This window comes from Mus caroli, unplaced genomic scaffold, assembly GCF_978045245.1.
Source record: "Mus caroli unplaced genomic scaffold, Mus_caroli_1 scaffold_1, whole genome shotgun sequence".
Taxonomy (NCBI): domain Eukaryota; kingdom Metazoa; phylum Chordata; class Mammalia; order Rodentia; family Muridae; genus Mus; species Mus caroli.
Genome location: NW_028227256.1, coordinates 37,728,319 through 37,800,407, shown reverse-complemented (window position 1 = coordinate 37,800,407; position 72,089 = coordinate 37,728,319). Strand labels below are relative to the sequence as shown.

The window sequence follows — 72,089 nt, the reverse complement described above, 5'->3', positions numbered from 1 at the left end:
TGATGATGGTGGTGATGGTGATGATGATGGTGGTGGTCGTGGTGATGGTGGTGGTGGTCGTGGTGATGGTGATGGTGATGGTGGTGGTGATGATGATGGTGGTGGTGGTGGTGATGGTGATGATGATGGTGGTGGTAGTGGTGATGGTGATGATGGTTGTGGTGGTGATGGTGATGATGATGGTGGTGGTGGCGGTAGTGGTGGTGATCATGACCAGTGTGTGGCATTCCCATGAGGCTTTTCTCTGTGGTTTTCTTCGGCTTTTCGGTGAGTTGTTACAATTAGCGGGCATTTCCTACACCAGCCTCCAACACTGCTGTGTGCACTACTGTCTGACGGTGCTCATCACCCGGAGTTTCCAGAGAGTGAGGTGAGGAGAATGTTGTCATCGAGGATGTAACATCTCAGGTGCAACTAGTGTTGGCAGATTTTCATCTCTGCATTAAATTAGAAGTAGACCCCAGGAGCCTTTTACTGCAGAGAGAACAACCGCCAAATGGAAGCAAGAGAAACTCACGGAGGATCCTCGGTTTTTCTCACAACCTGGTGATAAATTCAGAGTTCAAGCCACCTGCTCACATACAGACCATTTTCTTCCTCAAGAGCCCGAGCTTCTCTTGTCTGTGAGTACTTACAGAGACAGCAGGGAACTGAGTATTCCAGTGCCTCTGTTCCCTTTAACCTGGGCAAGTCACTGAACCTTCCTCGGCTATTGTTTATTTGACTGGTTTCATCATTTTCGGTGTCACTATTGGCATTATTATTATTTATTAATTATTATTATTTCTTTAAGACTTATTTCTTATTTTCTTTCTGAGTGTTTTGCACACATGTAAGCACTTGTCTTTATGACTGTTTTGCCTGTATATATGTAAGCATAGCACTTGCAGACCAGAAGGGGACATGGGATCCATTGGAACTGGAATTACAATTAATTGTAAGCTTCCTTGTAGATGAGGGGGATCAAAGCCAGGTCCTCTGGAAAAGCAGAATTTACTCTTAACTGCAGAACTATGTCTCTATCCACCCTCGAAGACCTCAAAGTTGGCACAAGACACCCCAAGTCCCAATTCTCAGCACAAAAGTGATTTATTTGCCCCAGAGAAACAAGGGGGTGGGGAATAAGAGACAAAGAAATCAAGGATGAGGGAGAAGGGGAGGGGATGAGAAAGTGGGGGATGGGCATTTGCCCCACAGGGACAAAGCACTGCCTCTGGATAGAGAGAAGGCAGATGCCACCCATGGGAAGATGGCAGTGTATAAAGGTACACAGGGTATCCCGGTGTTAATTTTAGTTGGGCATATTAACTTCGTGAGCCAGTGGGGGCTGCTGGTTGCTGGGCTTCAGCACTTTGACAGCTGGGCCTTGGTGGTCAGCTCAGGGGGAGGAAGTGGACAAGGAAGGGAACAGAACTTGGGGGCAAGCTGTAGGAATGTAATGTGATAGGTTAGCAGTGAAGAAGGCACGGGGGAAGGGTGTGTTTGCAGGGCACAGGCCTGCAGGAGCCCTTCACTAGTGTTGTTTTTTACTATTATGTTGTTTGCTTGTGGACATGGAGTCTCCCCAGACTCTGTGCTGTGCTGGTTGGCAACTACTGAGTGAAGTGATTCTTGTGTCTCCTCCCTCAGCATTCCGAGTCGTTAGATCCAGCCTGGTCTTCTTCTCTTCTCTTCTCTTCTCTTCTCTTCTCTTCTCTTCTCTTCTCTTCTCTTCTCTTCTCTTCTCTTCTCTCTTCCTTTTCTTTTTCTCCCTTTCTTCCTTTTCTTTCCTTCTTTCTTTTTTTTCATGCACTTATGGAGCAGAGATTATAACCTCCCTGAATTACCCTCCTCCCCAAACCTGTCTGTGCCCAATCAGATGAGAGAATGCAGCTGGGGTGGGTGTGAGAGCAGAGAGCACAGGCAGGTACTGCTCTGTCCTATGACACTGCACACTTGTGCCCATGCTCCTCATCCAAGCTGTCATTAAGGAACAGTCCAACCAGAGCACAACGACTTGACAGATTCTGTGCGTAAGTGAATGATGGGCAGGAAGCACATGGATGGGTAGGTATTCTCCTTTTTACAGATGGTGTCAGGAAAAAGTGGGGCGGAAAATTTGCTGAGTGCTGTACATAGGTGTGTGATGTCCACATATGTGTGTAGACCCATGTATGCCGTGATAAGCCCCAGTCGTGGAGGAGAAAACGTGGAAAATGCAAAGCACAATCAAAGACTCAAAGTCTGGTATTTAGTGAACTCGCCGGCAAGTGAACTTATGTACACACTAACCAAATAGCACGCATTTCCTTCTCTGACTCTAGTACATTCCCACAAATCGGATGAGTCCTGTGTCATTCACTTGTATGTCACCCGCTGTGTGTCGCTCACTGTGTGTCACTCACTTGTGTGTCACTCACTTGTGTGTCACTCACTTGTGTGTCACTCACTTGTGTGTCACTTGTGAGTCATTCCCTTGTGTCACTCACTATGTGTCACATTCACACTGTGTCATTCGCCTGTGTGTCACTCACTTGGCAGGTTCCCCTGTCATCTTAGGCCAGTGTCATCATAGCTGATACATCATATCTTCCCTCCGGATCCTCTGACATGATTCAACCACACACTCCTTCCCTAAGTTCATCGATCCAACCTACATAAACATCAGATGGAGCAGAAACACAGATTGTTTGATACGTCCCTGACGTGTGCACACTAGCATAAGTCTCTGACCTGTACACGCTGACATGAGTCCCTGACATGGTCACACTGAAACTGCCAAGGTCATGGAAGACATGGAAGAGGGTGGATCGCCAGATTTAGAGGAGACTGAGGGACACTGCGGCTCAGGACAGCGGGGTTCTGAATCTGCTCTCTACAGGATGTTGGAGAAGAGACTGCAAACACCGAGTCCCACCCCCACCCCTGCCATAGACACCTTAAAAACACACAGGGCTTAGTCTGATTCTCAATTCGCACACGCAGCTGTCCTAGGGAGCAGTTAGAGCATGACTGTCTATGGCCGGCCGTGAAGCTCGATCTAGTAGCTCTCTCCCTCAATGTGAGGTTCAAAAATAGCACAGCTGTTCTTCCAACAGGAAGTGCGTGATTCTCGCTGTCCGACTGTGAGAGAGTAACTGAGAACCTGAGAGCCCTGCTAGCTACCTTCTCCTCAGTCCACCTTCCACCTCCCTGAACCTTCCATTCCCCTAAAAGGGGAGTGCCCCTTCAAGTCCTCACATGCTCCCCGTTCTGCGTGAAAAACACTGCCCCGGCACCCACTCTGCTTTTCACATTGTTCCCATGAAGTGTGCTGTTAGGAGCTCAGAATAGTAAAGATTGCTGTCATAATTAAGCTCTGGGACGTATTTCAAAGACTCTCAGACATTAGAGATGAGAAGCCCAGCAGGTCATCCGAGCTTGTCTCTCTGCCAGTGCAGGAGGCTGTTCGCAATTTGGCGGATCTGTTATCAGACTATAAAAATTCTAAACTATTCAAAAAAATTACCACATTGTATAAATTATAATAAAAAGTTTACCTTATTCCAAGGCTACTCTCGGGAGGGGGGGGGGGTCACTGAATAGCTTTCTAAAAACAATTACTGCTCTATTTAGAATAGATTTTCCAAGGTGAAAATGTGGTTATTTTCCTTTCAATGTGACAGCCAGTGCTTATTGTTATGCAAGAGCTGCTGCTCTGCATCTGATGGTTTAAAGTTTAGCACTGACCCCAGCTGTCCCTCAAATGATATCATAAACACAGCTCACAGCGCTTCCAGCTTCTTCTGCCTTTTCCTAAAGGGCTGGGCTAGAACACAGTTGATATTTTACTGCCTTTGGGTTGGGCATCCTAGATGCAGAATCATCATCTCCTCCCCCCTCCTCCTCTTCCTCCTCCACATCCTTATCCACCTCCTTCTCTTCCTTCCTCTTCCTTTTTCTTCCCTTCCTCCTCCTCCTTTTCCTCCCTCCTTCTCTTCCTCCTCTTCCTTTTCCTTCTCTTCCTCCTCCTTTCCCTCCTCCCCTTCCCCTCCTCCCCTTCATCCTCTTCCTTTCCCTCCTTCTCCTCTTTCTACTCATCCTTTCCTTCCCTCCTCCTCCTCTTTCTCTTCCTCATTTCCCTCCCTTCTCCTCCTCCTTCTCCACCTCCTTCTCCTCCCCTCCTCCTCTTCCTTTTCCTCCCTCCTCCTTTTCCTCTTTCCTCCTCCTTTTTTCTTCCTCCTCTTCTTTCCTTTTCCTCCTTCTCTTTTTTCCTCTCTACTCCCTTCCCCTCCCCCTTCTCCTTTCCCCCTCCTCTTCCTCCTCCTCCTCTTATTCTTCCACTTCCTCTTCCTTTTCTTTTTCCTTCTTTTCCTTCTCTTCCTTTTCCAATATGTGATTTCAGCAGAATAAGCCAAAGACACCAAAATTGGATGTCTTTTGGGGGTGTAGAGCTTGGGAGAACACCAAGAGAATCTTTCAGATGAAAGTTATGTCTGATCTAGCCCCCGACATGTCTGGTGTAAGTTTGGTTTGTGGGCTAAGTGCAAATAGAGTTAAGAGCACAGACAAAGTGTCCTGAAACGTGGTCACTTCATCAGACTGGAAGCTCATCTGTCACTGTCACACTGGGCACAGGGGAACAGGTCTGGGGTGACAGAAGATAAGCCAAACCATTCAGTTCTGTTCATTATTGTGGTTTCTGTTTCTCTGTTTGCTAATAGGGTGGTGGGTTCTGAATCCCAGGTGGTGCACTCTACCCAGGAGCCTCACCTCACCCTGGCACATCTGTCTCGGTTTTGTCTAGAGGATTCTCTATTTAGCATACACAATTAACCTTTATATAATACTTCAGAAAAAGTATGTCCCATCCTATGGGAGAGCAAGGATGTGGCAAGAGCTACCTCCAGCTTTTCCCAGCAGAATATGTTATGTTTACTAAAGGTCAGGTTGAGAACTCCCACAGAGCAGCAGGTCCCAAGAAGTCGGTTTTACACTGGGCACTCTTTGTTGCTTGTTACACAACCACATGCACCAAGTGCATGGCCTGAACCCTGTTTCTAAGTGGAAATGTCATCTGTCAGCTGGGTAGAGCTCAGCATGGGCTTTCCCAAAGCCTCTGCGTTGTTAGCAAAGCTTACTTGCCATGTTAGCTCCCAAATCCAGGATTGGCTCTGGTGCCACAGCTTGACCACAGCCATATATGAATGCTTAATACCCATATACTAAAAAATACCCCTGTGATTTCGCACACGTCTGAATACTGAGGTATGACTCCTTTGAGCAAAACTGGCCCATTGAATGAAATGTTTGTCCAAAATTGATTGGTCATTAAGTCTGAGGATTATGGTATTGAGAGTAATAGGTAAAGGTTTACCTGAAACTAGCAACCGGGGTTAAGGCATCTCGAGGGCTATGATGCGGAACAAGAAAAGATTAGAAGGCAAATCTACCTCAAGACACATAAGCCTTTAGATAGAACAGTGTGAATCCCGAGTTTCGGGGTTACCTCAGAGGAGCGTTGCACAGTGAGCATCCATGCTTGCAGCCAAGCTGCCTGCACTGCAGCCTCCTGACCCTAAGTCCTGCTGTTCTTTGTCCCTCTCTGTTCTGACTCTTGGAGTTGCCAAGTACAGGGACAGACTCCAGACAGTTGGATGGAGACACAGTTAATCAGACACAATTTATGAATTGATATTGAAGTCACAAAAAGAAAAGAGCAAGAAAGATAACCGCATAGGGTGCCTAGAACCTGGACGTGGGAACCATAGAACTCACAGGCAAAGAAACCCAAGAGGACTCAAGACCACCCCCTGGGTGTCTCTCTCTCTCTCTCTCTCTCTCTCTCTCTCTCTCTCTCTCTCTCTCTCTCTCTCTCACACACACACACACACACACACACACACACACACACACGGAGGGGGTGGGGGTGGGGCTTCTGCTCTTTTCTAAGCGCTGCCTATCCAAGCATGCCCTGCATCCCTTCCGTGGTGGCTGCTGTGCACACATCTTTCTGGCTTTTGTCATTACCTCTGACACCTTTTGATTGGTCCCCAGTTTATAGTGGCACCAGGGAAGAAGATGAAGAAGGGAGGAAGCCAAGAGAGGGAAAAGAACCTGTGTAACTCCTCTTTGTTCTCATTGTCCTTGAATGGGGAACCCTGGTACAATTAGTGCATTGGCTCTGTAGCATCTGGATAGAGGGGGTGTGGAGGGCAAGGTGGTAGCAGCTTCAAGGGGGGCAATGGTCCCTAGAAAATGTTTCTGTCCAGCTCTGAGACATTATCAGCACACTGTCCTGGGAAGTACATTTCAAAAACAGGGTTCCATGTAAATGAGATCCAGTAATTGGCCCTACACACTGAGCAGTAAGTACCTTAGGGTCAGAGCCCCAGTTGCTCCATCAGCAAAGCTTTCTGCATGAGGCTCCTCATGCTGAGGGCAGCCAAGAGCAACCTCTCGGGCCTCTGTGACCAAGGACTCTTAGGGGGGTACTGCATGCCTGTCACTAAGATTATCATTTGCTAACCCAGGTCTTATAGGACCCAAATGGTCACCAGTATGGGGGGGTGCTTCTGTTCAAACTACTTTTTTTTAAAAAATGATATTTTAAATCAGCTTACAAATGAGTGTGGATTCATAAGGCTTCTATACTCTATGTGTTCTGCATTTTGGTGAGCCCCACTTTTATCTCTTCTCCCCCATCTTCTTTCCCATCCTAGCAAAGACAATTAGCTCCCAGGATTCTCTCCCCACTCTTTAAATCACACATGTTCTTTCCACTTTCGTATTTTCTGCTCGGAATGCCAGATCATAGGTCCCCAAGTAGCATCTTCCTGCCCATGATCAAGCCAGTTAACAATAGCAGTGTGAGGGGGGAGGGGCTTCCCAGGTTCTCCTCCAGGCTAAGGCTGCAGAGGGAGGGAGAGTCGGTCTCTTTTCTTTAGGAATGTGGCCAAAGGGAGACTGTCCTTGTGCCAGTAGATGGCCCCTTGCCTGTGTCCATAAGGACAACAGGAATTGGATTCGGTGAGTTAAATAAATAAATAACAAATGACCTAAATTTGGAAGAGAAGTGTGATTGGGGATAGGGGAGTTTAGCAGTGAGGGATGGATGATGAAGGGATATGACCAAGATTCAGTTCCTATACGCATGACATTTGTATAGAATAAAAAATTAAAGACTATGTTTAAAAAAAAACAACCAAAATTTGATAAAATTGATTAAAATAAAAAAGCTGAGGAGATACAGGGGCTTGGGGAGGGGGGACAATCAGCTGTGTCAGAGGCAACGGAAGAGTGGAAACTAAGAAGGCACGTGAAGATTACTATGTGGAAGAAACCGGTTTGCAGAGGGAAATTGGAAGCCCTCCCTGCCCATGGCACTGTCTAGTGAACAGAGCATGCTCGGTGTAATGAATAGTCTGGGTGTCAACCTGACTACATCTGGAATGAACTAAAACCCCAAACGGCTGTGTCCACCTGTGAGGGATGTTTCTCGATTAGATCATTTGAAGTGGGAGGATCCACCTTTAATCTGGGCCACAGCTGCCGGGGATGCTCTTTGCTTACTTGCCCTCACTCTGGCTGGTAAGTCCACTCCCTCACTGGCACTAGTCTAATTCTGGATTCCAGTGTATACTGAAGACGTCAAGCCTCACTACTGAATTGGATTCTTGGAATTTCCATTCATAGGCAGCCATTGTTAGACTAGCTGGACCATCACCTGGCAGCCACTCTAATAAACACCTTCATGTATGTGTGTGTGTGTATTTGTGAGTGTGTATACATGTGTATGTGTGTGTGTGTGTGTGTGTGTGTGTGTGTGTGTGTGAGAGAGAGAGAGAGAGAGAGAGAGAGAAAGTGTGGGTGTGTGCATGTGAGTGTGTGCACGTGTGTGCATATGTGTGTGTAAGTGTGTATGGGCACGAGTGTGTGGATGTGTGTGTGTCTGAGTTTGTGTGCATGTGTGTGTTCATGTGTGAGTATGCATGTGTGTGTGAATGTGCCTACATTGTGTGTACATGTTAGAGTGTGCATGTATATAAGTGTGTGTGTGTGTGTGTGTGTGTCCATTCTATCAATTCTGTTCCCTCTAGAGAATCCTGACTAATATAGTCAGAAGCAAAGCTCTGGGACTACAAAAGGAGTGTGGATAAAAGGCCCGCACCCACACAGCCCGATGCCTTTGGCTCTTTCCTCTGCAGAGCAGACCACTTCCATTCTTGAAAGCACATCCCCTTCTTAGCTTAGCTTCCTGTTTCCAGTCCAAGCCTAACTTGAAAGCTCTCACTTTTTCCCCATTCCTCCTGGCTACAGATGGTAACTTTACTTAACCAGAACTGTTTTTCTCGTAAACTCTAATTAACCGTCATTGAGATTCCTTTGGAGTCCATCCTTAAACGCTTCTATTACTGAGACTTAGCGGGCCAAAGGGAAGCTCAGTTTTGTGGGTAGCATAGGCATAATGAATAGTACAGGGCTGTCATCTCCACACCTGAGAGGCTGCGTGCGGGTGAGAGTTTAGAACAGCCTGATCTACCCGAGACCCTGTCTCACAGAGTGAGGGCAAACTCACATTTAAGACCTTCTGATCTGTTTTAATCTTTTCAAACATAGGTGTTCCTTCTCCCCACTGTTCTAGGCTGTGGGTAGAGGACTCTGCTCTGTGTCAAGCATTCACAGCAGCACAGCCTAATGTCCTCACAATGACATTCATTCCACCAGCACTTATTGAGCACCTGTTGTGACACAGCCAGAGGAGGTTTATAGGGAAGCCAGGTGGGTGATTGATGCTCTAAATTGCCAGTGGCATTACAATGGCCCGGATGATCACCAGGAAGTGTGACCTACCACATTGTAACTGTCACCTGGATAGCTGCAGCTTGACCATAACATGAAAGTTAATAACTAAGACTGGCCCAGGTCCAGAGAAGATGGCACAATCACAAACCATTTTCCTGGTGGCTCTTGTAAAGACAAGACCTAATCACCTGGGACATGAGCTGCTTGCCACCTCGAAGTTGAAGCTCTGCAAGCAACCCTTTCAACATGACCCGGAAAAGAATCAGACTGTCTTCTCAGAGGCTAAGACCCACTTTACCCTTGAGTGACAGCTAGGCCTATGACCACATTTTCAAGTACTGAAAATTCTTGTGATTTTTTTTTTCCAACAGAGAGATCTCTGTTACAGGTGGCCTGAGGGAGATTTGATTTATCTCCCCTTGTTAACAGCTAAACCATATGCTAAGCTAAAATTGTGTGTGTGGCCTCTGTTTGTACATGTATTATATGTATCTGTGGTGTTTGCATGACATGTCTGTTTTTATGTGGTGTGTCTGGGTGTGTGATGTGTGTTTGTGTGGTGTGTCTGTATATGAATGTGATGTGTATGTGTCTTTGTGTGAGAGTGTGTGGGTATCTGTGTGTATGTGTGCATGCGCGTATGTATGTAATGTTTGTTGCATGTAGTTTGTGTGTTCGTATGTGTATTTTGTTTATGGGTTGTATGTGGTTTGTGTGTGTTGTGTATGTGTGTTGTATGTGGTTTGTGTGTGTGTGTGTATGTACGGTATGAGCACAGGAGCATAGTACCCTTGGCATCCAGAAGAGGGAATCCGAGCCTCTAGAGCTGTCAGTTGTGACTGTGAACAGAACTTGGGTCCTCTGGGAAAGCTGTATGATCTTAACTTTTATGCTGCTGAGCAGTGTCTCTGCCATGCTAACACATCTTACTCTCTAACACACCACAACTTCACAACACACCACTGCAGAGGTGTTGCCCAAACTTAGTGGAAGGCCACTTCTTTCTTTTTAGTTGTCACTGATTTTTGTTTGGTTGGGTTTTTCTTTGGTTGTTTTTGAGACAAAGTCTCTTGTAAAAGCCCAGCCTGGCCTGGAACTCAACTATATCCCTAAAGATGACCTTGCACTCCTGAATCTCCTACAAGCTGGGGTTACAGCTGTACCGCATGCTGTCTTTACTGGGCATCCTGGGGCATTCATCCCACCATAATGTGTGATAATGAAGGTGAGGTTCAAATCCACTCTTTCTTTGCTCACCACTCGCTCCTACTTTCAAAGCTCTCATCTTCTGATTCTTAAGCAGGGACAATTGTGGTGTCTTTAAAAGCAATAATCTTCCAACATCAATGACATCCAAAGGCCTCTGGGAAGGAAGCGGGGACAGGGGAGAAATGCAAAGCCCAGCTTTGAGGGAGCACAGAAACTCAGCCTGAAGGGCCGTGAGGCTGGAGAAGCGTTTGAAGTCATTTGAGGATGCCCTGTCTCCCCTTGGCAGGTCACTCCATTCTTTCGGTTCTATTTAGTACTCCGTGTTCGCTACAACGTATAAGTTCTTAAGCAAATGCAGAGGGAAGAAAAGCTAATGTTGCTGATACTACAGTCCATCAGAATGACAGCCCAGCTAGACTTCCCCTGTGGTGAGAGCAAGAGCTGTTCCCCGAAAGAAGCTCTGCATGAAGAAAGGAAATCACTGTGCCCTTTATTTCAGAGACCAGGACCCAGCGAGGTACTTTCCATAGTGATCAGCCATGTACTGATTTGCAACATGGGTGCCTGGCACAGCCAATGTAACATGATCATGTTACTGAAATAGCTGCCAAATAGCCCTTGTGGGAGCTGTCAGCCTGCTGTGAGTGTCAGAGAGGACCAGCTTCAGAGGAAAGCCTCATAACAGGGTTGCAAGCACTGCTGATGGACAGCAGAGCTGGTTTCCATCATCTCCCTGTGTTTCCCCATTCAAATGGAGCCCCCGTTTTTAATGGTCGTAATTCCATTTGGAATTGTGTTTGGCAAACCTATCCAAATCATGTCTCAGGGGGGGATTTCTCTTCTTTGGTGGTCTGTTTCTCCAGGGTAGGCATCAAATGTTTATAGTCACCTAGTCTTGAAGTCTAGTGGGTTTTCCTCTCTAGGGATTATGAGCCAGCAGAGGCCATGAAATATATAGATGTTTCCATAATGACGGGAATGAGACAGAGGATGGTCTGGAGAAAGGATGTAGCTGCTGACCACTGGAGGAAAAGAACAGGGTCTGCCATTACAGAAGCATGGTAATTTACAGCAACCATGGTAATAGTTGCTAGCCTTTATGAAAGACTTGCTTGGTAGTGGGCACTGTTCCAGATACCTAGAGAGAGTCATTCACTGTCCAGTTGCATGTATGAAGAGTCTGGAACACAGTCTGCTCAGCATAGCTAAGCATGGAATTCTGGTTCCCACATGAGACCTCCCTTTTCTCAGAGGTTGCCTGACTCTAGTGCCTACACACAACTGTCCTAATCATCAGCAAGTAGGACCTTGTTAAAAGCCACACTGGATACCTCCCTGGGGGATTTAATGGTAGGTAGCACTGCTAGGGCCTGAGAGGCAGCAGCTCAGTGCCTTGTTTGAAGGAGCATGGGCAATCAGGACTAAAAAGCCACGCCCCTGAAAAGCCTTGCCCATCTACCCACCTGTGTTTCCAGCTGACTTTGCTACAGGCAAGGCATGCTTTCTACTTAGGGCTTTCTAGATTTTGCTACAGAGTAGCAGATGTTTTTCAAGTGGTTAAGACTCCCTTCTGACCCCACAGTGGTGGCGCACGCCTTTAATCCCAGCACTTGGGAGGCAGAGGCAGGTGGATTTCTGAGTTCGAGGCCAGCCTGGCCTACAGAGTGAGTTCCAGGACAGCCAAGACTACACAGAGAAGCCCTGTCTCAAAAAAACAAACAACCTCCCCTCAAAAAAGACTCCCTTCTGCCTCTGTCTCCCATTAGTGACTCACGTGGCCATTGGGGATGCCACAGACAGACCGAGATGTCTCACCACCCCGTGTCATCCAGTGTTTCCTATCCCGATGCTAACTCACCATGAATCAGGGATTTAAACAGGACTCGCCTTTGTGCAACTTTGTTTTCCTTCATACAACTAGTGTAATGTGACGCCAAGGAGCTTTGGTTTCACGTAGGCACGCTCAAAGCAGTTTTCTTTCCCAACTACGGAGAACACATAGAAAAACCATGGAACCTCACACACCTAGAAGCTTACTTTCTATCCTTCCTTCCAGTGTGGCTTTGGGCAAGTTACACGCAATCTCTGTTCCTGTTTCTTCTCTCCAAGAAAAACGACCAATCTCACAGCACCTAAACTGTGACTCGCAGTCATCTGTAACTCCAGTCCTAGCATATATGACGCCTTCTTTGGGCCTCCATGGATACAAAGCACACAGGCATACATTCAGGCAAAATACCTATTCAAATACAAAACATAGATAACACCCACAATACACATGCCTATTAAACACACATATACAAACATACACATACACACTCACATATAACACATGTACACATATAAAACACACACAGAGAATACATATATACACACATAACACACAAACATACACATACACACACATATTAATAAAATACCCACATAATACACAAAATCCGCACATATATATACTATACACACATAGCATACAAGTATATATATATATATGTATATATATATTACATGCATACTAATAAAATACACACATAACACACAAACATACATATACACACATAACACATAAACATACATATATACACATACACATATGTAAACACATGCACACATGTAAAACACATAATATACACACTCATAACACACAAAATACACACATAAACATATAACACACAAACATATACATTCACACACACAAAACACACATAAAATACACATATATCACAAACACATACACACACACACACACAACATGCTAAGTCTACAAAACGTTCCTCTGCAAAACCTCCTGGTTGCCTGATGAACAGCTCCTGGCTCCTAATGGTGGAGGGCAGCGTTATTTGTTCCTCTCTTGCCATTCCTACTGAATATCTATGAATATGTATCACTTTTGTACAGCAAAACAGCTCAGAGAGTTAAAATATTTCATTAACATTTTTTTCTCTCTGTCCTATTATGTGGATTAGGCAGTCACCTTGGAAACTGTTTTTGAGAGAGCTTGGTAGGTAGTGAAATTTGGGCTTTAAAGTTGAATATTTCATGATGGAAACAGCACTGTAATAAAGCGATCAAGCAACTACATTCACTCCGAAGATCCACCTACCTGTGGACTGGGAAGTGCTCGGGGACTGTGACTGCTGGAGATAAGCCACAAGCTATAACATGGAGGAGGGCAGCCCTCCAGTGGCCAGTAAGGACAGTCACACAGAGGAGAAGAACAAATTTCCCCTGCATTGCCTCTGAGGGTAGGTGTGGTTACAGGTTATAGTTGGGGGTGTGGTAGAATGTCTGCCCTGCTGGCATGAGGCGCTGTTCCACTGCAGTACTGCTCAAAATGAGTAAGCTGCAGAGTAAGACAATGAGAAGTCTTGTGAATCCAGCTAAAGCCCTCATTTACAATCCTCCTTCACGTTCTTGTACTTTATGACCCCCCCCCTTTTAATAATATATTTTTTTCCTTATGTGTCAAGCATCTTCCTGGATCACACACAGGCAATTTGCATATTGCAGAATCTCAGGTTCAGGTTCTAGTGCAACACTGTAGCAAGTCTTCGAATTTTTCTCTTGCTTTTGCTTTCTTTTTTCTGTTTCTCTTTGAGACAGGTGACCCAGGCTAATCTTGAACTTGAGATCCTCCCAGCCTAGCCCCACAAGGCTTACAGCTGTGCCTTCAGATTGTCCTCAGTAGGAAGCTGAGATCTCACAGCACCGGTAGGAGTTGCTGTGATTCTTTTCCAATGGAGTGAAACTCAAAACTTCCAAAGTAGACCACAAGCTTCTTAAACGCTTCCAGAGAAAGGGAGTCAGGGAGCACCTAGTGTCTAAAGTAGATGGACTATTCTAGCCACAGTAGCGATATGCTGAGTCTTCTGTCAGCTTCTGTTTCTTCTCAAAATCTTAACAGATTTCTCTGTCAAAATGTTGACTCCATGATCTTGTTGAAGGGCTTTGCCAATGAGTGATGTGGAATGTGACTCTTGTATTTACTTTTCTTCAGGTGTTGTCTTTAGTCCTTGTAGGAACCCTACACTGAAGAAGGAAGAGATCAGGTCTGGTTTAGCTAGTGTTATATATGCAGCACCCACCACCATTTTTGACACAGTGCATGCTCACGATTCACATCTGTTGAATGAACTAGTTAAGGAAACCGATTCAAAATATGGTGCAATCATTTGTGGATTATCCATTTAAAACTCAGGACTGGGGGTTTGCCAATGCTGTTGCCTCTTGCTGTAGCCATGGCCAACAATGTTCTTTGGCATTGTGGCCGATGGTGAGTCCTTGGGCTGTGTCTTCTTGGAGTTGTTTGCAAATAAAGTTCCAAAGAGAGCAGAAAACATCCCTGCTCTGAGCACAGGAGAGAACAGACTTGAATACAAGAGTTCTTCCTTTCACAGAGTTATTCCAAGGTTCAGGTGTCAGGGTGGTGATGTCACAGGCCATAATGCCAATGGCTGCAGGTTCATCTACAGAGAGACATTTGAGGAGGAGAAACTTCACCCTGAGTCATTCAGGTCCTGGCATCTTGTCCATAGCAAATGCTCGACAAACCACAAACGGTTCCCAGTTTTATATCTTCTCTGCCATGACTGAGTGGCTAGATGACGAGCATATGGTCTCTGGGAAGGTGAGAGAAACCATGTGCATCATGGAAGCCATGGGGTGTTTTGGGTCCAGAAACATAAAGACCAGCAAGAAGATTGTCATTTCTGTCTCTGAAAAACTCTAATAATTCTGACTTGTAGGCCTCTTACACACCAGACCATTACTTTTGTAGCTCAGGAAGCTCCCACTTCATCTGCCCACAGTGCCCTGTAATCTCTGCTCTCACTGGCGTTCTCTGGGTTCCATATTTTCCTCATTCCCCTACAAGTCGAACTGGATTGCAAAGTGAAGTATATGATTATGAATGCAAAATAAATAAGAGAAAGAAAACAGGATTGGGAAGCAGGTCTTCAAATCAAGGTTTCCTACTGTCTGTCCCATGCACGCCACAAAGCAGGGCTCCTTACAGGCACACAAATAGGCAGGTCACAAGGGACCCCGTTGCCCTGATTGTCTGCAGAGAGAGTGGAAAAACAAGTGAGCCAGATAGTCTGTTCTGGAAGCAATTCTTTTGTTCAAAGAGCTACAAGAATTAACTTAATATTTATTAGCCATCAGTTGCTAGCTAGTACCAGAAGATGTTTTTAAATGTGATCGTTTGCACTGGGAATTTATAGGGAATCATTATCCACAAATTGCACAGATAACACCACAAACACCTGAATCCAAGGAGCAGAGAAATGCAAGGATTCACCCAAACTGCCTCTTACCACCGTGACAGACAAGCAAAAGTGTAAGATACCCTCCACTTTAGTGAAACTTAAGAGCTGTAAGAGATATAGGCATGAATACCTATAGATATGTGTGTGTGTGTGTTTACATACAAATTCGTTTCATTAGATAAAATATTTATATAAATACACATACAGCATATATGTTGGTATACATGTATATGTGTATATGTCTGTAAATACTTCTTATATGCAAATATAGTTCCAGATATAAGATATCTATATAAATACAAAAGTAGTATATATTTGTTGGAATTCATATACACATATATGCACATATATATATCTTAGTAAATATCTCTTATGTTTATATTCTACTAGTCAAAATATTTATATAAATACACATTCTACATATATAGCTTGGTATTCAGCCATATACATGGGTGTGCACATTGTACTAGCAAGTTTTGTATCAACTAGACAGAAGCTGTAATGATCTGAGAGGGAAAAAAATCTCAACTGAGAAAATGCCTCCATAAGACTGAACTATAACTAAATTTGCAGAGTATTTTCTTAATTAGTGATTAATGGAGGAGGGCCCAGGACACTGTGAGTAGGTCCATCCCTAGGTTAGTGGTCCTGGTTTTATTAAAAAGCAGATTGAGCAAGCCAGTAAGCAGCACCCCTCCATGGCTTCTGCATCAGCTCCTGCCTCCAGGTTCCTGCCCTGTTAGACTTCTGCCTTGACTTCCTCAGATGATAGACTACAATTTGAAAATGCAAGCCAAATACACCTATATACTGTGGTCTATCCAAATTCATATATATACATACATACATGTAATCATACACACACACACACACACACACACACACACACACACACACACATTAATCCAACTTTATACTTAACCCCTCTCCAAGACACTTACAAATATTTTTTTTTGAGGTAAACTTCTCTGGTCTTTTTGGAAAGTGAGGCATGATATCAGCAGTTCTTTTCTCGACAATCTATAGGTCACGCCAGCGTACAAGGCAGTGGAAGTGATCCCTTGTATGTCTCTCCCTTTAAGCTGTCCAGTTTAAACACCTGTGTGCTTAGGAAGTTTAATGACTGGACAACCTGAGGCACTGGGGGACAGGAGTGCGTCAGCAGTGGCAGCCTCAGTTTAAAAATCAATGAAAAAAAATTCTCAAAGAGAGGGAGAAAGAAAGAAGGGAAAGAATAGAGGAAGAAAGGGAGGAAAAGAGGGAGGGAGGGGGCAGAGGGGTGGTGGGGCAGAGGGAGGATGGAAGGGAGACAGTTCATGTTATGTGCTTGTTGATTTGAGTCACAATAACTCTAGATTCACAGATGCAGGTGGGTATTCATATTGTTGCTGTGTTTGCTCTTATTTTATCCTAGACAGTTACCCTTCTCCCATGAAGGGTGTGACACTAGGATTTGTGCCGGCTGATGTACTTCCACCTGCCTGCTCTCTACAGCCAATTAGGACTGTGTTGTCACATGTGTGAATCAGGAGAGCAGCCATATTCCTATCCATCCAGGAAGATGCACAGCCATTCTAACCTGCTACTTCTAAAGATGCTTTAATAAATACATCCCATGAGAAAAAAAGATGGTCTCCTGAAGCCACATTGATGTCTCATGGTCCATGTTGCCACCAAGGACTGTGACAGTGCCTGTGGTACATGCAGTGACAGAAAGATGTTGACAACCATGATCTATTTGGCCACTGGAGACAATGCTGAGATCTGTGTCACATGCTAACACCAGAGACCATGAAGATGTCCACAGTCTGTCCTGTAGCCATGTATACGTTATACACATTGAAACCATGTATAAGTCCATGATTTGTGCTCCCACTGACTAAAGAGTAAGAAATCTACATTTGCCATGGTGTTGATTGCTGTAGGCTCACAGTTGAAAAAACAGGTCATAGAAGGCTTATGTGATAACCCCTACCTCTATACCACACACCCCCACACACCAAAATAAAGTAACAGCTTAGACAGAAAGCCATTGAAGACAACTCTTAAAAATTGTGATAACTAAGCTGAAATGTAGCTCTCCACAAGTAATGGCAGGGGTATGGGAGGGGAAAGATTCAGTTTTCTTTAAGGGGCTGACCACCCAGAGTTTGACTATGCTCTAGTGAATATATGGGCAATACAAATTGTTTCTTTCTTAGTCTTCTTTTTTGGAGGGAGTCATACAAGTAGGGGTGGACCTGGGAGGATTAGAAAGTGAGTGTGTGTGGGTTCATGTTGTGAAATTCACAAGTAATCAATAAAAGTGTTAACAAAAAATAAATATACAACTATAACTAAATTGTACATAACTCAAATTATAATTCACATAAATAGATGGAAATAATGGACTTTTTAGATTTACTATATGCTTCTATCCACAGATAAAATGTTTTCCAAAACTCAGTCTTCCAAAGCTTTCTGAAAAATGCCATTCAAACTACAGTGACCAAAAATAGAGTTCACAGAACCCAGCTGGCTTAATACTGCCCCAGGAGAGGGGCATGGAAAACTTAAAAGCCACAGTAGGTTTGGCCACAGTGTTTTGCTATGATTTTAGAGTTTCCCCTAATGTTTTAGGGATTTATTGCTGTAAAGAGACACCATGACCCAGATGAATCTTATAGAGGCAAACATTTAATTGATGCTAGCTTACAGTTTTAGAGGTTCACTCCACTATCATCATGTTGGGAAACAAGATATTGGGCAGGCGAACATGGTATTGGAAGGGCCAAGAGTTCTACATATTGAAGTCAGGAGGAGACTGACTTCCACAGGGAACCAGTTCTGCCTTAGGTGGAGCTTAAGCAAAAAGGATACCTTAAAGCCCATGTTAGATGGGACAAGGGCAATTTTAACAATTTGTCTTTACAACTCAGCTCCATTTTTATCTCTCCAAACTAACTCGTTCAGAGCAGAAATGTAGCAAAGAAAGGGTAATATTCATTCACTATGCCAAAACTAAAAAAGAAAATTTGAATCTTCCAAATTAATCAGCATGTTTTGTCTTAAAAAATGGCTTCCTTTTGTCTTAGTTAGGGTTTTACTGCTGTGAACACACACCATGATAAAGGCAACTCTTATAAGGACAACATTTAATTGGGGCTGGCTTACAGGTTCAGAGGTTCAGTCCATTATCATCAAGGTGGGCACATGGCAGCATCCAGGCAGGCATGGTACACCAGGAGCTGAGAGTTCTACATCTTCATCCAAAGGCAAACAGAAAAAGACTAGCATCCAGGCAGCTAGGGAGAAGCTCTTAAAGCCCATACCCATAGTGACACACTCCCTCCAACAAGGCCACACCTCCTAATAGTGCCACTTTCCATGGGCCAAGCGTATTCAAACCACCACACCTAGCATTCACTACTCACACATGCTCCACACTGAACTTAATGCTGAAGAAGAAACCAGCTTTTGTTAAACAAAACTCTGAACTTTGTCCCCCAGTATCTAGGGATTCAATAGGACGTTGGAACACACTAGGCAACACATCTACCACTAAGCTATATTCCGCAGCACCACCTGTCTTAGTAGGTTTTCTATTCCTGCACAAACATCATGACCAAGAAGCAAGTTGGGGAGGAAAGGGTTTATTCGGCTTACATTTCCATACTGCTGTTCATCACCAAAGGATGCAGGACTGGAACTCAAGCAGGTCAGAAAGCAGGAGCTGATGCAGAGGCCATGGAGGGATGTTCTTACTGGCTTGCCTCCCCTGGCTTGCTCAGCCTGCTCTCTTATAGAACCAGCCCAGAGATGGTCCCACCCAAAAGGGGCCTTTCCCCCTTGATCACTAATTGAGAAAATGCCTTACAGTTGGATCTCATGGAGGCATTTCCCCAACTGAAGCTCATTTCTCTGTGATAACTCCAGCTTGTGTCAATTTGACACACAAAACCAGCCAGTACACTACCTTTCCTTTTTTTATTTAAAATTGGATATTTCTATGATGCCCAGGCTAGATTTGAACTCACTATGTGATGCAATCAGGCCATGAACATTGAGATGCATTTGCCTCTGCTCTGAGAAGTTGGAGTGACTGCAAGTAACAATGCTCTTGTGTGTAGCTAGCCTTGACTAGGTATTTACTCTGTCTCCATACTGACCCTGGCCATCTAGTTTAAAGAATCTATTCCTCAGCTTTTGCGTGTGTTATAATATGAAAGCAGAGACAGGCCCAAAATGAGGTCCAGCTCATGGGGAGGCCCCAAGACCAGACACTATTATGGAGGCTATGAAGCACTCACAAAAAGGGACCTAGCATGATTGCCCTTCAAAAGAACCAACAAGCAGCTGAAAGAGTCAGATGCAGATATTTTCACCCAAACAATGGACAGAAGCTGCTGACCCCTGTGGTTGAATTAGGGGAAAGCTGGAAGAAGCTAAGGAGGAGGTTGGCCCTGTAGGAGGACCAGCAGTCTCAATAAACTTGGACCCCTGAGATCTCTCATGCACTAGACCACCAACCAGGCAGGTACACTAGCTGATATGAGGCCCCTCAACACATATATGGCAGAGGACTGCCAGGTCTGGGTTTAGTCAGAGAAGATGTACCTAACCCTCAAGAGACTGGAGGCCCCAGGGAGTTTAGAGATCTGGTGGAGCGAGGTGGGGAATGGGGACATCCTCGTGAAGACAGGGGAGCAGGGAGGAGTTATGGGGTGTGGAACAGTCAGAGGTTGGGCCAGGAAGGGAGTAAAATCTCGAGTTTATAATTAATTAATTAAAAAATAATGCAAAAGACATAAAATCTTCTTCTATCCTCCTTGATTTTGAATATATAAGACAGTGTCTTCCCAAGTTCTTTCTGTAATTTTCCCCCTACATTTGACTGACCATTGCTGAGAAGTCTCCACACATTTAATTCCTCCAGACAATCAATGAGAATTCATCTTTCTATTCATTTCTGCTTATGAGCCTCCCACCGTCCCTGGAGACCCACCCAAAGCAAGAAGTCTTGTTGTGATTTTCCTCATTACTGTGTTTCCCAAAACTACTGGGTGTTTCCCAAGGATCCCCCCCACACCTGCAGCCTCAGGCCCAGTTCTGGACCAGTCATCTGTGTTCCTCTCACATTCTAAGCTTCTTTATAAGACTAGCTTGGTAACTGTCATGAAAATACAAATCACATTATGGCTGAGTTGAATAAATCATCATCCACTGAGTGACACTATTTAGGTGTCATCCAGACCTGATGATGTCACTGTTCTCCACAGAAAACAACCTGTAAAGCTTGTCTGGCTCTCATGCACTAACTACACCTATCGGTGTACCTTTCTGCGCATGCCTATAATTACAACACTCTGTCTGTTTCTCTTCCTCTCTCTGTTTCTCCCTCTCTGTCTCCCTCTCTGTCTCTGTCTCTCTCTCTCTTTCACACACACACACATACATACATACACACACACACACACACACATCCTTACATGTACATTTTAATAATAATTACCAAATGGTGCTTTTTGCTCTACTCTATTCCCTCACAGATGAATTTAACCTTCAAATTCAACACAGCATTTCACAGATTCCTGGTAAAGATGGCCACAGAGAGCACACCACGTAGTCTGTTATTTCAGACACCCCTTCCATCAAACCTAAGTCAAACCCTATCATTAAGTTGCTCTGTGTAGTCTCTCCAGCTGGCTTTAACTTGTGTGTCATCTGCCACTCTCTGACCTAAGCCTAGTGAGAAAGCCCAATGCACAGAGATATCACAGCTTTCAAAACTGGAAGCCATCCCTCACCACCTTCCTTACTCACTCCTTTTAATTGCATTGCTGAAGAGCTATCCTGTTTGTTAAATGGAAAAGTTAGAGTACAAAATCAATACTCAAAGAAAATTTAACCTTCCCCTTGACTACTTCCAAGATAAGCCTGTGTACCCCAAACAGAAATAAACACAGCTTGGACAATTGGAAAGCAGCACCCCTCAGACATGAAGCTCCTGCATTCATTACCAAGCAACAGTTTATATATCAATCAGCCCAGCAAACACAACTCACCCACACTCCATCCACTTCATAAGCAGTTGAGAACTGTACTTAGCATCAGTGTGAGTGTCACGTGACAACCCAGAGAGACTTTGAACGTGTGGCTCTGTATAAGTTGCCATGTCCGTCAGCTATCTGGCCAATCGACTTGTGATAAACACACAGTAGCCACATAAGAGAATGAAAAATAAGGGCAACCATCTGAAATTTATAAATATTCAAACTTTTACTAGAAACAGCTTGCATGAGAAATTTAAATGGCATACAGTCCTGAAAAGGGTTCCATCCCAAAGATCTACAAAAAAAGAATTGCACGTTCAGATGACACAAACTAACCAGACACATCTAAGCGTTGTCTGGAAAACATAATGGCATGCCACCGCTTAATATCACAGGCTATATGCATAACAGAATCAAGCCAAAGAAAGCCAAAAAAGCAAATGAGCCAATATCAAAAGGAAACAGAAGATGACATTGTGAAAGTAACACAAAGATATATCAATGTCCTTGAAATGGTTTGTGATTGTGAGTTGAGCTAACCCCCTGGAGTGTTACAAACAGCTGGTACTATTTCAGGCAAGCCTGGTCATTAAAACGCCCTCATGGTTTAGTAGGTAGCTCAGGCTCCTGCTACCTTTCCAAGTCTCCCTCTGTGTATAAAGCATGCTGTAGGGAGGGCTGAGGCAGCATCATCACTATACCTATAAGAAGAGCTAACCCAGCCTTCCCAGAGCACCTTCCAGGTGGTCATCCCCCTACCTCAGTGCTATCTTTCCTTCTTGCTACAACTGCAGAATGCATTGTGGGGTCCCCAACAAAGCCTGAGTGCTGTGTGTTTCTCAGTGCCTCACAGACACCAAACCCTTCCTTGATGGAAACTTCCAGAATGCAAGTACCAGTAGAGGGGAGCCTTTTGGATCTGGCCTTGATTTCAATCAAGAGTCCTGGCAAATGATCCTTTTCGATATGCAAAATGCCTGTGCTAGTGAATGATAAAGAATTATATTTCCCCACAAAACCTTTTCTTGCAGGAGGTTAGGGAGATGGTGGGTCTGTCAGAGTTCTGGCATGTAAGCCAAAGAGGATGAAATTGAGGGATAATATGCAATCAAATGACCAGAAGAACTAGATCCTGTAAAACGTGTGGGGTGGGAGTTAATTTGCCATGGTCTTCATAAAGCAAGGCTATTATAATCCTCACATGGAAGTATCTGGAAACGTTAGAGCCGGACAATATTAAAAGCACGTTCTCTCAATAAATTTAAATGTGCTGAACATCTTAGCAATTTAAGTTTTAAATGGGAATTTTAAAATATCAAATGGAATTATGTGCTAAGCTGAGGCTGTTGGCTTTTACAAATTTTAAACCTTATTACAATTCAGGGGTTCCCCCCTTTAACTTCACACAGTTCTAATCTGCATTATATGCACTTTGCTGTGTGGATTTCCTGAGTTCCAACAGTGTTAGGTTTCTGTTAGCATACATCACCAAGAAAAATCTCAGATGATGCAGTTGGTAATACATTAGAGTAACCACATTTGGTATTGTTGTCATGGCCCTTTTGAACTCAGGAGTTCAGAGCTCCAATAACAAGAACAACTGCTATCTATTTTTAAATTAGTGAATCATTGGCTCACAGAAGTCAGGGGGATGAGTGTCTGGCTATGTGTGGGCATGTAGGTGGAGAAGAAACAAAGCCAGCTGTCAGGCATTTGTTTTCCATTAATTATTCTCCCTGTTTTAAAAAGAAGCAGAAGTGAATGTTGAGGAGACAATCAACACAGGCTTGGTTTGCTGTGGGCGATCACATAAGCACCCTGCGTTTACTTCAAACTGTACGATAGATCCACTACCTGCTCCCTGGAGAACTAGTTCATTGCCAGCCCAGACAGCTTTGGGTTTTTGAGAAGTCAAAAGATCTCCTTTGTGAGGAGAAATCACAATTAAATGACTCATTAAGAAATAACTCCAATGTACATCCACTAATTTTATGCCAATACCATTGCTAACACAAAACAGACAGGGGGAGTGTGGTGCTTCGAAATCTCTCCTGAAAACTCTGGAGGCAAAAGTTAGTGATGTATCTGGATATGCCGTCCAACAACTAGAAAGAGCAGCCCAGCGAGCAGAGAGAAGAATATGCCAGCGGGGGCCAGAAAAAACGACCAGCCATATAGGATGGAAGGGGTGAATTCCCAGCAGTCTCTCATCCTCAAGGCTCTGTAGCTTTCCATGTCAGCCACTGCCTGGACCCAGATGACATACAGTATCACCACCAGGGAAAACAGGACACCTGAGGAGAGGAGAAGACCATTAGCTTTTCTGGAGGTATCACACCCTTCTCCCAAACTACCCTAAAGTATTCATTTGTTTAAGTGTAACCTCCATTCTGAGCTAAATCAGACACTGTCTGTGCTATTCTTTATCAGCTAAATCAACAGTTCTCAACCTGTGGGTAGTGACCTCTTTGGGGCTTCAAATGACCTTTCAACAGGACTCACCTAAGATCATCAGAAAACAGGTATTTACATCATAATTCATAACGGTAGCAAAATTACAGTTGTGAATTAGTGATGAAATAATTTTAGAGTTGGGGTCACCACAACATGGGGGGGGGTATTGTATTGAGGGGTTGCAGCATTAGGAAAGCTGCGAACCACTGGGCAAAGTAGACATGATGTTGATTTTCATATTTTAAAGCATTCTGTGGACTGCTGTATCAGCATGAGAGACAACAACCATAGTTGATATGTACTTATCGGTTGCTAACTGTTTGCCAGGTACTGTGCCGAGTCTATGAATATTTATATTGACATGTGTACACTTTAACTGATGCAAGGTTTGAAGAAAGCAGTGTAGTCCATTATTACTTCTTTCAAAAAATGCAGGGGATCAGTGGAATTTGTACCATCAGTCCCACAGCATTAAGTGTGTACAGACACAACTAGCAGTTTTCAGCCCAGGTTGTTGAAACTCTTGCAATACCACCTAACTCTATATAGCTGCAGCCAAATACAGCCATGAAACCAATGTCTACATGAGCACCACATATTTTGTACACGACCACTTGCATGTTCAAAATCTGCAATGGCAAACAAATGTTGAATATTTTAACTTCCATTTTTATTTTATGTGTATAGGTGTTCTGCCTGCCTATGTAAACTATGTACCATGTGTATACACTGAGTGCCAGAGGAGGCCAGAAGAGGGTTTAATCCCCTAGGACTGGAGCTACAGACAGGTCAGTTCTGGGAATCAAAAAGAGCAGCCAGTGCTCTGAACCCCTGAGACATCTCTCTAGCAACCCCTCACCTGTCCACTCATGATACTATACATTAAATACTAAATATATTGAGTAATATGTATCTATATCCATTAAAGGTACATGTCAGATAAAATCATTGTCTTGAAAGAACCAAGAAAGAATATGGCAGAAGAGCTTGAGAAAAATAAACCCTTGAATTTGAGATCACAGGCTTTATGTAAATGAAAGGAAGTGGGAAGAAGAAGAAGGGAGGGGAAAGGAAAAGAAAAAGAAGGAGGGAGGGAGAGAGGAGAGGGGTAAGAGGAAAAAGAGAAAATATGAAATGGAGGGAAGAAAAAAAAGACAGAGGAAGAGGAGGATGGAAGAAGAGAAGACAGGAAGGAAAAGGAAGGAGATGGCAGAAATAAAGAGAACAGAATAAGAGAGGGAGATAAGAGGGAAGAAAGAAGGAACAGGCAGGAAAAGAAGACATTATGGGGTGAAAAGAAGAAAGAAAGTCGGAAAGGGAGGAGAGGAAGGAGAAAGGGAGAGGAAGCAGAGAAGGGGAGGAAGTAGAGAAGGAGAGGAAGCAGAGAGGGAGAGGAAGAAGAAGAGGAGAGGAAGAAAAGAGGGGAAGAAGGTTGAGAGGTAGAAGAGAGGGAGAGGATAGAGACAGGGAGAGGAAGGAGAGAGTGAGAGTGTACACAAAGAGGCAGAGGGAAGAGGCACCATCACACAGTGTATCAACACCTCCACATAATCCATCACTGTTAGCATACTGAGGATGGAGAGCATATCACCTTGATGAGACCTTGAGCCCAGCCATTGACAGGACAGAAGCCAGTGACATTTGAGAGCAGGTTTGGGGGCATACTCATCAGATGTGGCTGCTACTGCAATTACCAGACAGTAGCTCATCATTGGCTCCTGATGCCATGATGTCATAAGAAATTGCTTATTTTGACTCACAGTTTCAGAGACTTGTTCTGGTGGCATCTTGTCCCTGTGGCTCTAGGGCCTATCACAAATTAAAACATCATAGTGGAAGCATTGGGCTGCTGACACTGTTTATTTAAGAAGAGCAATAAAGCACTAAGAGGCCAGGGTTCCAACATCCCTTCAAGAGCATGTCCTTAATGACCTACCTCTCTTCCACTGAACCCTGTCTCCAAAAGGTTCTACCACAATAGAGCCACAGATTGGCGTCCAAGCCTTTAACATGTATCCATTGGAGATGACTTCATCTCCAAATGGTAACAAGTACAAAATGTTCATATTTTGGTTGCTATGTATCTGAAAGCTAACTGTGTTTCCATTGCTAACGCAGAAGTGACAGCATGTCAATGGAAGAGAATGGCTTTCTCCATCCAGCTTGCTCAGCACATTCTTGGTTGTCTTACTACGCCAAGGGGTGAGGCACCACCAGAAAGAAGCTTGAGGATTCAATACAAAAGAAAGGTTTGTAACTCTGCGGAGATGTGCCTGTATTTGAGCTTACACCTTCTCATAATGACCATTCCAGCTACAGATCAATGTGGTATTAACCAAGATGTCTCCCTAAGAAGGTATGCTCTTCAAGCTGTGATTGATATTGTAAGTGCATATGCTGACCCACAGGATGGAGCAACCACCACTGAGTAACAACTGTATCTGAGAAACAGCAGAGATGTAGCTAGAGAGCAAACTTCTTACTTATTCACTTTATATCCTGCTCACTGCTCCCCCAGTCAACCCCTCCCACAATCCTTTCCCCCACCCCATTCCTTCTCCTCTGAGCAAGTGAGACCCCCTTGCCCCGGGTATCCTACCACCCAGGCACTGTGCATCCTCTCCCATTGAAGCCAGACAAGGCAGCCCAGCTAAGAAGACCATATCTCATATACAAGCAGTAGCTTTTGGGGTAGCTCCCAATCCAGTTATTGGAAACCCACATGAAGAACAATCAGTGATACTCTGCTGTGCTTGCAGAAAGGAGTGTGTTGTCCTCTGAGAGGCTCCACCCAGCAGCTGATGCAGACAAATACAGACACCCACAGCCAAACAGTGGATGGAGCTTGGGGACTCTTATGGAAGAATGGGAGGAAGGATTACAGCCCTGTAGGGGATAGAAACCACACAAGAGGACCAACAGAGTCAACTCACCTGGTCCCATGTGACTCTTAGAGTCTGAACCACCAACCAAAGAACATACATGGTTTAGACCTAGGCCTCCTCACACCTATGTAACAAACGTGGAGAGCAAACTTTCAACAAGGCCTTACTTGAGATGTTGGCCAAAATGTGGCTGTAACATGAGTCATGTAGTGACTATGCCAGGGGTCTAACAGAGACTCCATTTTACAGCAACTGCAGGCACAGTAGTATCTGTTAGCAGAAAGGTTTGGGCACTTGCACAACACCCTTTGGCTCCTGCAAACACTGGACAGCTCTTCATGTTATTTGTTGCTATGGTGTTGATCTCCCTTCCATCACAAAAGCACCATCTTTTCAGATATTCTTACTAAAAATTTAAATTGCCTCTGTGAAGAATCAGTCACCTGTATGCATCTTTTCAAAAGCCGTGATTGGATTTGGAATGTTAAAAAGCACATAGCGGGCAATAATGAAGATGATTATTAATAAGAAATAACTTGTACTTAAACAATGCTGCTATTTGGAGAAGAATTGCATTATGAGAGCACTAAAAATGCTCATTTATTTAATTTTTAATCTGTTCTTTAATTGACACAAATGAACACAGTCCATTTAATATATATGAAATCAGTTTGTGATTCTATCTTACCCATGGGGCAAAACAGTCAGTACCTCACTACCAATTAAATTATAGATGATAAGTAGGGGTGGGAGGTGGAGGTGAACTATTTCAACGACTACTGCTGTAAGATTTAATCAGGAGAACCTGTACAAGTCTGTGAGCAAGAAGGGAATGAGGTAGCTGTTACATGTAGCTAGACTAATCAAACAAATCATCGGTTTGAAATGGAGCTACATATCTCACTACTAAAAATTTGAAAAGAAAACAAACCAAGGATGGTCCCTCTCATGTTAGAGCAAATTCACAGTAGCAGATAGTAGGTGATAGAAATGAGAAACCTAGATAATGAAACAATGTAACAATGAGTACAGTGAAACAATGTCACAATCTCACATGAGTGAGATCAAACAATGTAACCAGAGCAGAGAAACAGTGTGGCACTGAGCATGATGAAACAATGTGGCAATGCATGTGATGAAACAATGTAACAAATGTGCCTCCACAGACTCAGACCTTCCACACACTAAAGGATAACTTTTCCTGAAGAAACCTGTCAAGTGGCATGATTTTCAAAGTAATCACAGTAAGCATCACCAGTATTAACTATGTCACAGTGATGAGGCTGGGAGGTGATGGCACTGAATGGAGCAGGTGCTACAGCAAAATGCAGAGCCTAATCCAGCCCTGAAAGGCATTATACCCAAATCCAACACCATTTCAAGAACCCTTAAGCCTGTGCTCTTCAAAAATTCCAAATTCCTGAAAGTCAAAGCAGAAGTAAATCTGGTTTGATGGAGACTTGTGTGGCACAAGTAAACATGATCTATAATCCAGGGTCGAATCCTTTGTTATAAAAGAAATTAATAGAATGGTTACAGAAAGGATAATGGAGGAAGATGGATGAAAGCACTTGCATCTTTGGTGTAAAGTTGAAGACAGTCCCAAACCAAATAATAATAATAATAGTAATAATAGTAATAATAAAAATGACGTTGAGGTAAGAGAGGGACACATACCTGTGGTCACACATGTGCTGGGAGGAACATGGTGGAGAGCAAGGAAGGCAGCACATGTATCCATAGGAAAAATGTCCCTGTCCCTTGTCCCTTTGGTAGGACATTGTGACTCCTCATAAGCAATCACACAGTGAGTTGGCAGATGGAGTCTGTCCATGTGACAGCACTGTTTACATGAACTCTCTATTTTCTCTTTACAGTCTAGGACTTTGTTACAGAATGTGAGCACTAATAGGCTAGGGTGACAAAGGGTGACAAAGGAGCTACCTTTCAAACCCCCCCTGCCACACTGACTTTAGAAGAACAGAAATCAGTGCTGAGATTAGGCAACCATTGTTTTAAAATAAAGTTGTTATTAATTGCATTCATATTAAATATATTTCAAAAGCCCAAATTTATTTGCAATTAAATTTTATGATGCCTGTTTTCTGGAGTCTAATTTTAAAAATTATTAAATAGCTCACTAAAGAAAAGAAAATCAAAGAATAGTCTCAAAGACCATTAGTATTTATGGTCATGCTGAAAAATGAATTAGGAATTTAGTGACCCGAAAGGTACATGGAGACTCTCATAGACAACACGTACAAGTGGAAGTTAACCTATACATTTTCAATGAATCATCTCACAAAGTTATTTTTTATATGCCTAAACACAGTTTGAAAGCCTGTTCCCCCACTTCCTAGAAACAAGAGGAGTAACATTCAGTTACAGATGGACATTGAGCATAGTCATCGATGTTGGGGACAATCAGAGAGAGAATAAGTATCCTGTGAACTCCCCCAAGGCCTCAAGGCCAAGGTATTCTCCACATAACAAGGAAGCCAGCCCTGTGTCACACATACACATAAACAACAGCAGAAGAAGGATTTACTATAAAACCTCTCAAAGTACTAGAAAAAAAGATTTAGGTGCACATTTGTATGCAGGAAATTGAGGCAAAGAAATGAAGGCTTTTTTTCTTTTAAAGAAGGCAAATTGTCAAAGATCTATGCTTGCATCTAACAGTATGTGTATGTGTGGTGAACTGAAAGAGAATGTTCCTCATAGGAACAGGCATTTGAATACTTGGTCCCTGTTGGTGGCATTTGAGGGGAGGTTTAGAAAGTCTGATTTTGTTGGAGGAGGAGTGTCACTAAGAATGGGATTAGAAAGTAAAACATCTCTCCTACTTCCATTTTGCTCTCCCTCTCTCCCTCTCTCCCTCTCTCCCTCTCTCTCCCTCTCTCCCTCTCTCCCTCTCTCCCTCTCTCCCTCTCTCCCTCTCTCCCTCTCTCCCTCTCTCCCTCTCTCCCTCTCCCCCTCTCCCCCTCTCCCCCTCTCCCCCCTCCCCTCCCCTCCCCCTGCCCCTGCCCCTCCCTCTCCCTATCCTCTTCCTCTCCTCCCTCTCCTCCCTCTCTCTTCCTTCTCCATTCCATGTGCATTTGAAGATGTGCTCTCTCAGTTCCTAGTACCACACCTGCTACTATGCCCCTATAACACGATAGGCTTAAATCTCTCTAGACATGTAAGCAAAAATAACCTTTTCTTTCATTAATTGAATCTTTCATGATATTTTACTGTAGTAGCCCAAAGGTAACTGATACAGTATACATGACTCTTTACAAAAGACTTTTTTGGGAGCAACTTGAAATGATAAACTTGATATTCAACTGTTCATGTAAAACTGCATTTCCTGTGGCTTCGTTATTTAAATGAAAGATGGTGATGGCTCACTTCCTAAGAACTACCAATCCAAGGTAGTTTTTTGGTTACTGACAGACAAGTTCATTGACAGCTTCAATTTTAAATGGACTTAGGAACGACTATGCAATGTCATAATTTTAAAAGTGCCTTTCCAAGGAAATTAAGGTAAAAATAATTAGAACCATGGCAAATGGTTTTGTCTCTGCTTGGAGATTCACAGGCTCTAGAGACAGGCAAAATCCAGCAGGGACCTCTCTCTAAAACCAGGAGGTTAGCATAGCAAAGCCTGGGATGATTTGCCCAGGTTAGCTTATGGCTCCTTTCAGAAGATGGAAATGAGATTTAAGAATGTAGGATGGTCACTGTCTGTCACCGGCATAGGAGGTTGAGACAGGAGGTTTGGTTGCAAATTCAAATTTGGTTATATAGTGAGTCACCAGACCAGTCAAAGATATACAGCAATACCTACAACTCCCAAATAAGGAAGAGGAGGGAGAAGGGGAAGAAGAGAGAATGGGAAGGAGAGGGAAGGGAGAGAGAATTGAAAAGTGAGAAAGGAAAAGAGGGAGGGAGAGAGAGAAAAAAAAGGAGGGGAAAGGAGATCTACAGTAGCTAGATGTCCATCAACACCAAACAGGATCGCTTAAGTCTGGAAAACATTCCCAGAATCTCCAGAGAGATACAGTGACTCACAAAGCAGAGCTGTCTGAAAGGCTGGCAGAAAGTTCCACTATGAACATAAAGAAACAACAACCTGGGCTCACGAGGCGGTTAGGGAGGACAGCAGTGGAGACCAGTACACCCAGACGGAGAAAGGAAAGTGAGTCACCCAGAAGAAAGATGAAACGTGACTCACCCCACTGTCATTTTGTAGTGGAAACCGTGCCACATCATGAGATGAATTCACCATGAGACTGTGTCACAAGTGCCTTTCTTGGGTCTGTAAGGGGACACTGAATGCCTATTTTTTTTTTTTTTTTGCAACAGGGTTTTTGCAGACATTATGCAAACTGTCTTCATACAAACATTTAGTAACTTAGCTCACACCTCATGTTAGGCTCTGGTATTTTGGTGTGTTTTCTAATTTGGTGTGCTTTCTTTTGCTCAGTCTTTTAAAGTGTGAATAGATGAGTTTTGAAAAAAAAAAAGAAACATAAATATCAGGAAGCTACAATATATTTATCACTTGTGGAAATCTGCCAAGCCTTTTCAGTATCCCAGCTCCCCTCTACCAAGTCTGTCTCAGTGTGAATTAGACTTTAGAAGACCTTGCAATTGAAGGCACTATAGCCCATGGGTTCCCCTGGAATCCCTCCCCAGGCAAATACAACTCCTGCCACCCCCAGCCCCACCCCCCATAGTTTATATTAGACGTAAATAGCAGCTTTTTTTCCAGCTTGTTTATCCATTCACCTGCATGTGAACATGTGAGGAATTCTAGGTGTGGATTGTTATGAACTCATCTACAATCCAATTATCTTGTGCTACCTTACCGTATGCATGGAGTTTTGAAATAGCATTTGCTTAGGCCAAACAGTTGTATGAGTGAGGATATTAATAAACTCTTTTAACAAAATGACCCAGGTTTGAGTTGATACTTGGCAGGAGCTGAATTACCAACCCCAACACCTTAGCTGCCCTGCTTAGCCCAACTGAAGACACAGTTCTTAAAAAGCAACAGAATACAACCTAAATTCTACACTAACCCTGACCTTTAATCAGAGCTATTGAACAATTAGCTTGGGGGGGGGGTCATTTTGTGATCGGTTGTTTTGGGGTCCTTCATTTGAAAATAATTCAACTTTTCTCACTCGGAGAACATAAAGTAACATATGAATCAGTATGAAATACATGGAGGTGTAATTATAAAACACCTGTGAACTAGCCTCTGACCTAGAAACCAAGACATTACTCATGCTTGTGTCTATTTGGCTGTGAATCCTTTGGAAGGAGATATGTTCCTCCAATATTTAAGGACCATTTCTAGCATTTCGTTGAAAATATTAATATTTACAGGTGAAAGTAAGAACTAGGTGACACAGGGATGGCTGCCTGAGAACAGGCAATGATTCAGATGAAATCTCAAAGTCCCTTACTGTAGCAGGTTAAATTTTAAATTAACATACTACATACAATCATCTTAGGATACCACCACATTTACAAGCCTGTTGTCATGTGGTTTAACAACATCTTGACTACCTAAAACACGTCAGTGTTTGAGGCCTCTGTGCACTTCCACAAGATGTGTGTGCCCTACCAACGGGACTCATACAAGCTGACCCCTCCCGCAGCTAGTTCTACTGCCAAGTTCAATCCTTTATATGTTATAAAAAGAGAAAGGGGAAGTCTGCCAATTGCACATTGGCTAGATGATAATACTTCTCATTATATTCTAATGCATTTTCCAAGTAATTTCATAAAAATTGCATTCATTAAAACTAAGACTGCTTTTCTGGGCAAACAAGCTAAGTGTCCTTTAAAATATGTTAAATTGTGTTTTATAATAATTTGTTGTTTCTTTTTTACACTAATAGGTTATTGCTTTCTATTAGAATCAAATGATGCTCTGTTTAATGTATCCTATTTTGGAAGTTTAAAACAACTGATACATTGTGTCCAACACTCTTGATCTTGACTCTTCTGCATTCATTTTTCTGACACTTCACCTCTGGTGTTTCTGCAGGTTTTGAGTTAGTCTTAACTGCTCTTGCACTTATAATCCGTTTAGCAATCTCCCTAACTGATATTCACCGGGCACACTGCACCCTCCTCCTTTCATTCTCTGGAGTCATGATTTTTATCTTGTCAGTCGACCCTATCTATATACTACATACAGGGCTTCCCAAACACAAATGATAATTTTCATCATTGAACATTCCTGTGCTGAATACAATGAACTGCATTGAAAAATAGGAATTAACAGAGAATTCTCCACAAGCATTCAATTTGCAAGGGTGACTTACTCGAAGGGTGATTTTACTCACAACCACTGAGTTTCAGGATGTGTTTAAAAGGCACTAGTCTGGATTTTGACAACTCTAACTTTCATCTCACGTTCCTGGCTGGAAAGATTTCCACTTTGAAGTAATTCTACGCATGGTCCTTGCTTCTTCATCTGTTACTTCATTGGTAAGTGGTGATCACTTCCTTATGAGATCTCATATAAGAAAGAGGTCATGGGGAATGAGATGACGAAGCACAGCAGTCAGCACTGTGCTGGGAACATGTTCTCCCTCAGAAGCATCAGCTAACATCATCATCACCATTATCACCATCATCACCATCACCACCACCACCACCATCATCATCACCATTACCATCATCAGGAGCTGACATGAGTTAATTCTAGCAGCTAGGGAATGATATCTGCAGTGTTCTACAGCACCAGAGAATTTCATGTGACCCTGCTGTTGTCTGGAAGAAAAACAATCAGTTCCTCCTGGCTCCTTCAGGCTCTGAGACCTTAGGGCAGTGGTTCTCAGTCTTCCTAATGCTTCCTAATACAGTTCCTCATGTTGTGGTGACCCCCCCCCCAACCATAAAATCATTTTCCTTGCTACCTCATAATGGTAATTTTGCTACTGTTATGATCTGTAATGTAAATATCTGTGTTTTCTAACTGTCTTAGGCAACCCCTGGGGAAGGGTTGTTCAACCCCCAGGTTGAGAACCACACTGCCTTGAAAGCTTGACAGTTTGCCTCCCATGTTTTACCACTTGTGTCCACCAGATGGCACCAGTCCCCCCACAGTCTCATCACCATGGACTTTGGAAAAACACAAACTAATCCAGAGTTGGACTTAACCACCTGCTTTGACTTTCCAGTACAGACCTCTTATTACAAGAAGTAAAAATTACTTGTAGAGCAGCTTCTTAGAGGAGATCAACATTGCTGTACCAATGAATCCATACTAAAATATGCTCCGACCAAGCAGAACTTAACAAGATGGGAAAGTGTAAGAAGCTATAAAAGTTAGCAAATAAACAAATTTGGTATTCCTCGGTGACTTACTACTCATTGTTTCTCAGCAACGTGACTGTTCAGGGGGAAATCTGGGATGATAAAGAGTATTTGCAGAAACATGAGATCCCTTCCCATCCAGCGTAAGTGGATATAAGGGATACACAACCTGTGGAAAGGATAAGGCATATGGAAGCAAGCCCAGCTCTAGACTGGCCACAATGCATAAAGACCAGCAAAAACCCTTGATGTTTCACACATCTGCTGTAAATGCCTAGTTATACAACATAATAATACTGCAATAAATGGTAAAGCCATAGCTATAGTTCTCAGAACAGTGACAGTTTCCAGAGGGATGCTGAAGCTATAAGAAACATCCTTCCAACCTGAAGTTCAAGGTTTTCCATAAAAGATTCCCCAAGTTAATACTGCGCTAGGCTCTTGAGTGTTAGGTATGCCTGGACAGAAACCAAGCCATGACCCAGACTGTCCCCAACAAGGACACACATTCTGTGTTCTGTGGTAGGTGGGAGTGCAGGTGTCTGGTACACGCACAGGATCTCATCTCCACACCTGTTCCTGATTCTCGGATGACTCTGATTCGAGAACAACTTGAAAGAATCCTCTAGGAAATCCTTCTGTGGGGCTTCAGCTCCCTGCTCCCAGAGTGCCATCACTTATGTCCTATGGCACCCCATCAAAAAGGGCCTCAAAAAGCAAGTTACCCATATTAAACACACATACTCTCTCTCTCTCTCTCTCTCTCTCTCTCTCTCTCTCTCTCTCTCTCTCTCTCTCTCTCTCTCTCTCACCTGGGGGAAGGCTGTAACTTTTAAATATTTTTAAAATAAAAATCTTTGCAGTTGGCATTGTCCAAAGAACAAAACCACAGCCTACAGACTGGGAAAAGATCTTTACCAACCCTACATCCAACAGAGTGCTGATATCCAAAACATATAAAGAACTCAAGAAATTAGACATCAGCAAACCAAATAACCCAATTTAAAAATGGGATACAGATATAAGCAGAGAATTCTCAACAGAGAAATCGCCAATGGTTGAGAAGCACCTAAAGAAACGTTCAACATCCTTACTCATCAGGGAAATTGAAATCTAAAGAACTCTGACAGTCTACCTGATACCCATCAGAATGGCTAGGATCAAAAACTCAAGCAACAGCTCATGCTGGTGAGGATGTAGAGCAAGAGGAACCACTCCTTCATTGCTGGTGGCAGTGCAAACTTGTACAGATGCTATGGAAATCAATTTGGCAGTTTTTCAGAAAAGTGGAAATAATTCTACTCAAGACCCAACTATCCTACTCCTGGGCAGATACCCAAAAGATGCTCCGTCATACCATACAGACACTTGCTCAACTATGTTCATAGCAGCTTTACTCATAATAGCCAGAAACTAAAAACAACCCAGATGGCCATCAAATGAAGAATGGATAAAGAAAATGGCATTCATTTACACAATGGAGTACTACTCAGCTATTAACACCAGGACACCATGAAATTGGCAAGCAAATGGATGGAACAAGAAAGGATCATTATGAGTGGGGTAACTCAGACCCAGAAAGACAAACATGGTATGTACTGATAAGTGGATATTAGCCATAGAAAACAGGATAGTCATGCTACAATCCATAGACCGAAAGAAGCTAAGCAACAAGGAGGGCCCAAGGGAGGATGCTTGAATCTCACTAAGAGGAAATAAAATAGACATCTTGGGTAGAGGAAGGGAGGAAACTGGATGGGAGAAGGAGTGGGGAGAGGTGCAGGGGAGATCAGGCATGGGGAGGACAGAGGGAGAGAGAACTGGAATCAGGTTGGGGGGGGTCATCTCTGGGATAAGCTAGAAAGCTAGGGCAATAGAAACTCGCAAGAGTCTATGACTAAGACTCCTAGCAATGAGAAGTATGGAACCAGAAATGGCTAGCTCTTATAACCAGGCAAGAATTCCAGTGGAAGGATGGGGACACCAACTCAGCCACAAAACCTTTGACCCACAATTTGTCCTGCCTACAAGATGTGTGGAGACAGGAGCCTCACATAACTGTCATCAGAGAGGCTTCTCCCAGCAACAGATGGAAACAGATGCAGAGACCCACAGCCAAACATTAGGCAGAGCTTGGTGAAGCTTTTGGAAAAGGAGAAGGGCAGATTGTAGGAGCCAGGAAGGTCAAGGACGCCACAAGAAATCCCACAGAATCAACTAACCTGGTCCCATAGAAGCTCACAGAGACTGAACCACCAACCAGGGAGCATGTGTGGGATGGACCTAGGCCCTCTGCACATGTATAACACATGAGCAGCTTGGCTTTTATGTGGGGCCTCTTACAGCAGGAGCAAGGGCTGTCTCTGACTTTATTGCCTGCTTTTGAATCCCTTTCCCTAAACTGGGCAGCCTTGTCTAGCCCCAACAGGAAAAGATGCTCCTAGTTCTGCTGCAACTTGATATGCCAAAGAGGATTAATATCCACAGGAGGCCTATTCTTTTCTGAGGAGAAAGGGAAGGAGGGTTGGGGAGGGAGAGAGCAGGAGGAGAGGAGGGAGGGGAAGCTGTCATTGGGATATAAAGTAAGTACATTAATTACTTAAAAAATATATAAAAATCTTGACTGAAAGGAAAGCCTGTGTAGGATTGGGTGAGGCTGACTTCCTTTAGCTACTATGCAGCATTTGTCTGAAATATCAGACCCAGGATAGCAGGAAGTGCAATTTCGGAAAGCTTTTCCATGTAGCACTTAGAACACCTATGTAGGCACGGTACATAAAGCACATAAAGCACCCGAGGGTACCATGAAGGCATCACTTGAAGGAACAAGAGGGTGGTGAGGTCTTCATATTCCCCTAACAGGGCTGCTCTGAGGACATCCAAACTGCAGCTCTGCAGATGATCAGCTGGGGGGCTTTTTGCAAGGCCATGAGGCAGGCACACGTCAGAACACAGTTCTATCAAGCAGCCTTTCCCCAACCAGCCCCATAGAGCTCAGAGTGAACACAGAGCCCTGGGCTTTGGGAAATACGTCATTTCCTGTTAGGGAGTTCAGCTTCTGGATTACTCCGGAAGCCTACTCAGTAGGAAAGTCATGTCTGAAAGTGACTTTAGCAAAGCCACCATAGCTTTACATGTATCTATTCCCAGCCTGTCTCCACACAGAGTGTTTGACAGGCAGTGTCTGCAGACCTTCATAGTACAGGCACTTGGGCAGCCAGTACAGCTGGAGACCTGTGAGCCTTGCCTGTCAGCAGGTTCCTTCCTAATCCCTTCCTACTTTGGTCTCCTGTCACCTTCTGCTCTGACTGAGGCTTCTCCACATACTTTCTCCTGTTCCTTATATGGAAGAGGATGGCTGGACAAGATTTGCCCAGTACCCTCCTGTGAACCTCGTGTTCAGTCTCAGCCAGAGGGAAAGGGGCCTCTTCTGCTAAGCCCACTGACATCGGCTTTCTGTGATGACCACTTCTTCCTGGACATAGGGCATCTCCAGCATGTGGTTGCTGTGGGTGTTCCCATCGCATGCACAAATAATGGTTTCTTAGGAAGAAAACACAGGTAAAGTTTGCTGAACCTATGAGCTTCTGATAAAAAAGAAGCCACAGACTCTATAGTCTTCCAAAACAGTCTTTTTTTGCCCGGTGTGTGTGGGGGTGGGGTGGGGGGAGTGTCAAGTACAGGGTGAGGCCACACTGCTCTCCGGGCTCTGCCCTGAGTTGGCACAGCATGGAGATATCAGCGACCAACCTTTTGCTCCCACCCAACAGCTGCAACTTCAGTGTCCCTCTGCCAAGCATGGAATGCCCTGCACAGGCCTCTGAGGATGACAAAGAGCCTCTGTATGTGTGTGTGTACACACCCAGAATGGCCGTGTGGAAGTCAGTTGTGCCCTTCCCTAAGACTCATCTGGCCAACAACTACTCAGTCCTGTTTGTGGCGTTGGTAAATTGGCCACACTACCCTGAGACTGAACTGCACCTGTTTCTAAGTGCCTGGCAGAGTCAAGAAAGTGAAGGTCTGACAAGCCCCAGGAGGGATGGGAGTTTGGAACTCTCAGCCGGTAGGCTAAAATGTCCTCATTTTGAAATTTATGAAACCTAACTAACTGAAGTATTTGACGTTCAATTCAGCGCAACTCTGCATTCCACATGGCACGAGGAAATCATTCCTGGATGATGAATCTGGGGCAAGAAAAGCAGCCGTGTTCCCCAGGGCCCTCCGTAATGTATCATATAATTTTGAAAGGATAAAATCGTTACATCGTGGGTAATAGACAGATATTTTAAAGTTCTTCTGTTGATAGTGTTCAATTTCAAGACAAGTTGTTGACATCACTGTTGCTTAAAGTCTGCATTTCATGGTAGAAATTTGTAGTGGAATGCTAACTTTGATCAACTCTGAACACATGACTTTTCCTGCCCCAAACAACACAATGAACTTTGATGTTTTGTTTCTAAAGACAGGGTAAAGGGGACAGAAGACAGGGTAAGGGGACAGAAGATAGGGTAAGGGGACAGAAGCAGTTAAACAGACTGCCCCCCAAGATGATGCTGTGTCAACCAAGGAGCCATTTGTGACCGTTGTCTCTGCTATGACAAGCTAAGCACAGGGTTATATAAACAGAGTACTGATGACTGATCATTAATTTTGTTGAAGGACAGCATCGTGGACGGCCACACAATGATTCTAAAGACAACAGAGCTACCCATCAGTTCTTTCCCCATAGCCTTCATTATGGCTTCACATAGAAACACTACGTTCTCATGAGGGCAGAATACAGCACTACCATGGCAAGTTTGGTCATGCATGCTCAAGTCCCTATGTCCTGTTGGTTTTTGCTGTTGTTGTTGTTGTTTTTGTGTTTTTGTTCTTTGTCTGCTTGACACAGCTAGAGTTACTCGACAAGAAGAACTCACAATTGAAAAGATGCCTCTATAGGATTGGCCTACAGACAAGTCTGTCTGTGGGGCATCTTTTTAATTAGTATTTGATACTGGAAGATTTGGCCCATTCTGAGTGATAGTAACTCATGGACCAGCAGTCCCAGGTTATACAGAAAAGCAGGCTGAGCAAGCTACAGGGAGCAAGTCAGTAAGCAGCATCCTGCCATGGTATCTACTTCAGTTCCTGCCCCGACTTCCTTCGGTGATGGACTTTGCCTTGAAAGTGTAAATGAAATCATCTTATTTCCTTCCCAAGGTGACTTTGGTCACAGTGTTTCATCACCGCAACAGGAATCCTAACCGAGACACCATCTACCACTGTAGAAATGTTGTCACTGTCAATATCAGCCTCCCTCTTATATATTATGATATGGTATAGAAGACACATCACAGATGAAAAATTACAGACAATTATCCCTTACAGACATCCGGGTGAATCTCTAGCCTCAGTGTTTACATTGGTCTACATGTCAACTTTTGTCTACACAATCTTGACGTTCACTAGACAAAGGCTGCCAGCTCACATAAAATGTGAAGTTTAAAGAAAGTACCAGGCATATAATGAGCACACAAGAATTTCAGTATCTTAGCATCATGGTATTACTATTAATAAGAGTCCAAACTCTAGATGTATGTCTAAAACAAAACTATAGGGAACATGGCTAGAAATCATGCTTTGGATGCTATACCTACCTGAGGCAATGTATGAGCCTCCTCCAGCTTTATAAAGGAAGTGACTGGAAAAGGGGGCTGCACAGATGATCAGAAAGCTTGCAGTCAAGGCGGCCACTACCCCCAGGAGCAGCAGGACTGCCCAGAAGCCACGGTAAACTAGAAACCCAAGAACAAAGAAAGAAACACATTAGCTCTGGTTGTAGTAGGATGTCACACAGAGAGTTTGTTCCTTACCATTTATTTCATCCAGGGACGGCATTGGGCAGAATCTCACACCGTGGACCAGGGATGATCTTGAACAGGAATCCTTAGCAGGCCACCAGGCTCAGCCACGCCCATCTTGACACACTTCAGTAATGCTTCCTGCTCAGCATTTGCAACATGTACAATCCAAATGTGCCATGGGGAATTCATTTCTCTGGCCACATTTTCCTCTTTGGAAAGAGGAATGCTTAAGGATCTGCCTGGTGTGCCCTTAGATCAGCAATTTGCATCAGCTATCCAAGGGCCACACAAAGGCAACCTTGTAGTTTATAGACAATGGACTCATCTCACTAAGATGATATCTGTTCCACAGTGATCCCCTCATAGCCCTAGACAAAGGGCTGATGTCTATATAGACCATGGCTCTCAGGGAAACTATTCTTAAGATAATAAAAACTACAGCATTAAGAAAGGTTTGTATAAGAAAAAGAATATTAAAAAATAACAAAATCAGACGTGTATGGAATGTGGCTTTTGTTAAATATTTGTATTACAGGAAGGAAGTGTCAGCATGGTGTTGTTTGAAAGTCTCTTACTCAAGGACAGACAGGGCAGAGGTGCTCCACGCAGCTGGTGATTAATGGATTGTGGGTCTGGTGATTTATAGTAATCAAACAAAAAAGGCATGCTAATGATCACTTTTGAGCTGGATAATTACCAATCTATTAAACAAATTCATCATTTCCCTAAGGCAAAAACGCTAAAATGAGTTCTCGTTTGTGTAAGCCAGTGTGCTCAGTGAGGACTATTAGTCAAATTATCATTTTCTTATGGAACATATAGAATCTTTATTGGGAAATAAAATGTATTTTTTTCTCAATCCTGCCTTCAAGGAATAAATAAGTCAATCACCTGTAATCTTAAAAAAAAGAAGGGCAGGGTTATAGAAAGCTGAGAAGACAGCCATCACAGTTTAGTGGAAAGAAAGGCTGCTGCTATAGGTTGTAGGTGGCCAAGCCTTGATAGCAGGGGTGGCAAGGTTAGCTTTCATCTTACTTTTCAATGCTGACACTTGGCCATAGCTCCCAGGCCTGATGCAATACAGATCTTGTAGCTGTAGGCAGGTTGACAAAACATTCAGTAGTCAAGAAACACAATTTGGTCCCCAAACCTGTCTCTAAGTACCCCAGCAAAGCACAGTACCCAAGATCCAGAAGATGACCCATGCTTTGCATGGAGGAGCCTGGGAAGGGGATCTTTGTTGTCCCAACAGTGGAGAAATCCTTGTTAAATATTTTCTTTTGTTTCTTGTTTTCCCACATAGCACAAGCACAGAGAGCTATCCTATAGAACTGGAGGCCTAAACTGGAATAGAACTCAATCTAGAAATGAGAGGGGATTAAGGAAAGCCTGCAGGTCTATGCTGGAGCCTACACTAGCATCAAGCCCACCCCCACATTCTGTACCCATAGATGCCCAAGGGAGCACAATGGTCTTTGAGAACAAAATTAAGTTGTGAAGTCTCCTGCACCCCAGTGCCAGCCCCAGGCAGGATGCTTCTGACAGTTTGGTTGACATCAAAACTGCTACCATAATCATAAAGGACAGGATGAAAAGACTGATTTCCTGTTGAAACAATAGGTTAATGTTTTCTGGATAGTTTTAAAACAAAAATCAGAAAATGTAATATCCAAACCTCTCTAGGCTACATCTTAAAGCTCTTTGATATAACAGGACCATGAAACTCTGACCAGTGCTTTAGGAAACAGTCAAGGAGTCAGCAAACAGGAAGGCACTAACTCAGATCTAAGTTCTGGAACAGATCCCAAGCTAGTATCAGGAGTTCTGTGAACTGCGGTAACTGCTCTTGAAATGGATAGGACCTAAGACAAACAAACAAACTAGGCTGAATTTCTGGATTCGCAGTAACAATTCCTGAAAATATAAAATCCTGACAGAGGGTCAGCATCACAGAGGAGATCAATCAGCAAGGCGGGATGGAAGGCTTTTTCAATGAAGCGGATTAAACTGTTTGATATGAGTGAGACAACCAGGGGCAGACCCTGAGACAAACAAATGGAGTTCTAGACACCCCTGTGATAGAATCAAAGCCTCTCGGGTTTGTATCCATAGAAACCATTACAGCAGAGACAAGAGATTTTCATGTAGAAACAAAGTTATTCATAAAGCAAAGCTAATCAACAGCCCAGAAGCAGAGGGGAAAGACACACAAGAAACTCCAAATTTTATAAGGTCAAAGAAATGATCTTAGACAGCTAACAACAACCACCACAACCACAACAAAAACCTACAGCAATCTTGAACACATCCAGTGTGAGAAAAGTGTGCTGTGTCATAGACAGGGAGAAGTGACTCTTTATCCGGAAGAACAAAGGATTAAAAAATATAATCTAGAAATAGGAGACTTTTTTTTTGAAAAAACACAGTAGAATAACGCACTTTAAAGTGCCAAAAGGAAAGATTCTTTAGCCTGCAACTTTGCATCGAAGGACAACTTGGAAAAACAGGTGGGAAATCAGGTCATCTGTGACTCAGGGATGAACATTGGCCACATCGGGCTCATCCCCCAAACTACTGAACTGAAGGGAGGAGTTCTTGACAAGGTCAGCAGGATTCAACACAAGACCATGCTTGAAAAAAATCAAAATATGACAGGAAAAAAATCATTAGTATCTGTGAATATAGTGAACCATCACCTTCCTCTCTAAGTTCCTTAAAATGAATTTAAGTATTAAGATTTAAAGCCAGAAGATGTTCAGCAATTAGGAACACTGGCTGCACTCCCAGAGGACCTGAGTTCACTTCCCAGCACCCAAGTCAAGTGGTTCCACATATCCAAAAATATCTTCTAGCTTCCTTAGATACCCGTACACTAAAGCATATATACAGACAGATAGATGGACAGACAGGCAGATACATTCAAACACACACACACACACACACACACACACACACACACACACACCAAAACAAATTTTAGACTGCAGCCAACATAATGTAGTAGAAAACTATAGGTATTGAATTGGTGTTCTGTGTGTTTATCCCTGCCTCAATGGGTCTTTCTGAGCCTCTACCTCTCCTGCAAAAGAAAGATGTCTGTATCCACATATGAGAGCTACTGGAAGCTTACACTGTAAAGACTTTTTATTTTATTTTATTTACTCATGTTACATCCAAATTGCTGTACCCCTCCTGGTCCTCCCTAAATCCCTTCTTCCATCTCCCTCCCCTTCTCTGTGAGATTGGAAGCCCCTCTGAGAATACCCCCACCAGAGACATCAAGTCTCTGCAGGGCTAGGTGCATCCTCTCCCTCTGAGACCACACAAGGCAGTCCAGCTAGAAGAACATATCCCACATACAGGCAACAGCTTTTGGGATAGCACCTGCTGCTATTGTTCAGGACCCACATGAAGACCAAGCTGCACATCTGCTACATGTGTGTGGGAGGCCTAGGTCCAGTCCATGTATGTTCTTTGGTTTGTGGTTCAGACTCTGAGAGCCCCAAGGGTTGAGGTTAGTGGGCTCTGTTGGTCTTCCTGTAGAGTTCCTATCCCCTTCAGAGCCTGCAATCCTTCCTCCTATTCTTCTGTAAGACTCCCCAAGCTCCACCCACTGTTTGGCTGTGGGTGTCTGCCACCGTCTGAGTCAGGTGCTGGGTAAATCCTCTCAAAGGACAGATGGCAAGGCTTCTCAAAGTTTCCTACTCTGGTTCCTTTTATCCAGGGAAGCTTTTATGCAACCATAGTGTGTAGGTATATAAAATTAATATACAAACCAGATATTTACTGATGATAGATTACTAAGAGGTTGGTTTTAATAAAGTCCTTTAGGATGATATGGCTTAATTGGTAGAGTTCTTGCCTACCACATACCAAGTACTGGGTTTGAATCCCAATGTGACATAAACTGGGCATGACAGCATCTTTTCTTCCTAGCAATTGGGAGGCAGAAACAGTAAAATCTTAAGTTCAAGATCAAACATGGTAAAATAGCAAGTTCAAGCACATAGTCTTGGCTACATGAAACCCATCTCAAAAAACTGTGTGAATGAAATAATTAAAAAAAATTGGTATAGTAACTATTTTTACCATTTATTAAAGATGAAAACAAGTTTTCATGCTAATGAGACAGGCATGCCTGTTAATTTTTTGAATAAAAAATTAAATCTTGTCTGGATATTTGATATTCCAGTATTAGAGCGTCTTCGGTGCTTTTCAGAGTTGATCAATATTTTGATTTTAGAGTTGTCAAAGCCAAGGATACCACCTTACGCCAAAGAAAAATGTAGTAAAACTAAAAAGAAGTATGTTTATGGCCACTTCAAAAATTCTTTAGAATTTTTGTCCCAATCTTGTGGGAAATATTAAAAAGTGAAACGACCATGTTCCCACGCTACTGCCGTGTACTGGCGGGCCACATGGCTCCACCCGGGTGATCTCAACTCGGGGGGTCTCTCTGGCAGGGCTGGGCCACTCTCTCTGCCCAACAATTCTCCAGTCAGGCCAGAGCTCCGGAGTTCTCTTCTCTACCACGCCAACCCCACAGAACAACTGTTCACCCCGTGGTTGACCACACCACCCATCAACCTGGTAGAAACAAAACTCTTGATGCTTATAATAAACCAAGCTGCCAATACAATAATTTCAGAACCAATTGAGAATGATAAAAGCTTTGTCCCAATTATTCTAACCCTATGCTATCATAACTACCTGTGGCTCTCTAAAGCCACGCAGGACGAGGTTCTTCCTGACTGTCCTCCTCCATCTGAGCCTTTTCCCTCTCCCTGACAGTTCTCTGTCTCTGAAACTTTTAGCTCCGCCTCCCTTTTCCCTGCCCAATCACAGGCCTCCTGCTACCCTAATATTTTAGTGTGATTGGATAGGGAAAATTCTGTCACACAATCTCAACCTAACATTCATTTAACATCCCTTTAAATGAAATTCAGATAATTTTCTGATGGAACACACTCCAAAGGCACGCTGTCTTGACACTGATGTGGGATGAAAATACTAAACTATTATGCTTCTGTGAGAGCAGAAAACTTTATGTGTATAGTCAAACAAACAGCAGCAAAAACAACAGAACTAAATCACCATGATTCATGATGTCTAAGAGCTTCAACCCCAAGCTGAGGTACTTCAGGTAGTGCTGGCTGGCATTTCCTGGCATGACAGCACGCCACACAGTGACACACATGCGTATGCTGAGAACTAAGGCTTCAGTGGAGTTACAGTGATGCTACCATGGTGAATGCAGCCACAAACACTGTGGGCCCATTATGAACTAATTTGGAATTTGGTTAATTCACATTAAGAATAAGTTAGAGACACTGCCTGCCTGGGACTTTAACCAAGCAGAAACAAAAATAGTCTCCAGGAAGAATCCTGGTGACCCTGTCATGTACTTAACTTTCTGCCTGTGCTCCTAAAATTCTGAAGTGCATGCCTTCAAGCATCCGGAAATTTTCTCTGGAACTTCCGATCTCTTTGACACCTTCCTGATTCTTTGACATATTATATTATGCTGTTTTTACACATTCCATTCTCTATTCCTGAATTCAAATAATCCTTCATAATAATAACTTGCTATGTGGAATTGGGAAGAGAGTGATCAGTGATTGCTCTCTAAAGTAAATCTAAGCTAATAAAGGGTCATCAACAGAAAGCGAACTGAGTACATGAGCTCTATGCATCCAATGCTGTACAGAGTCTCCTCTGCTTAATAATTGTGTGGCTATCCCTGGTTGTCAACCTGACTATATCTGGAATGAACTACAAACCAGTATTGGAAGGCTCCCCAGTGATTCTAACCTGGAGGCTGGGAGATGGAATTTTCTGACTTGGATCTTGACATGGAGATCTTGAGACATGGTGGCTATGAATTCCAGAAGATTAAGACATGGAGATCTCTGAGTTCAAGGTCATCTGGGATTAAAGCCATGGTGGCCCACACCTTTAATCTGGGCCACACCTTCACTGAAGACCTACATAAGGACATTGGAAGAAGGAAGATTTACTCTCTCTCTCTCCCTCTCTCTCTGTCTCTCTCTCTCTGTCTCTCTCTTCTTCTTCTTCTTCTTCTTCTTCTTCTTCTTCTTCTTCTTCTTCTTCTTCTTCTTCTTCTTCTTCTTCTTCTTCGCCTGCTTGCCTTGTAGGACTGAGCATCTGCTAAATCCTTGGACTTCCATTCACAACTGCTGCTGACCATTATTGGGAGTTGGACTACAGACTGTAAGTCATCAACAATCCCCTTACCATATAGAGACTACCTATAGGTTCTGTGACTCTAAAGAACCCTGACTAATACAATAATGGTATAATACTTTGGTAGCATATGAAGAAGTATTGTCTACATATGTTCAAAGAGAGGATGCACTGTTGGGGTCCCAGGATTTTCTCACAAATCACATGAACACAAATCTCAGTAAGACAGTGATAGCTTATTGAGCCCCAGGACTGATCAACCAGGTCTACCGTCTGTATTCAGAAACTAAACTGTGGCCCTGTGAGGTCCTACAAGACTTTTCAAGCCTGAAATATATAAATATATGTGCTAAGTTATTCCACCAAGCAGTATTTAGGGATAAGGGATTTCCTTAGGAACATCTGTTTGCTGTAGACTTACCCTCCTCCTATTGGTTGAGGTATTCAACTGTGGCAGGGGACTTGCCTTGTCTCACATTCATGTCTTAACCGGATGTCAGTTACCCATGAACATGTCTCTTTCTGCCAAGTAGGATATCAGTTCCCCAGGAAGGTCTTGGGAACTTAAACTTTACTTGGTCACTAGACAAAATGGAAGTCTGATTCCAAATAATTTCTTGTATTTGTGCAGGTGACTCTCTTATGTTGGGGTCCATTCCAGGGGCAGTTTATAAAAGCAAATATCATAAAATCTCATTCACAGGTGCAGGAAGTACTGCTAGGAAGTTGGTTCGGGTCCAAGCTTATTGTGGGTAACTATACAACACAGTTCCACTGACTTCTATCGTAATTGGTTCCCAAGGGCACAGAATATAACAGACAATGTAATCAACTTGGGCATGAGAAAGTTTGCTACTAACAGCAGGTTAACCAGGTAACAATAACCTAGGCCTTAACATTTTGCCTAAGCCTTGACATACAATAGGAATATTTGGGAGGAGTGGCTGCATGAACTTAAACCTTTAAATATCATGCAGTGGTTATAATTATTTATTATACCTTATAATAAGATGCTCTTGCCAATAACATAGTGGACACTAACATATTTGTCGTGGACAAATAATGGAGCCAGCTTATCAGTTCTAACACACCTGTTATAATGCTTTCAGATGCTTGGTGTGTGTATGTCTACAATCTCATCTAAATCTGTATCTGTCTTTAATCTTTGAGGTATACATACAAGTGAAGAGGTGGTTTGGCAAACCAGTGCCCTTTGGACAGGCGTTGTGATGCAGGAGGGTCAGGGGAGAATCTAAAGATGTGCTAGAGATGTGGTTCATCTGGGGTTGATTTTCCTGAGCAAAATAAGGTTTTAACATTGCAATTGTTTTCATTACATGTTTACTTAGTAGTTTTATTCTAGAAGACCTGGATTAGAAATCGTCAACCCGCCGGGCGGGGCCAGCCTGGTCTACAAAGTGAGTTCCAGGACAGCCAGGGCTATACAGAGAAACCCTGTCTCGAAAAACCAAAAAAAAAAAAAAAGAAAAAAAAGAAATCGTCAACCCTGAATGCACCTGATGCTCTATGCAGCATCTCATATTTGTTTCTATATGCTCTCCTTTTTGCATCATCTTTGTCTTTAGCTTTCATTTCCGGATCGCTCCACTGTTCCTCACAGAGAAAGAGAGTCACCACCTTATTAGAGACCATCTAGCTCATTAACAAGAGTGCAGCAAGATGGAAGGCTGCTCATTATGTCTGGTGATCCTAACATGTACAATACCACAAACAGCAACAGGAACTGCATCCTCAAATCTCAACAGACACCGAGGTGTCCATGCCTTGAGTAGAAGCAAAGAAACACATTCCAAACTGGCATAAGAAGGAAGCCTGAGAAACATTGGATAAAAAATTCTGAGGAAGATACAGGGAAGATCATTAAACAACCTGGACAATGAATTCTGTGCAGTGGTATTGTGCATGTGGGAGTCTATACACATGTGCCTCTCTGTGTATGTGTGTGTGCACGTGTGTGTGTGTGTGTGTGTGTGTGTGTGTGTGCGCGCATGTGGGAATATATACACACATGCCTCTGTGTGTGTGTGTGTGTGCCTGTATGTGTGTGTGCACGCACACACGCATGTGGGAGTCTAAACACACATGCTTCTGTGTTTATGTGTGAATATATACACATGTACCTCTGTGTGTATGTGTGTGCCTCTGTGTGTATGTATGTGTGTGTATGCATGTGGGAATATATACACATATGCCTCTGTGTGTGTGTGTGCATGCGCAAGAGACACAGATGGACACAGAGCTAGTTCATCCAATAAAACATGTCCAGTACAACTTTAAGATAAGAGCTTCACCTGCTGCCAAGGAGGCTAAAACAAAGCAACAGCTCCGCCTTCCTCCAGCACAAACAAGTTCCTCCTGTGTATGTTGCTGCAGCCTGAGGCAGAGATGCTTGTCATGTAGGGCAGTAATACCTCATGTCCTTGAGCTGCTCGTCTTGGCAGTGACAAACAGAACTAAAAATACTGTACCGTCTGCCCCAAGACAGGAGGACAGTCTGTACAATGTGTCCACATCTGTGGCCTGACCCAGCTCAGGCAGCCACTTACCACCATCAATAGGGCCAAAGGCACAGAGAGAGACTCCGTGACTATTAATCTCTCTGCTGTAAAACTAGCCACAGTGTCAAGGAGGAAGCATGTTGGGCAGGAGGGAGTGGGCTCCCTCCCCAACCCCTGCTATCACTCTGGGTTGTGGAAGCCTGTGCTTCTTCCAGAAGAGAGGAGAGTATTCAGGTGTAGCTGCATTCATGCCTATGATCCCATTAATGCCTTGTCAGGAGACTGGAGGTGGACATGGAGCCTTCTCCAACTCTGAGACAGAGGGGTTTGCAGTGCTGGAGGTGGTAATGGAAGTAGCTGTGGTTATAGGACTATGTCTGGTCACCGATATACAATGGTCCCACTTGAAAGTTCCCCACTTTAACCAGGTCTGCAGTCAGTAGATCTGGTAATCTGACCTGATCTTTCCCTAGGCTAGTGGCCTGGATCATCCCTCCTGATAGTCTGCAGCATGAGCCAGGTACAGGTTCCATTGGAGTCTGTCGTCACAGAAGGAACTCAACCAGGACCTACAGCTGGCCATGTATTTTCAACACACGATGTTTCACTAGGACACATCTCCCTGTAAGTCAAGGATATCTGAGACAGTACAGTAAATCTTGATAACAGCAGCATCCAGAAGGTTGTTGTCCCGGGCAGTGAAGAAGGAGACAGTGTGTACAGAGTACTGCGATGTTCGATGATCCAAGAGAGCGCATGAGTGACCCGGGCTTACCCTTCAGCTGAAAGGAGCATCCGTGTTCTCATCAGGCTTCAAGGGCTTCGCAAAGCTCCTTCTAATCAGCCTTCCTCCTTATGATGTTCCTCTCTTTCCTGCCCCGCATCCAGATGCTAAAGGTCCAACCTCAGACCCAGTGAGAGATCATTGGAAAGTCAATCTCAGACCTAGTGTGAGATCACTGGCAAGTCAGAGGCTTTGGGGGGAAGGAAACGAATTTGGTTGTGGTCACAAGGTTGGAGTCCTACAGTGGAATTAGTGACTTCATAAGATGAGGAAAACAGAGCTGGTCCCTCTCTGTCAACCAAGAAAGGTATAAGAAGACAGGCAACAGAGGTCCTCTCTAGAACCCAACCCCACCTCACCCTGACTCCCTCCCTCCTCATCAGTAGCAAACAAACCCCTGTTCTTAAGCCACCCACACCGAAGTGTTTATGACAGCAGCCCAACAGAAGGCACTGCTTGCTCTCTAGGACCTGATCACTACCCTTCTCTCTTTGAAGGCTCACAGCAAGTTATATCCTTGCCTGTCCACAAAGCTGATGGATAGGCCAAGTAGGAAAGGAGACAGACATGAGAGATGGAATGCCTATTTGACAATAGACAGATGATGAGATAGATGCCTGCCATCAGTCATATGACCTTAGGCCTGTTTCTTGGCTTCTCCAAGCCCCAGTTTCCTTCCTTAATTTGTGACAGTAATTTTACCTATTTTCTGGTGCTATAATCTTGAAGCACAACTCCTGACCCAAGGACTCATGTTCTTGACCCATGCCAGACTCCAGAATGAATACTTCCTACTGCAGTCTCTCTGTGTGTACAGCCACTCTCACCCCTGGAACATAAACTCCCTCTGGGGCAGACTAAGACTCGCTAGTCTTTCTGACTCGAGTGGAAACTTGCTTGACATGAAATAGATGCTCAATAAAATATGGATGAGTGTATGGTCATTAACCCTCCAGTTAATCTTCATTGGAGTCTCAAGATTAATGGGCTATGGAGCCCTCATGGGAACAAAGTGAAGCTAATTAGTTAAAAAAGGAAATAAATCTACTGTCTAGACCTCTTGGCCTCAGTGGCTGAATCTACATTTGGAAGAAACAGTCTCCTGTGAAGGGAAAGCTGAAGAGCCAGTCAAACAGAAGCTGGCTACTCTAACACCTGGGTCCCCCGGAGCTGTGTCTTCCATCCCTGAGTTTCCTGGTCTCCTCACACAGGAATGCATACCTATGAAGCAAGAGTATGGGGGTTTCTAGGATCTCCTGCCTGAACTCCGGCCCCACTCTGAACACCAAAGGCAGCCAAGTTCCCTGCCCACTGATGTCCTCTTCATGAAACAGAAAAATTTTATTGACATCTGAAAGGAAGTTCCATTGGCTTTAACAGCAAGCCACAAAAGGCAATGTTTATGAAACTGTTTTATTCACACATTTTAAAATACAAAATTGTAATCTCCTTGCCCAAAATTGTTGAGCAGAGAAGATCACAGGAAATCATGAGCAAAATCTCACTAGCAAGAATTCTATTCTGAGTGTCCTGGGATCTGGCAAGGATTCTACTTTGAGGACTTGGCATCTTTATTTTTCTGTTTCACATAACTTGATTCTGCAAATCCCTAACATCCTGAAAACCATATCTCTTCAAAAAATTGAGGCCTTTCATTATGGAACATTATTATAAATACAGAGCCTTCTTCAAATGTAACCCAAGATATTTCTACCATCCTACCAAAGAGAAAATTGTTTAAGAATTACAGTGTTGATTTCCCTTGCCATTTCTCTCTATGTGCATCATAAGATACACAACAACAAAAAAAGGTGATCAACAAGTAAACTGAACACCATTCTTGCAGATACCAAATTGAAATCCTGTCTCATGTCAGGTGCTGTAGAAGGTAATCAATTGCTAGTGTTGCCCTGTCAAATCAAAAATGCATAAAATGTAGAGAAACGTGGCAGTCTGGGAGGACAACAGGCTGATGGTACTTTATACAGAATATAGGAAGGATCCCAGGCTCCATTTTAACACATTGCTTAAAGTTTATTGCTGAACGAGAATTTGAGAGGAGGAGCAAGCAGGAAGAAAAGAGGGAAGGCAGTCAGTCCTGAGACAGCACAAACATGGAAGAGGAAATGGAATGGGGGAATACAGCAGGACCCGCCAGTGACTTAGTATAAAGATGCAAGACAACGGTAGGCTTGATGCTAGAGAAGGAACCCGGGAGGAAACAAGATATATTTAATTATGCTCTTTGTGAGATAGTCGTTTTTTTTAAGTAACAGTGAACTCACAGCATCACACTAAGCAAGAGGCATGGGCCTGGACCTTCAAAGTCAGCATTCAAAGGCTCTAATCAGAAGCACCTGGCAGGAATCTGCCCTCTCCAGGGTTTAGCCTAAGGAATGCAGTGGAAACTCACAGCTTTGGCTCATTCTCCTCTTCCCCACTGACTGTCCTGGTACTAATTGCCATGTGCTCTTTAGAATCATCAACCGTGGCTTTCTGTGTATTCTCATGAGCCTCACAGGTCACCTCTGCTCTTCTCTATAGAGTCCCAGCATCCGAAAGTTACAGTCAGAAGCACCTGGCTGGGATCTGTGCTCTTCCAGAAAACACACTGTCGATTATGCCCCCTTTGCGACGATCTGTGTATCTTGAACTTCCACATCCCTGCTGGAAAGAAGCGGCTCTTTCAAACTGCTCGCTGATAAGGAGACAAACCCCTGTGCTCCCATAGCTACTCTATGCTTTTGTAGGGGAACTTGCTTTATGCACTTAACTCTGTGAGCCAACACACTTTTGGAAGACGTCCCTGCCTAGCTACTGGACACAGGGAGCTGTTAGAGCAAACATCCCCTGATTGCGGGACAACGGTTGTTGCTCTGGAAACAAATTAACCAGTTCACTTTCATAAACACCTCACTCCACGTGACATTAACCACACTGAAGCAAAAGACCGTGGATGTAAGCAGAGCCTTGGCCATGGGCTGACAGGAGGCTTACAAATACAAGAAACCCCACATTAGATGGGGCAAGCACATTTTTAAATACTTGTCTTGACCACTCAACTTCATTATTATCTCAGGGCCCCAAACTAACTCTTGAAGAGCAGAGATGCAGCAAAGAAAGGGTGGCATTCATTCATTATACCTAAACTAAGAAGGAAAGTTCAAATCTTCTAAATTAATCAGCATGTTTTGTCTTAAATTATTGTGAGGAAAACAAACAAAAAGGTTCCCATTTGTCTTAAGGTTTTACTGCTGAGCACAGACACCATGACCAAGGCAACTCTTATAAGGATGGCATTTAACTGAGTCTGGCTTACAGGTTCAGAGGTTCAATCCATTATCATCAAGGCAGGAACATGGCAGCATCCAGGCAAGTATGGTGCAGGAGATGCTGAGAGTTTCACCTCTAGTTCCAAAGGCAAATAGAAGAAGACTGGCTTCCAGGAAGCTAGGATAAGGGTCTTAAAGCCCATACCCATAGTGAAACACTTCCTCCAACAAGGCCACACCTACTCCTACAAGACCAGATGTCCAAATAGTGCCACTCCCTGGGCCAAGCATATTCAAACCACCATACCATTACAATATTAAAGAGAATAAAAGGGCCTAGCTTTTTTTTGAAGCCACACCCACACGGGAAATTCTACAGATATTTCAGACTGTGGAGAGTTAAGGGTAGTCAAAAACTTCATAGGTTATCCTTAGAAGCTTTACATTACCTGTCTCTTTATGGAACATGCTACAGTTATGTAAAACTATTTTGATTCCCTTGGAAGATCATTAGCTTTCACAAGTCCAAAAGCAAAAAAAAAAAAAAAGAAAAATGTCAATATTCGTATCGGAAACCTGTTTTCTACTTTATTACCCGATATCCCACCGATCTATTTGTAAGTGCCTTGATTTACTTTCTTTGTTCTATTACTACAAATGATCGGGTAATCCCTTTCTAAGGTAGAAGACAAGTGTTCAGCAAGCTAAATCCATGTTCTTAGGTCACTTTCACTGATTCGTGGAGCAGAATGAGACAGCACTTATTTCTTTTGGAAGGAGATCTTGTTGGTATTGGTATTACGGAAAGAGTAATTATGACGCAAGAAATGGGCATAGAGGCAGTATCATTGGGTGGAAAAACCTAAACCTCATTTCTTTGGCTTCTAAGTAGCTGTTTCAAATGCTGCATTGGGCCAACAAAGATTCTCATGTAACACACCAGACATAAGCATTGCGTGTAATGTTAGCTTCTTTCGTGCAAGTTTCCTTTGCTCTTCAGACTTGTAAGAAAGGAAATTAAATCACTTCATAGTGCTATCAGTTAGTTTTAAAATTAAAAAAATAAAAACCTGTTGTAAACTTTTTATTATACGTTAATGGTGGTAGTAGGTTTCTACAACAGATGAGACAAAAAGGGATGTACGTAACTAGTCTCTAGGAAGGTCAGATGGCATCACTTCGACATTTTGGACTTCAATTATTGCTGATTTCACAAGGCCACATTCCTAAGGTTGGCCCTGGGATTCCAATAGTGCTCATGTTCATTATAATTTATGAAACTACAATAAGAACTTAGACTCAACTTGGAGCAGTGGATCTCAACCTGTGGATGTTGACCCCTTTGTGGGTCACATATCTGATATTCTATATATCAAATATTTACATTACAATTATATATATATACATATATATATACAAGATATTTACATTAGAGCAGCAACATTACAATTATGACATAGCAACAAAATAATTTTGTGGCTGGGGGGGTCACCACAACGTGAGGGACTGTATTAAAGGGTCTCAACATTAAGGAGGATGAGAATCACTGGATTACAGGATGCTCTTTGTGAAAAGCACTGACTCTTCAATCCATCATTAAAGATGATAAGCCTCTCTCTTCAAGACCACAGATATCTAGATGAGGATAAATCATTTTCAAGATTTGAAGGGACATCATAGTCAACAGAACTCCAATTGCCAGCCTTATGATATTCTGCTCCAGACCATGGACAACAAGCAGATTCCCCCACTAATCACTCATCACCAAATGGTCAGCCGTCTCTTCCCTGGTGATCATTCATCACCTTAACCCTGACGGCCAGCCCTCTCTACCCTGTCCTCCTCACTGGCCCTTTGCTCTGTCACTCTGTCCTATGGTGACTTAAACTCAACAATAGAACTGATGGACAAAAGTCCATGGACAAATCAAAGCTCTTCACCAAGTAGCAGCAACTTTCTTACCGAAGACAAGCCACTCCCTGACCCACCCTGGCACCACAATCAGTCAAATTGTCACCTGACCAAGACAACCAGCTATCCCCCACCCCTACACTCACGACATCACCATAGAGTTTACTTAGTCTTCCAGAGGGATGGACTTCCAGTCATGACTCTACTTCTTTTCTTCTGTGCTGAGAAGAATTTTTTTCTGTTTTTTTTTTTTTTTCATCTTTTCAACTGACCTTTGGGAACTAGGTGGCTTTTCCTGACTCATTGGGATCCCCAAAATTGAGCCTCTGGCCTAAGAGTCTAGTTTGTCTAGTTGGGCTTAACCTGAAAGGCTCTGCCAGTGCCTGACAAATACAGAAGTGGATGCTCACAGCCATCCATTGGATAGAGCACAGAAGCCCCAATGAAGGAGCTATAGAAAGGACCCAAGGAGCTGAAGGTGTTTGCAGCCCCATAGTAGGAACAACAATATGAACTAATCAGTACCCCCAGAGCTCCCTGGGACTAAACCACCAACCAAAGAAAACACATGGTGGGACTCATGGCTCTAGCTGCATATGTAGCAGAGGATGGCCTTGTTGGACATCAATGGGAGGAGAGGCCCTTGGTCCTATGAAGGTTCTTTGCTCCAGTGTAGGGGAATGTCAGGTCCAGGAAGTTGGAGTGGGTGGGTTACTGAGCAGGGGGAGGGGGTTTTCAGAGGGGAAACCAGGGAAGGGGATAGCATTTGAAATGTAAATAAAGAAAATATTTAATATTGATGATAATAATACCAATAATAATAATAATAACAAAGAAATACAAGAAGTGAAGCATTTTATTAAATAGTCTTTTCTGTTGTCCCGGTGCTAAGCGATAAGGTTCCCACTGGAAGTTCCCTGGGTTGGGCCCTGCTCTTCTCTATGTGTTAGCAGAACACTCCAGGGCTGTTCTTGCACTGACCTGTCAATCTGCCCACATTCTGAAAAGAGTTTCCTCTTGTCTTGAAGCTTTAAAGCTACCACTGCCATAGAATGATGGCTAACTATACATTTCCTGCCTTCAACCTGAGACTCTAATCCCAGGGGTGACATAATATTCACTTAGTATGTTCAAATGTTTGCAAAGCTTGCCCAGCCTTCCTCATCTCCAGTATTTGCAGCTTCATTTTTCTAGTTGTTAAGGGTGAAAAAGAATTATTACTCAGTGTTCCTTATGTTACCACCTACATCTAATACATCGGTAAACCCTACCAGCTGTTCCTACACAGCACAACTGACTAAGGGGACTTATGCTTCCAGGAAGATGAGGTAAACACACTTGCTTCTATTCTCTCTTCCCAGCACAAGTAGACACCCTGGATAGCACATAAAATGAATGGTTAAAATACCCATAAAGGTGGATAGCAGAAGTCAGGCAAGCTAGGGACCTTGAGACTTCAGGAACAGCACAGTGCTGAAAGCCAGGGTGTTCATGTTGCCCTGTATGTCCCAGAACTGGAATCGAGAAGGTGCACAGATAGCTTAAAAAGAAAACTAAAATCCCCTGCTTAGAAGACTACACAAGCAACCATTCAGCTAGTCCAAAACTGGCCCTCCTACTTTGACCAAATGCTAGAGGAGAAGCAAAGAAGTTCAAGAGTCCCTTCCCCTGAACACCATGGCAGAGATGCTCTTTCAGCTCATGCACTCTACATCCAAGCCATCTGGACATTTATCACCTTCGAGTGGCAGTGAGACCATCCTCCATGATAACAGTGGCGAGCATGTGGTGTGCCAGGACTTCCAATCATCAGAGACAGAGATAAAGGAGAAGTTTTCCCGCCAGCATGGGGTTATGGGAGGCATACCAGAGAGTCGGGACATTTACCATCTTACTGCGCACTTCTCCCCACCCCTACCTTGTGAGTGAAAGCTACAGGTGAGTGAGTTGTAAAGGGGCCTCAACCAGTCAGGCCAGAGTCAGAGGAAGCAAATGTAAGACAAGGCCCTAGAGTGGAAATTTCTGGTTTGTTTGGCAAGTCAGTTATGACAAATGATGTTCGGCTGGGGCACACAGGTGAAAGGATGTCTTGCTAAAACAGACACATGAAAGAATGTTTTCCTAAAGCAGATACAGGTGAAGATAAAGGGATGTTTTGCTACAGCAGACACATGAAAGGATGGGTGACGAAGGAGTATAAATATGACTCCACAGACAGTGGGAGCAGGAACATTGGTTTGCTTTGCTCTGCCTTGCTATTCTTTGCTAACAACATGCATGTATTGGTTTGCCTTACATAGTGTCGTTGAGCTGCACTTGTGGCAATACTGCCATTGAGAAAACCTTGCCAAAGAACTGTTCATGAGATTCCTGGGGCATCTTGCTGCTTTCTGTGGCCTCAGGCTGGTTGAGAGCCTGAGGTTTCTTCAGGATTGAACTGCTGGTTCGTGCATGCTGTCTATCTGCCAAGAGGACTATACTGAAGTTGCTGGTTCATGCCTGGTGTCTGCCTGCCTAAAGGATTGGTCTGTAGCTGCTGAGTCATATTTGGTGTTTGCTGCTGACAACAAAGATCAAGCTTGCCTTCAAAGAACTATTGATAAACAGGTCCTTTACCCCCATATCCTAAAAACTTTTCTCTTCCACTATTTTTGCTGGACGGTGGGCAAGAGGAGAGGTTGAACCCTTATTAAAGTAGGTTGGAAAAAAATTTGGCCTAAAAGGCCCTCATTATATGTCATCAGAACAAGGAGGATAGACACACACGTGTCACCAGTTATGGAGGGAGAAGCTTAGAAACCACCTCCATCGAATGTACATGAAGCCACTCCCACCCTTTCCCTCTCTAGAATAGTGTCAAGAAAAGCTGACTTAAATCACAGTTTTAAACAACATCTGTGATTATATAGTAGCCTATTCACTAATTCGATTCCAATTTAAACCTCATCAGTAATGCCAAGATCAGAGAAATTGTGACATCAACAGAGACCAGGGTCCTCGGATGCCAAGGCTAAGGTGCAAAGACTTTTTCTCTGATGAGCCCTTTGAAGTAGCTTCTGTGACAATGCTTCAGGAACAAATCTGAAAATCCTAGAACCAGACAAAAACTGAAGAACAATATGTGTTTTAAAATGAAAATTGAGTTATCTGAAATAAGGGAAATAAAAACACAAGCAATAATTGTGTTATATTTCCAGATGAAGAGATGGAAGGAGAAAGCCAGTGGGGTTTGAAGGAATAGCGGGAAATTCCCCTATCCGAAGAAGATATTGACAGACAAAAGTGAACAGATACTAGAGATGCTGTGAAATTATGACCAAATATGGAGGGGGTATGTCTTCTGTATCTCATATGTAGGAAGAAATAGCATCAGACTGAAGAAAAAAAAAAGTCACCAAAAGCTATAAATGTGCAGACCAGAGTAAAGCCCAAACAACAAAAAGCCAAAGAAATTCACAGTAAAATGGTAACAACAGTGACAAATGTATCAGGCTTCTGCCTCTTGCACCAGGCAAGGAAAAGTATCCTCAAAACAGCGATGAAGGATAACTTTTCACATAGACAGAGACATGATAACACCAGTGTGTGGGGGGGGGGTTCAGGGGAACTGGGCACATCTTCAAGCCTTGACAAATAACATGTATAAGCTCCAGACACAATACAGGGACTGAGGACACCATCCAGTAATGCTAGAGACACCACAAGGCCATCAAATGACGAAACAATGTGAAACCAGCCACCATCACAACAGCTCAAAAACACAAAGAGGAGCTTCTAAATAAAACAGGTCAACCCTGCTCCAGCTAACCCTGACCACCAGAACCTGCACAAAAATAATGTCTGGCACATAATACCATGTAGTAATCAGACCTGTGTTGACCGAACTTCAACTAGTACCCAGATAAAGAATGCCAAATTTTGATAAATTCACATGGCATGCTATTAAATGGTAATGTTACTAACAGAGTGGTATTTATATTGACAATGATAAAAAGTTATTCTGTGTGAAAACCATACCAAACTCTGATGTGGACCCGCATGTATGCATGTATGCACACATGCACATACACACACATCCAGGACAGGAAACATTCCACAAGGGAGAAGCCATGATGAATGGTTATGAGCTGATGATGTCCTATTCTGGGAGATCTGAGTGAAGGGAGCATCATCGGAGTGGCTGACACTTATTGGATAACAGTATGGCAACTATTCTATTGCATACTTATGCTGTTCTCTCTATCAGTTTTACTCACAGCTGGATGAAGTGCCTCTATTTTTATGCCTGTTTTACAAACCGGTTTGGAGAAGAAGCCACTGTGAGTGCTCTTGGTTCAAGTGCTGGGGTCAAAGGCTGAGCATGAGCTAGAAGGTTGGTTTGTAACTCCTCACAGAGGCTGGCCGAGTGCCAGTCCCTATGACACCTTCTCTGTGCAGCCTGGATCTGGTCCCCAAAGGAGGCACTTGGTGCCATGGAGACATTTCAACTGCTTGGAAAAATTCATTCCAGCTTGGCCTTCCCTTTCCTATTGTTAGAACTCACACCACCCTACAATCTTTTATTTCCATCAAAGTATTATGCTGGGAAGTTCTGTGTGTGTGTGTGTGTGTGTGTGTGTGTGTGTGTGTGTGTGTGTTTTGCCTTATCTATACTGTGATAGTTCTATGAGGGCAAGAATTCTAGACTTATCCTGAAACATTCAGACAAGTGTAAAGTCAGGTATACTGCAGGCACTTGGTAATCTTTTAAAAAATTATCCCAGTTGATACTTTGATACTGTCTTCAGAGGAAAGGCCCCAAACTGGGAGCCAAAGCAATTATATTTACAGACAAGAGGCCTAGGTGGGCTCCCTGTGACTAGGAACAAAATTACAAATGCCCAGTGTAGACACAACACACTTCTAATCATACTTTCCAAATGACAGGGCATAGTTATTACTGATAGACCTGTAACATAAGGAATGGAGGGATGGCTCAATGGATAAGAGCACTGACTGCTCTTCTAGAGGCCCTGAGTTCAATTCCCAGCAGCCACATGGTAGCCCATATATGTAATGGAATCTGATGCCCTCTTCCAGTGTATCTGAAGACAGCTACAGTGCACTCATATACATAAAATAAATAAATCTTAAAGCAAAATAATTCACTGAGAAGTCATCTAAAGGACATGGAATGATGTACAGAGTGTCTTTGCATAATAAAAATAAGACACAATTTTATAAAGGACTTGAGCGGCCATGATATTGGTGTTCGTGTGATAGGTCCTGGAACCAATGGTTCCAGTCCCACCATATTGAGGAACAAATATGATTCTAAAAAGTATATGGTTTGGGGTGATAGTGTTTGGGATGGAAGTCTGAAAGTCCCCAGTGGTCTTGTTAGAGGACATTTTGTGTGTATGTGCCAACCCCACTTCCACTGCCCAGGATACCTGTCAATATCTAGAGACAATTTTTAATAGTCACAAATAAAGGGTCGCTACTGGGATACTGGGTGAAAGCTAGGCGTCTTGTAGACCATCTAGCAATGCACCAGGTATTCTCCACAGCACAAGATCGGCCAGCCCATCATGAAAGGATGCCAAGATGAGAAGCCTTGCTCTGCTGTTCCTCTGGGGAAGGGATTCCACTTTTGAGCAAGCAGGCGTTTTTTGCAGACAGGGAGATAAGAACCTGTCCTCTCTAAAGAAATCCAGGCCACACTGCTGAGGATGATGGCACGGTCGTATTTTCAGAAAGCAATCACTTCCCAATCCAAAGAATTCATGAATAAATTTCAGATATATACAAAACAGCTTCCTCTCAAAGAGCAGCTTTTAACTGCAACTTTGGTTCTGGGTCCTAGGTGCACAGAGCCAATTCTTTCCTCAGGAGCTCAGTGTTGGGTTATGGGGCCGCTACTCACACCGAAACCACTTGTAGCCTGTGTTGGGGGCTCTCACACAGAACATCAGCTGTTAAGCAGGGACTGTGGACACTGTGTAATATATGATGAGTCTGTAGTCATAGCTGTGTGTTGCCAAATGTTTGAAAGAACAGCCAAAAATCAAGTTGATGTTACCATATTTCCAAGTTCTAGGTACTTGGCATTATGGGGAAAATGACTAGATATATTTTCTATTCAATCTTGAAGTGTATCCCTTTTTCTAATTAGGTAAACTTGAAGTGTTCAAAGTATTTGTTAAATTTAGAACCACGTGCAGAATTGGCATCCATTAACAAGCAAAAATGAATAAGTATAATAACCTGAAAGTTGATCTACAAGTGGAGAATGGGAGAGCTATCTGGTGAGATTAGATACCAAGGATTTGCTACTGTGTCTCCTACATTCTCGAAGCATTTACTTTAACCCCACTCAAACTGAATTCAGGCCCCTGCTAGATCAAAGAGTCAAATGCCAGGACGTGCATTTCAAAACGCTGTTTTGCTTCGTGCAGCACAGAGCGATGAGTTTGTGAGTGTGGTTGTTTGTGGAAGGCCCCTCCCCTCCGTCATGCTGAGCCCTTATGGTGGCTATTCCAAGCCCCAGTGTTGGCTAACTGCGTGGGTGGATCTCACCTTTCTTGTCCCAGAGAGGGTTCCATTCCCAGCACTCGGTGGCCCCGCCCCTTTATGAGGGGCAAGGCTTATTAATCTGTCCCTTAGGAGAAGGAAAAAGAAAGGCTGCCTAGACCCGGACTTGGCTCTCAGGCCGATTAGGAGGCCATAAAATGTGCAGGAACTGGAAATGAGTTCCCCAGGGCGGGTGAGAAGGGCACTGCCGGAAAAAGGAGCCTCAAGTTCAATTTAAGAATAAGCAATGAGCCAGAATGTGCTGTAGAGCGGAGGTCTGGAGTTCCAGGGGGGAACCAGCAGGGCAGGCGGTTTTGGGGGGAGAGGAAGGATTCAGAAATAGCAACCTTGTTGGGCATCTACAGCAGAGCCCTTGGTGAGGTGAGGCTGTCCTGGTCATTTGAGCAACTGCATCATTAGCTCGTGATCCAGTTCCGTCCTGAGCTTCTTGGTCCTTCTCATTCCGCGACTGTCATTAGAGACCTTGTCTTTTTGCTCTCCCCTCTGACGGCTCTCCTGACAAAGCCCTGTTCCGCTGGTGACTATGTCCCCAACTATGCTGCACCTGCTTTTGAGTTGTTTGTCCTTGCTTCTCGCCCTATTTGTACCGGACGCACTACCACCTTTGTTCCTGTGATTATTTTCTGAAAGATTGCATGTGATATCAAAACTCACCCCTGCCCTTTCTCACGGCTGACTGCTGTGCTAACGGATGCTTCTTAGAAGCAGGTTTGGTGCTTCAAGCTACTTATTTTCAAGCTGGTTCCACGATCAGATCCAGCTTAATAAATCCATCCGGTCCCAGACTGTTGCCTCATCTTCCACTTCTAACCACGCCCTCTTCCTCTTCATCCGCACACTTCTGCCCTAATTACATTTTCTTACTTGAGAACCGTTTGGTGCTCAAACCTAGTAGGCAGGCACCTGATCTCAAACATCTCAGTCAGGACAAAGAAATATAGTGCTATATTTTGATTCTCCACTCACATAGCTAGAACTGTAACCTAAAGAATTAATCGAATTATGAAAAACATATAAGGATCAAATTAATAATAATTATAGTTATAGCAACATATTATAATATAATTATACACATGATAAGTATATATTTTATATAGTATATACTATATAACTATACATAATATATAAAATATAAATAGTATATGTTATATATAATAAATATAAATAGAATAGAATATATCATATACATAATATTATATAATAATTATAGTATATAAATTATAATATTTATAATATATTTTACATTTTACGTATATAATAAATATATATTAATCTTAAGGTTGTTTTGATTTGCATTTCCCTGATGATTCCACATCACACCAGTCAGAATGGCTAAGATCAAAAATTCAGGTGACAGCAGATGTTGGTGAGGATGTGGAGAAAGAGGAACACTCCTCCATTGCTGGTGGGATTGCAAGCTGGTACAACCACTCTGGAAATCAGTCTGGCGGTTCTTCAGAAAATTGGACATAGTACTACCAGAGGATCCTGCAATATCTCTCCTGGGTATATACCCAAAAGATGTTCCAACTGGTAATAAGGACACATGCTCCACTATGTTCATAGCAGCCTTATTTATAATAGCCAGAAGCTGGAAAGAACCCAGATGCCCCTCAACAGAGGAATGGATACAGAAAATGTGGTACATTTACACAATGGAGTACTATTCAGCTATTAAAAACAATGAATTTATAAAATTCTTGGGCAAATGGATGTATCTGGAGGATATCATCCTTAGTGAGGTAACCCAATCACAAAAGAAGTCACTAGATATGCACTCACTGATAAGTGGATATTAGCCCAGAAACTTAGAATACCCAAGATACAATTTGTAAAACACAAGAAAATCAAGAAGAAGGAAGACCAACATGTGGATTCTTCATTCCTCCTTAGAATAGGGAACCCATGAAAGAAGTTACAAAGTTTGGAGCTAAGACAAAAGGATGGACTATCCAGAGACTACCCCACCCGGGGATCCATCCCATAATCAGCCACCAAACCCAGACACTATTGCATACACCAGCAAGGTTTTGCTGAAGGGACCCTGATATAGCTGTCTCTTGTGAGGCTATGCCAGTGCCTGGCAAAAACAGAAGTGGATGCTCACAGTCATCTATAGGATGGAACACAGGGCCCAATGGAGGAGCTAGAGAAAGAACCCAAGGAGCTGAAGGGGTTTGCAACCCTATAGGTGGAACAACAATATGAACTAACCAGTACCCCCAGAACTCATGTCTCTAGCTACATATGTCTCAGAAGATGATCTAGTCGGCCATCATTGGTTAGAGAGGCCCCTTGGTCTTGCAAACTTTATATGCCCCAGTAAAGGGCAATGCCAGGGCCAAGAAGTGGGAGTGGGTGGGTAGGGGAGCAGGGCGAGGGGAAGACATAGGGAACTTTCGGGATAGCATTTGAAATGTAAATAAAGAAAATATCTAATAAAATTAAATTTAAAATAAATAAATAAACATTAAAATATATTGTAATATATAGTTATAATCAGCTATATAAATACACATTATATATAATATCATTACATATTATATATAATATGATATAGTATAATAATATAGTATACATATATTATCATAGTGTAATATATAAAAATAATAATTCATCAAATTATAAAAACATATATAAAGATGTTCATCAACAGGCAATGGCAAATGTTAAAAATTTTGAGAAATCATTAGAAAAAAGCTGGAGGAATGTAAATTATCATAAAACAGGGGGAACTTTTACATCCTAGTAGATGCAATGCATAAAACTACGTAGCATATAGGCATGTAAAAAGGACTAGAAAGAAAAAAAAAATAATGCTCAAAAGGCATACTGGCAGGAGGCAAGCACACAGTGCATTTCTGAGTGTGTTGTTCAAACTGGATCCCACCTTCTGCTCGTGTCACCCTAGAGTCCTCCAGCTTTCCTTCATTTGGTGACTGAGGTCTACAACTTAGTCATGTTTGTTACTCCTTCTCAGTGTTCTCTTGCATGCTTACTCTGCCTTGGTGACATTTTAGCAGGATGCCAGCCCCTGGGGTGGATTCCTTCACTTGTCTCTCTCAAGTTCTCACTTCCTTCCTTCTTCTCTTCTCTTCTCCTCATCTGGTAGAGTGGCTAGAAAAACCCAAAGTTCTATGTCCTCAACTTTGGAACATGCAACAGCTTCATGAATAAGGATTAACAGGAACCCACAGTTGGCTGATGTTAATAAAACAGATGAATGTCCTCCCACACAGCATCATCACAGCTCCCACATAGCATCATCACAGCTCCCACACAGCATCATCATGGCTCCCACATAGCATCATCACAGCTCCCATACAGCATCGTCACAGCTCCCACACAGCATCATCACAGCTCCCACACAGCATCATCACGGCTCCCACACAGCATCATCATAGCTCCCACACAGCATCATCACGGCTCCCACACAGCATCATCACGGCTCCCACAGAGCATCATCATAGCTCCCATACAGCATCGTCACAGCTCCCACACAGCATCACCACAGCTTCCACACAGCATCATCACGGCTCCCACACAGCATCACCACAGCTCCCACACAGCATCATCACGGCTCCTACACAGCATCATCATGGTTCCCACAGAGTCATCATGGCAGCAACCCCCATCTTCTTTGTTCTCTGGCTCTTGCATTCTACAGCATGGCTTTAGAGTGGATCCCTCCTGTCTTTCTGCTGCTGGTTTCCCAGCAAACACTTATGATTATATTTACATGAGGGCAGAGGAGACAAAAAATATCCAATATATAAACCCTGAAGATGGGGCAGAGGATGGCTCACTGCTAAAAGTGCTGGATACTGAAAAGCATAAAGGGGAAAAAAGCAATACTTAATAAAGAGGCAAAGCCCACAAGGATCCAAAGAGGCTTAGACCCCATCATTCATGTGCATGAAGGAATAGTGATGCATGGATACTGTATAGTCCTGAGCCAAACAGACAAGACCCTCCCTCATTCCACAGAGCTTAGGACAGAGTTCATAGAAATATGTAAAAGAAGTAAGTACACAAGTAAACAGGAAAATGTGTGTTTTCAAGGACAGAGTTAAGGATGTTGTTAAAAGAGGAAAAAACTGGCCTACTCGTTGTGCGCATAGATGTGCTTGAGATGAGAGAGGGTTAGGGAGCGATGAACAGTCGTGCCCTGGGCAGAGAGGACAGATTGTAGAATCCAAAGTTCAAGCCATGTGCATATTTAACTTACCAAGGTAGAAAGGGAGGGAGGGAGGGAGAGACAAAGAGAGGGAAGGAAGGAGAGAGGGAGAAGGGGAGAGAAGGAGAAGGATGGGGGAAGGAGAGAGGGAGGGATGGGAGGGATGGGAAGGAGAAGGGGAGACAGGGAGAAGGGAGGGCCAAGAGAGAAGGGGAGGGAGGGGCAGGGCGAAGGGGAGAGATGGGAGGGAGTTGGAGGGAGGGGGAAGGAGAGGGTGGGGAAGGGAGAAGAGGAGGGAGGGGGAAACAGAGGGAGGGGGAGGGAGAGGGAGGGTAAGGGAGAAGAGGAGGGAGGGAGTGGGAAGCAGGGAGGGGGAAGCAGAGGGAGGGGGAGGGAGAGGGGAGAGAGAAGAGGAGGGGGAGAGAGGAGAGTTTGAGGGAAGGGGAGGGAGGGGAAAAGGAGAAGAAGAGGGAGGGGTCAGAGGAGGAGGGAAGGGGAAGAAGAAGGGGGGACAGAGAGGGAGAGGGAAGAAGAAGAGGAGGGAGGAAGAGAGAGGGGAAAGAGGGGAGGGGGAAAGAAGAGGGGGAGGGAGGGGACAGGGAAGGGATGAAAGGAGGGAAAAAAGAGAAGGATGAAGGGAGGGAGGGAGAGGGAGGAGGAGGGAGCTTCACATACACAAGGCCTTGAGTCCCATCTCCAGCACTCATCAACCAAGAAAGCAGGAAACCAAGCCTGGACGTTTAAGGTTCTTTTTCACTTAAAATTAATCAAAGTGATTTATCACTGAAAGTATCGGATTGATCTGTTGGTGTTGCACATGTTAGGCAAATGCTCTACCGCTGAGCTGTCCCCAGAGTCTGACAGGAAGTTCGATATGAAGCCATTCTCCACAGAACCATATTCCCTTGTTATGAAGCATCACGCCGATTTCTAGAACCACCAATATGAATAAAAATCAAAATCAAAGAAGACTAGTCTGGCTGAGGGGCTAGAGGCTGAAGGAAGTGATCATCTTAAGCATAAGAACACCTAGGGGTGGGGAGGGATGCCGCAGACAGTGGGGACAAAGGAGAATATCGATTCAATCAGAGTTGAGTGATCTTGAGAATTAACAACTAACCTATGTCCAGTCTGTCACCTCCAATGCAAACGAGTGAACTATAATGACTGTAAACATGAAACATGGAGAGAAATCTAAACCCTGCATGCAGATCTCCAGTGGGCTCACTTCAGATACTGAGAATTAAGCCACCTTTCACTAGGCATGGACACCCATTCTCTTGCATAAATTTGAGAGCGATGATTTTTCAGATTCTTTGAGAGTTAAACATACATAAAGGAAACACCGAATTAGAACCAAGTGTGTACGTGGGATTCGCTGTGATGAAAATGTAGAAAACACACACTTACCGCTGCTCTCTTGACTTCCTTGTTGTGTCTCTGAGAAGGAGAATGTCTGTGTAGTCCAGGCTAGCCCTGAGTTCCCCCCAGCTGCCCCCTGAATACAGTCATGTATGACCAAACTCAGCTTCACTGCTCTTCACAGTGCACTCAGCAGTGTAGGTTGCAAGTTATGGTAAAACAGAAGCCAGAGACATGAGTCTTTTGTGTGAGGTCTGCCAATAACCAGCTGTGTGAAAGTGGGCTGCTACGATTTCACACAGAAGTCAATACTGACCAACAGTCATCCTAAAACTCAGGTGAGTGCAAGCTCCTTATTAACAATTTTCTAGGCCATGATATTTCACATTTTACAAACAATACCTCCAATTTAGTGAGAATGGCTATAATACTTGGTAATTACGAAGCTACGTAGAGCTGCCTACAAAATAGCTTTGGGGTCTGGGGACTATGAGCCTCATCAAGGAGGAAACACAAACACAAAAGTCAGGTGGGCTGGTGGTCGGGAAACAAAGGACAGCCTTGTTCATCATTATGAGATGACATGAAATGCACGTCTTAATTCTGTTCTAGAATACACCTTTGTTCAACTTTGTCCTTTTTACTCTGTTTTCAATAAAACTGTTTGAAGTGAATATGGAGTTGCATATGAACACTAAACAAGAGTTTGGTAATTTTTTTTTAATTGGATACAATTTTGTTACTGGATCCAAATTACTGGCACAATCATTACACACAGTGCTGCATAATAATTGTAAGTATAATTGCAGCAGGATTTCCACGACATGCATTTACTCTCCATGCCCGACATAATTACTATGCACGGAGGACGACACTTCATTTTCAGACTTCTTCACTATCCTCGGAAGGAACAAGGTTTTTGAATGGATGGCATCTAGGATTCCTCTCTCACGGAAGAATCACATGTATGAGTGATAACGATGATCTTAGATATTAAGGTAATGACTCTGAGTTCTAGGAGTCCACCCCCCCCACATTACCTCTTAATTCATTATATAAAACTAAGAATCATGGCGAAGGAATAGCTTTGTGACTCTCCTGTAACAAAAATAACTTTTTATGCTCTTACCTGGCTCTCCTATGCCTTCTGCTATCAGTGAGAGTGTCTATGCCCTGCAGGACACAGGAGTGTGAAGCAGAAACAGAGGAGATGCCTTCCCAGTTTTCAGTGGGAAGGAACACCACACTGTGGCCATTGTCCAAGGCCACACCATCTTTTGGACAAGCACAGCCTTGGGGCACCTCATCCTCATCTTTCTTCCCATCAGACTAGATACATATTCCATAGAATGTCAAGGGACCGTCACAAAGACAGATGTTATTGCCGTTCATAAACACAAAAACATAATGTACGTCTTTTTTGACAGAAAAAAGAAAGATAGCTGAGCTATGAGTTACATGGAGAGCTCTTAAGTTTTGAGATGGTTAGTGCTATGTGTCAGACTATGGTGTCTAGGTCACATGGAAGGTTGGAAGTTCCCGTGAGAGATTCATTTTTGAGATCTCCTTACCACTGACTTTGGTTTGAGTATAGCAGATCACTCTCCATAAGTGCGTGGGCCTCGTTCAATAACTTGAAGGCCTTAAGAGCAAAGACAGGTCTCCTGGGGAAGAAAGGCTTTTGCCACACAAACTAAAGGTTTGATAAGAGAGCCCACCCTGCCAGCTTCCTCAACAGACTTCAGACATCCCAGGTCCACAATTACCTGAGTCAAATCCTTAAAGTCAATGGATAGACAGACAGACAGAAAGGCAGACAGTGATAGTCATAGATATGTGGATGATAGATACTTTCTATATATCTCTCCTCTTTCAGCCCCAACTTCCACACCTACGGTTTCATCTAGTTGTGAGCTATGAAAACTCAGAAAAGCAACATGCCTCTACCAACCTTGCCTACACTTCTTACTATTATTATTATTATTCCATAAATGGTACAGCATAGCAAGGAAAAGATATATATTCAGTTGGTTCAAGTCTCTAGAACTTTGGCTAGTACAATTTTAATCAAACCATTATACAAATTGGGAATTTTTTTTCAGAATAATACATTTGACTCTCTGTAAAGTAATAATAGTTTGTATCAATCCTTCATTTAGCTAACCAAAAAATGTGCTAGTCAATTCAATTATTTCTAGTCAATGCTAATGATAGTCCATATAGTAAACAGGGTTAAGTCACTTTTTCTGAACAGGGTAGTATAATCACATTTCATGGGTAACAATTACAGGAACAAATTAAGCAGGATGCAGACTACAGTACTTTAGCTATAAGCAGGAAGCAAGCAGCTCTTCCTGATAAACACCACTATCTTCCATTTCAAAACTACATTTTTAAATTATTTGCATCAAGAGTGAACCACAATAGCTCCGACTTTCGATCAAGATGAATTCTAATTAAACTTATAAATGATGTGTTAAAATATTAATGCTTTACATTTAGCGGGTTAATATCAGATGAAGCATTATAATTGCAGATGTTAAATTATCTTTAATTGTCAAAACTTTTCAGCTAGCTGGTCCCAGGAGGCACCTGGAGGTCAGGAATACTTACTAATTGCGGAGTCGTAGGAGGTGGAGTTGTGCTCTCCCCTCATGAAGGGGTACGGGGACAGGTAAGCGTGTGTGCAGTTCTTGGATGGTGGCTGATTGGCTAGGAAGAAGAGCAAAGTAACAGTGTCCATTACTGAAGGCTCAGAGGTGACGCATACCTAACGGAAGGGGACCCAAGAACCAGGGAGACAGCAAAACAAAACAATGGGCAAATTGACATGCTCGGAACCCTGCCCGAGGAGGACATCTCTGCTGAAAACACCGGGAAATCAAAATGAGGGTTTTTCTCAACTGAAATTCGGTGGGAGAAACACACATTCCCACAGGGCTGGAGAGCAAGGATTCAATGCTACACCTATCTTTACATCATCTCCCTACCAACAGGATGCCTGGCACAGGAGATATTCCAAATATTCATTTTAGAAATCTAGTAGAGTTGGGTTTGACCTTGACTAGCTCAGACTAACAGAACACTTCCTCTTCATTCATCTGAACGTCACGGGAGAAGACACAAATGAGGGAACACTAAAAAGTGAGAAGCCAAACAGAATTCCAGTGTTGGAGGAAACCAGAGGAGTAACTTTTATGGGAAACTTAAAATGTGTTCCATGTGCACTAGGTTTCAAAATCTAAGTCTGCCTTCTGACTGCGGTTAAGATGACAGAATCTGTAAGAAGCATGACAGGTCACTAGAGATTTATGCAGTCTGGTGACAAGTTACAGTGAAAGAGAAAGAGCAAGGGGGACAGGAGAATTTGAAAATGAGACTATAATCTGAACTAGTTACTAGGCTAATAGCTAGTTTGTTTATTGTTGAAGATAATAAAATGACTACTAGCTATTTTCAGTGAACTCTTTTTTCAAAGATAAACAAGGCAGAAGAAGTGCAGTTCAAGAATTTCATCCAAATCTTCAGGTTTCTGAACTTCAAAAACAGAACTTTGCATTTCCCTATAGGAAAACAAACATCAAACGGAAGACGCTTCTTGATACAGCCTACAAACTTGGGTGAAGCCCAACTAAGGCGGCTTTCATCTGTTACCACTGGTAATTAAGTTTCATTACAAAAAATAAAAAAAAAAAGATTAAAAGAAAAACTCTTAAGCTATGAATATAAAATAATACCTCTATTTCTGGGCTTTTGTATTTGAAATTTCAGTTCATAGCCAAATGAAGTTCCAAATCACTTATTTGAAACATACCAAGAATAGACACTTGAAAAGAGACTACCATAGACAAAAATCTGCTTTTTTAAATTAGAGGCTGTATATTTTAAATATGGGTAGAAAAACAGCAGGTACTCAAGTTTTATTATAAATATCCAGAGCCCTACTTTTATCTGAGGCTAGAAATTATCCCTACAGACACTTCTCCTGTAAAGAAGGAATCTGTTCATGACCCTTTCCATGCCATGGAACCAACGCTAGACACTGCACCATTAGCAATATGATCCACTTGAACCTGTTTGTTTTTGCCTCAGACAAAGGGAGAGGAACAAGGCCAACTGCACTTACTGTACCAGAACTTCCAGATGTTGGAGTTGTTCTCCTCCACAACGCCACTGAACCAGCACCTCCAGAAAAAGCCTTCATGGTGAAAAGTGATGTTCTCTATCTGCACAGAAGAAATGACCCGCTGTCATTCCCCGAGAGTGTTATCAATCCTGCTACACCTTACTTCCTGTGGTCCCCAGTGATGGCCACTAGCTCCCCATGAAAGCTCTCCTGGAAGACATAGACGCCCCACTGCTATTCTTCAAGACAATGCACCAGGCTGCCCTTGTTGAGACTAAGTACATCGATCGGTATTTTGAAGAAGAAACGCACTTTCTGTTCACCTGAACACCTGCCCACTTCAGTCGCGAGAAGCCAATAATCCGATCCAAAGGCTACCAAAAACAACAAAACCCCCAAAGCTCCGAAGAGAGCCCCAAAGAAAACGGCAACATTTAGTCTCATTTTCCAATCGACTGGTTGCCTTCCAAATGAAGAAGCAAGCTGTAAAGAGTCAACTGCTCAATAACAACAAGTGAAGAAAGAAAGCCACTCTCCACTCGGCTAGGTCTGGGGAGCAGGTCCTCGCTGGAGCTGTGGTGGCTTCTCATTTCCACCCTGTCCCTTTGCTCTCCCTGGAGGGGCTCCAACCCAGCAGCTGAGAATGGCAGGCTATTTTAAGTTACTGATTGAGGAGCTTGCTTGCTCCCATGGGGATCAAAAAATAGCTGACCTTCCCCTGACTATAAAGAGATGAACCAGGCAGGAGCAGGCTCGGATTATCGTTGTTGCTGTTGGGTAATCCATACAAGAGGAGAGGGAACTGCAAGAAAATAGTGGGCTCTGTTCTGCCCTCCTGCTTGAGCGTCTGGACAGGTCCCTCTTAGCTAAAATGAGCATGACAGCCAGGAGAAATTTTTGAGGCTCTGGAAAATGTAAATTGCCACTACCCAGAGCCAAGAGAGCTTTCCAAAACAATAGAATTTGTAATCTGCCTTTTAATTACTTGTGGACATTCAGGGGAAGAGGAAATCTAGGCTTGGCCTAGGTGTATAACTCATACATTCAAATGATATGTAAAAATCACTTGATATCCAAAATCAAATGAGGTCTAAGATCACTTATAGCCATGGCAATACAATTCCTGAAAGAACAAAAATTAATGTTATTTAGCCGCCAATAGGGACATAAAAGTCTGTTTTCTGGTGGCTCACAAACCAGTTTGTTCTAAATAACTATCCCACAGCTGAATTTACATTTCTGATATATTGTTTTCTGGATTTCTTTCTTTTTTTCTTCACCTTTAGCATCTGATTTTCCTGAAACATAGACCATGCCCGCTATCCATGCAGACGACGCAACAGAAACAACTGTATGCTTACTTCTGTCCTTGTCTCTTTGAAGTTCAT

At 43.2% G+C, this 72,089-nt stretch overlaps 1 protein-coding gene across 3 annotated transcripts; it reads right to left on the bottom strand.

Moving 5' to 3' along the window:
* Positions 1–21,505: 21,505 nt before the first annotated feature.
* Positions 21,506–71,296, bottom strand: Tmem182 (transmembrane protein 182). Of its 3 annotated transcripts, none has more exons than XM_021175170.3 (5): positions 71,014–71,296; positions 70,702–70,801; positions 69,189–69,287; positions 39,567–39,704; positions 21,506–23,562 (listed from the first exon to the last, which is right to left on the bottom strand). In XM_021175170.3, exons 1-5 carry the CDS (start codon positions 71,143–71,145, stop codon positions 23,342–23,344), a joined length of 690 nt encoding a protein of 229 aa, XP_021030829.1. In that variant the 5' UTR covers positions 71,146–71,296; the 3' UTR covers positions 21,506–23,341. The 3 variants fall into 3 exon arrangements, with proteins under 3 accessions (XP_021030829.1, XP_085692903.1, XP_085692902.1); XM_085836777.1 differs by having other exon boundaries at positions 70,707–70,801; positions 71,025–71,104; XM_085836776.1 differs by having other exon boundaries at positions 70,707–70,801; positions 71,014–71,099.
* Positions 71,297–72,089: the final 793 nt, after the last annotated feature.

Bases quoted from the DNA above. Each gene is read 5' to 3' on its own strand.
- Tmem182 (XM_021175170.3), bottom strand. From the start codon at position 71,145: ATGAGACTAAATGTTGCCGTTTTCTTTGGGGCTCTCTTCGGAGCTTTG. The intron at 39,705-69,188 runs GTAAGTATTCCT...TTGGGTTTCTAG, and splicing joins CTCCTACGACTCCGCAATTA to TTTACCGTGGCTTCTGGGCA. The intron at 23,563-39,566 runs GTAGGTATAGCA...TCCTCTCCTCAG, and splicing joins AGGCTCATACATTGCCTCAG to GTGTCCTGTTTTCCCTGGTG.